The sequence below is a fragment of the Nansenia antarctica genome, assembly GCF_963989245.1.
Source record: "Nansenia antarctica genome assembly, chromosome: 19".
Lineage (NCBI taxonomy): Eukaryota > Metazoa > Chordata > Actinopteri > Argentiniformes > Microstomatidae > Nansenia > Nansenia antarctica.
This window is the reverse complement of record NC_137692.1, coordinates 13,801,046-13,873,134: the sequence shown is the minus strand read 5'-3', so window position 1 is coordinate 13,873,134 and position 72,089 is coordinate 13,801,046. Positions and strand designations below refer to the sequence as shown.

The 72,089-nt window shown below is 43.8% G+C and overlaps 2 protein-coding genes across 2 annotated transcripts; one reads left to right on the top strand and one right to left on the bottom strand.

The window, feature by feature from the left end:
* Positions 1-22,106: 22,106 nt before the first annotated feature.
* LOC308173892 (uncharacterized protein) lies at positions 22,107-28,519 on the bottom strand (the record flags this gene model as incomplete). The annotated part of the gene is made up of 6 exons (XM_080548945.1): positions 28,397-28,519; positions 27,806-27,953; positions 27,454-27,702; positions 26,940-27,210; positions 26,372-26,440; positions 22,107-22,118 (listed from the first exon to the last, which is right to left on the bottom strand). The coding sequence occupies exons 1-6, from the start codon at positions 28,461-28,463 to the stop codon at positions 22,107-22,109; spliced, it is 816 nt and encodes a 271-aa protein (XP_080405071.1). The 5' UTR covers positions 28,464-28,519.
* Positions 28,520-41,593: 13,074 nt separating this feature from the next.
* On the top strand, positions 41,594-63,728 carry ttc12 (tetratricopeptide repeat domain 12; the record flags this gene model as incomplete). Its single annotated transcript, XM_080548944.1, has 19 exons — positions 41,594-41,648; positions 42,368-42,525; positions 42,772-42,802; positions 43,532-43,609; positions 43,759-43,880; positions 44,702-44,761; positions 45,329-45,400; positions 46,244-46,304; positions 47,980-48,168; positions 49,664-49,733; positions 50,173-50,192; positions 50,905-51,073; positions 53,627-54,065; positions 58,123-58,215; positions 59,590-59,658; positions 61,480-61,581; positions 61,796-61,895; positions 62,352-62,580; positions 63,659-63,728. 19 exons carry the CDS (start codon positions 41,594-41,596, stop codon positions 63,726-63,728), a joined length of 2,187 nt encoding a protein of 728 aa, XP_080405070.1.
* Positions 63,729-72,089: the final 8,361 nt, after the last annotated feature.

Here is a 72,089-nt window from a genome sequence, read left to right as displayed (position 1 = left end):
TAATTATGGTTCTTGTTCAGTGTCAGATTTACCAGCTGATGATGTCAGTGTCACTCCAGATAGAAGCTAGTCTGACAACCAACAAGTACCTTCCGGAACGCCTTCTTCTATCAGGTGTTAAAGATGACCATTCACGTGAACCAAACTGTTATTGTAGTTTGATCTACAGCTCAGAATCTGGAAGTGCCATATCCCCATCTGAAGTGCATGAAGCTTTGTCACTGACTGACAGCTGTGCATGTGTCGTTTATTTCTGAATGATGTTGTGTTACTGACTGATTTTGTGTCCTTAGGAGTCAGAGGAGACAGTGTTTGTGCGTCATCAGAGACAACAGTCGGTAGGAGACTTCTCTCTGCTCCTGCTCCACTGTTTGTCACATGTGGCTGTAGATGACCTAAGCTCTGACACCAGTCCGGCCTTCCAACGCGTCTTCTTTAAGGTCCTTTCATTATCTGTCAACATGTAGAAAATAATGTCACTTTGTTTACCCTTAACCTACTGTAATGTAAAGAGTCGACATGTTTTACTGTTGGTTATACAGTATGTATAAACTTTTGTGCAAGTGTAATAGGAGAGTGTGATTGGGGGACCAACCTTAGCCAGACAATGCCACCTTGGGAACTACACCCAAGGAAATAATATACAGGGGGAATAATTCAAACACCTTGAGTTACAATATACAATATTCCTTATATGTTCTTTATATGTCAGGAAGAAAGAGACTTGATTCAAAATCAAATGGTTTAAATTAGGGCTGGTTCATTTACTTAATACTGTTCAGCACTTGAGGTTACATTCAATGCATGACTTGTGCTATATAGGCTAAATAAAAGTATGAAAGCGGCAAGTAGCAAGTGTGCGCATCCCCCCCCCAAAAAACTGGTATTTCATAACGTGGTTCCAGTGTTGCAGCATTCAGCAGAAACCTTCGTTTTCCACAACACTACAGGCGAAGGTCCTTGCAAATAAACCCAGATAGACTTGGTAATAGTCGTAGCCCTCGGGGAGTTAAAGGGAAGCCTTGTTTTGAAATATAATCGTTCTAGACTTTAGATGTCGTATCTGTTTTTCCCCGCTTTGCGCCATTTCAGCCATTCATCTTCTTAATTTTGATAATATCACAACATTCTGATAGAACATCGACATGCTAGAAACACATAACTACACATATTTAGATGATCACACAGCCCCAAACGCACGTATTTACAAAAGTCTCCCTTAGTAGCCTATGGCAAAGGAGAATAGTAAATCCAATCCACAAATTATGAGTATTTTGTGATCGTTAAACTGCTGTTTATTATATCGAGTGGGTACTTTAAAACGTCAAGTTTCGTGTTATGAAAAAAACCGAGTCTGCGAGTGGTTTCGGCTGCGTTCGTAAATTCGCTGGAAATCTGATCAGCAGTCATGCCTCTTGTCCAATCAAATTACTTGTTGTTGCTCCACGTGCGTTGTGTTGTGGGTCTGACAAAACATCCGGCGGGATCCAGCATCCGGCGGGATCCAGCTTCTTCTTCTGTGATGTTAAATGGCAGCTTGCACCCGAAACGCAAACATGCATGGAGATGTTTTATTCCATCCGGATCGGTCATTAAAATCACTGGGGTCCTAGGGTAAAACAAATATTACCGAGGTCCTCAGGTAATTTATATGCCATCCGGACAGTGTTGAGGGAGAGAGTGTTGAGGGAGAGAGTGTTGAGGGAGAGAGTGTTGAGGGAGAGAGGAGACGGCAGCCCTCGCTCGCCATAGACTGTATCCCTACTCGTCTCTCCTGACCTCGGTTGTAACGTGAACCGTGGAATACGGGATATGTTAGATGCTTTACAGTAATTCCCCAAATGACCAGAAAAGGAAGCTAGATTTGTCGCTGGTCGCTTTTGACTAATTCAGTCTCCATCTTAGAGGCAAATCTTTCCGGAGATAAAATGGCAGCAAAAGTAATCAAAAAGTGAACCATAGAACTAGATTCTTGTACAGGATATCCTCACTTGTCAGTAAAAACACACTGAGGACCCTATCAGGAGCTCTCATTCAATGTCACTTCGACTATGCCGTAACATCATGGTACTATAGAACCACAAAGGCCCATAAAACAAGACTCCAGACAGCCCAAAATAAACTGGTTAGGCTTCTGCTAGGCCTCAACCCTAGGACACATCTAACCGCTGCTCATTTTTTGAGCCTTGATTGGCTACGAGTAGTTGACAGAGTGCAGCAGCTTGCACTGGGCCTGGTCTTCAAGATACGCTACACCACAAAGACACCCAAGTACCTGTCAACATACTTCCAAAAAGTGAACAACGTCCACACATACAACACCAGAGGAAGCTCCACGAACCACGTTCAACCGCGTTGCACCACAAACAAGGGGTTAAACTCGTTTGCAAACTATGCAGTAAAAATGTGGAACGCCCTTCCTATAATCTTAAAGGAGTGCAAAACACTGCCCACCTTCAAAACCACTCTCAAAAAACATTTACAGGAGGCTGCAATCCGTAACTGGACCCTCTAAATCAAAAATCTGATTAAAAGACCCGAACTACCCACTGTACATACTTTGTGTTTTGTCCCCCGCCCCCACCTGTGGTGTATGTCCCCACCTGTCCTACCCGCTGTACATACCTTATGTTTTGTTGTATTGTTCTTCCCATGATGGATGTATGTTTATAGATAGTAGTAGACTAGTAATAGTAATAGTAGATAGTAATAGTTATTTGTATTAGTTATGTAATAGTTATTTGTCTGTATTATCTTGTAGATAGTACTAGTTTTTTTTTTGTCTGTCTTACATGTAACGATGAATTGAGAATCAAGGACCCCAATTGAAATAAGCCAGTGGCTTTCTTGTTTTTTTTATCCTTTTAGTTGACCTTGTATGTAATATGTACTTTCATGTACCTACTTCTGCAAATCTTCTAATAAAGTTTTCAATCAATCAATCAAAGTCGCCAAGGGGCTCTGGAAAGTCGCCAGATATAGGGACAAAGTCGCCAAGTTAGCAACACTGGGAGTGCGTTCTTTAAACTTCCCTGGGTACGTTAATGAAAGGTGCTGATTGGCCGAAAAGGAGTTAGGTCAATCAGCGCTCGATTGCTCTTCCTTAAGGACCCGGATTATGGCCAGAGATATGTGCCACTAGAATCTGAATCTTAATTACTGACTTTGAATTTGAATTACTGACTTTGAATTTGAATTGCTCAATTTGAATTTAAAAAATTACTTTGAATCACATAATTTGAATTTGTATTGTTTAACTTGAATAACTGAATTGAAAAACTGAATAAAGTTAAACAATACAAATTCCAATTATGTGATTCAAATTAATTTTTTAAATTAAAGTATTCAAATTGGGCAATTCAAATTCAAAAGTCAGTAATTCAAATTCAGTTTCTAGTGGCACAGATCTCTGCCCATCTGTGGTTTGTGTGTTTTTTTGGATTTGTATGTCACTGTTGCAGGCTGTTTTGATTTGCCTACTCATGATCCATCTAATTCTTCCTTCTTCTTCTAGCACTTTGACTGCCAATGGCCTCTGGCCCGAGCATAGATTACTTTCTTGCGATGACTGATGGATAGATGATTGTGGGGAGCATGCAGGAATGGCCTACAGAGGGAGCTACAGGACTGTGGTGGAGAATGGATGATGGGATGATTGACACTGCGTGACATTAGAATTATAAGGTTCTCCATTTTTGTCAAAATTTAGTTTTTTACATAATCTGATCCATTAGGTGTTTATTAAAGCCTGTGTGGTGTTATTTTTAAAATGTTGACATTTTTGAATTAGTAATTCATAAAATACAAAGGTTCCATCTCACAAAACATAATGGAATGTAAAAACTTTGACGCTCAATATCTCTGAACTGCCCTAAACGGAGATAGAACCTTATCATTCTAAGCTCACGACTGGCTGGTGTCAATCATGTCATCATCATTTGGCATTTAACCTGTGGCTGTGTTCGAAATGGCATACTAGCATACTACATACTACATATTGTTCATGAGAGTCTATGGAAAGCATACAAGCCTACACTATAGAAGTGTCCACACCTCTGACCTGGAATTTGTGTTACAGAATGACAAGGTGAGAGGTTCTGAGAGATGAGACCTTGATGTGAGTCACCAGCACTTTAGGTATTCGTCATTGTCATTGTATTAGCAAATCTATTTTATCAACCTAGTAGTATTTCCTAAAAATGGTGTGTTGGTAACAGTGGGCAATCATTTTAAATGTACTGTCTTCTTTTTTTATTACAGCTTTGATGCCCAGATGGGAACTACACCGAAGTCCCACTAGATGCTTTATGGATTATAATGATACATGCATACACACGGACACAACATCATTATTTTTTACCATTCTATTATGCTCAATTGTATGCACACATGGCGATAAAAAAATCATGAATCTTGAAATATTATTATTATTATTATTATTATTATTATTATTATTTAGCAATGTAAACATGTCAGCCCTGCAAGTTTGTTTCCTGAGCTGACAACCCCACTGACAGATGACAGGTGGTGTAATGGGGGAGTGGTTGTCTTGAGGGAGTGGTTGTCTTGAGGGAGTGGTTGGGGTGGAGTTAACCAGCTATTGTTCCCACCCATTACCTACCTGTGAAAAAAGTCTGTGAATACTTTGAGGGTGGATTTTTTTGGCTTGGTAATTTGGGGGGGTATCAATATTCAAATATGCATGACTTCTTCAACATGTTTCAGATTTCAATGTATGACACATCATTTGAAAGTGTACAATCTACCCTTTCATAATCTGTAAAAAAAAAAAAAAAATGCAGACATGCAGACTTTTTCATCAAACCCTGTCACAAATGTGGCCAGTTTATCAAAATAACCCGTTTATACATCTGATCTGACGTTTATTTTTCCACTTCTGTAGGCTAACGTTCGCTAGCTAGTTACGTTGCTTAGATACCTTTACTGCGGGGTTCCACAGGAACGTCAGAACATAATAGGTAAACAAGTTGTAAAATGATTTGGGGGCCAATATCTTTAGCTAGCTAAAGTAACTAGCTTACTATATTATTGTCTTAGCAGTTGGTAAAATAACAGGATTAAAATAAATATATATGAGTGATAGCAAGACCTTTCTTGCTACAGAAAGCACAATAACAACAAATTGTTACATCTGAAGCTACAATACTGGGAACATTCGTGACTGGGCGACAGACAGTCAAATTCTAGGGGAACGTGTGTGTGTGTGTGTGTGTGTGTGTGTGTGTGTAAGACAGTGTTTTGATCTGTTCCACCACCAGCACACCTGATTCAACTAAACAAGTACAAACCATAATTGCTTTGTACTTGATTAGTTGAATTAGGTGAGCTGGTGGTGGAACAGATCAAATATGTGGTGCGACTGGGGCGCCCCGAGGAGAGGGTTGAGAAACACTGGTGTAAGACATGAATAAACTTGGATTTTATGCATTTCAAGTGGCATCTTTGTAATCATAACAACGTAGACATGTCTAAGAATGCATTTAACCATGTAAATGAAATGGTATAGTATAGTATAAAAAATTGCGAAAATACCACTGCTCATCCGTGATCAGACTTAGCTGAGGTCCTGCAGCTGAAGAGTATCAAATAGAGTGCAAAAAAGCAGCATCCGCACACTCAAATCTGTACAACAAAACGTTGTTTATTGCGAGCTTTCGGTCTTCAGGCAGTTGCACCATGTAAACAACAGCTGTATGACGAGTTTGTATGACGCAGTTTGACGAGACTGAAGAGACTCGCAATGCATTTTGGGGAAGTTAAGTATGAAAAGTATCCTCACAATGCATACTCAGACATTCTGGCGAGTAAATAGAGCTAGAACATTGTGAAAAATCTCATATTCACTCTCCGCCTAAAAAAACAAAACAGCTTTTAGAGTGAATATCAGCTTGGAAACCTGAGCTTATAGCCCAAATCATCTAGGAATCAGTACTCCAGGGTCTGATGAGTACTTGTGCCAAATTAGATGCTAGTAATGTGAGCCAATGCAACTTTGTACCTGTTTTAGTACAGGTATGTTTAGGCGGACAACCACATTGTGCCATTTGGAGACATTTTGGCACCATCAGTGTATCAGACTTTCTCATGTATCAAGACTGTAAAATTGATTATATTTCATTGACATATCACTATAGGTATAAACTGCATCCAAGTCCAACTGTTTAGACTCTGTTTCCTCCAGCAGGGGTCTCCTGCGTGGTTTTCTGCGCGCCCCTCTTACGCACCCGCCACGTTTTCACACCAGCTCTGCTTACGCAGTCAATTTTCTCCCGAACCCATGGGTCAAATTTCATGATTGACCACTCATTTGAAGTGTCAAAGCCAATAGAATCGAGCAGAGCATGCTTGGTTTTCCTATGTGACGTGGCTGTAAATCCCAATGCACACGGCGTGCGATTTTGTCGCACGGCAACATTCGATTCTCCATTCACACCACCGAAGTGAGTGGGTGTGAATGGAGAATCGAATGTTGTCCTGCGACAATATCGCATCGCACGTCAATGCACACGGCGTGCGATATTGTCGCAGGACAACATTCGATTCTCCATTCACACCCACTCACTTCGGTGGTGTGAATGGAGAATCGAATGTTTGTGCGACAAAATCGCACGCTGTGTGCATTGGGCTTAAACAAGGGCTTGTAACTCGCACTCTATTTACCAGACGACAAAAAAACAGATATGGACGTTTAGAATGGAATCTAATGAATCGTTTGCGACATCGATGAATATTATTGATTGTCCTGCGACAATATCGCATCGCACGTCAATGCACACGGCGTGCGATATTGTCGCAGGACAACATTCGATTCTCCATTCACACCCACTCACTTCGGTGGTGTGAATGGAGAATCGAATGTTGCCGTGCGACAAAATCGCACGCTGTGTGCATTGAGCTTAAACAAGGGCTTGTAACTCGCACTCTATTTACCGGCCGACAAAAAACCAGATATGGACGTTTAGAATGGAATCTAATGAATCGTTTGCGACATCGATGAATATTATTGATAAAGGTAAGCTCTTTATATCTGTTATATTAAACATAGATCCGACGTCTCCCCCAAATATGGGGGAGTGGATAAGAATTGCTTCACAATCAAATATTTTATGTATTTAAATGATTAAAATGATTGAAAATAAAGACCACAGACAGATTACAATATATATATTTTTATAAAGCTTGTTACATGTGAGTTTCTTAACTGTAAAGTAACAACACATTTTCACAGGTTGAGTTGGACATAATTGTGTGGTTCCAGAGCAAAAGGAGCCTTCATGGGATTTGTTTACAATATGGCGGCAGAATCGTGAGTTGAGTGTATCGTTAGAACCCTAGTGTACCGCCTACTGTACTGACTGTAAGACAAATGATAATGATGATCCCCAGGACCATTCCCACGACGTTGAGGATCTTGGCTCTTCGGGACGCAGCCTCAGCCACTGAGGTCTCTCCCATTTCATTGGCATTTTTTGCCTTAAAAACAAAAAATGGTCATCAGTCTCTTATTTCATAATGGAGGCTCTTCTACAAGCTACTTGTTACGTCTCTTCCCCTGCACATTTTTTCACTTATTATCCCTAGTCACATCTTAAGTTTATTTTGGATGCAAATAAATGAATAAATACATACATGTAATAAGTAATGTAATTACACACAAAATAATCAATGATCAATCATCCTTTTTGAAACCACATTTTTGCTTAAAGATTTGTAACCATGGATAACTCACCCTGCACGAGCAAACAATAGCTGCAACCCCCAAAGGCAGACAGCAACAAAGAGCATTAAAGATAGACCATAATAAGTAGGACTGGACATTGGAGCGGGATGCTGGACCTCCTTCCATGGTGTCTTTATTGTAGCCTGGTTCTAGAGTTCTGCTTCTAGAGTTCTGCTTCTAGAGTTCTGCTTCTAGAGTTCTGCTTCTAGAGTTCTGGTTCTAGAATTCTGCTTCTAGAGTTCTGGTTCTAGGGTGTAGTTGTTGCTACTCAAGCTCTATTCCAGTTACAGTAGCTGCCTGCACAATGGTTCCCTAAAGTTTGCAGGCCCCAGTGAGGGATAGAGTTTGTGAAGTAGAGCTTTATCTAGCAGGGAGGGGTGGAGTCTATGAGCAAAGGGAGAGGCATGGAGGATAGGCTAGGAAATTCTGTCATGTATATTAACTGTTAGTTTGGATTATAGAAAATATATAGCTGTAAGTCTTATTATGAATTTGTAATTAAAAGTCACTACTGAAGTCAGGTGAATTCCTGATTCCTGGTTATGCACGGCACAGCTGGCAGGTGTTCATCACTAAGAGAGGATCTGTATCTGGACGTTATATTTCATCAATGAGAAAGTCTGTTAACATAATGCATTTTATCCAAAAAGAACCAGCATTCTCTGAGCTTGATTCCTTATCTGTGGCAAGGTTGAGCGACGAGTAGAATGCTGGTAAAGACACTGATTTGAAGTGCTTTGCCAGCAGGACATCAGAGTGCATGTCAATGAGTTCCAGTTAGACATGACTGGGAGCTTTGTCCACATCAAGTGAACGGAGAGGAGATCAGGAGCATGTCATTTTCCACTGCTTTGAAATCTTCAAAACGCCTTGCAAACTCACCATGTAAGGCCTGCAAACTCACCATGCAAGGCCTGCAAACTCACCATGCAAGGCCGGCAAACTCACCATGCAAGGCCTGCAAACTCACCATGCAAGGCCTGCAACATGGATTTATATCTCTTGCAGTGATCAGCTGAGAGAATCCTCTCTTTCAGTGTGGGAAGGTGGATGAGTGTGTTGCTCCACATTTTGGCGAGATAGAAGCAGTGCCCACAGTGAATATAGAATATCTCCACAATCACAAGGGCCTTCATAATGATCTTGGTATCAAATGAAAGCTAACACCTGTGGGGTGACTGTAGAAGTGTCAGAATATCAAAATATATGTTACTGTATCAGAGTAAATAGAGCTAGAACATTGTGAAAACTCTCAAATTCACTCTCCGCCTAAAAAAACTACAGCTTTTAGAGTGAATATCGGCTTGGAAACCTGAGCTTATAGCCCAAATCTTCTAGGAATCAGTACTCCAGGGTCTGATGAGTACTTGTGCCAAATTAGATGCTAGTAATGTGAGCCAATGCAACTTTGTACCTGTTTTAGTACAGGTATGTTTAGGCGGACAACCAAATTGTGCCATTTGGAGACATTTTGGCACCATCAGTGTATCAGACTTTCTCATGTATCAAGACTGTAAAATGTATTATATTTCATTGACATATCACTATAGGTATAAATTGCATCCAAATCCAACTGTTTAGACTCTGTTTCCTCCAGCAGGGGTCTCCTGCGTGGTTTTCTGCGCGCCCCTCTTACGCACCCGCCTCGTTTTCACACCAGCTCTGCTTACGCAGTCAATTTTCTCCCGAACCCATGGGTCAGATTTCATGATTGACCACTCATTTGAAGTGTCAGAGCCAATAGAATCGAGCAGAGCATGCTTGGTTTTCCTATGTGACGTGGCTGTAAATCCCAATGCACACGGCGTGCGATTTTGTCGCACGGCAACATTCGATTCTCCATTCACACCCACTCACTTCGGTGGTGTGAATGGAGAATCGAATGTTGCCGTGCGACAAAATCGCACGCTGTGTGCATTGGGCTTAAACAAGGGCTTGTAACTCGCACTCTATTTACCGGCCGACAAAAAAACAGATATGGACGTTTAGAATGGAATCTAATGAATCGTTTGCGACATCGATGAATATTATTGATAAAGGTAAGCTCTTTATATCTGTTATATTAAACATAGATCCGACTTCTCCCCCAAATATGGGGGAGTGGATAGGAATTGCTTCACAATCAAATATGTTATGTATTTAAATGATTAAAATGATTGAAAATAAAGACCACGGACAGATTACAATATATATATTGTTTATAAAGCTTGTTACATGTGAGTTTCTTAACTGTAAAGTAACAACACATTTTCACAGGTTGAGTTGGACATAATTGTGTGGTTCCAGAGCACAAGGAGCCTTCATGGGACTTGTTTACAATATGGCGGCAGAATCGTGAGTTGAGTGTATCGTTAGTAAAATAGTGTACCGCCGACTGTAAGACAAATGATAAAGATGATCCCCAGGACCATTCCCACGACGTTGAGGATCTTGGCTCTTCGGGACGCAGCCTCAGCCACTGAGGTCTCTCCCATTTCATTGGCATTTTTCGCCTTAATAAACAAAAATGGTCATCAGTCTCTTATTTCATAATAATAAGAGATGTAATGCATTTTAAACAAAATTATCAATCAGAACATAATTATGCTTTTTTAAACCACATTTTGCTTAAAGATTTGTAACCATGGATAACTCACCCTGCACGAGCAAACAATAGCTGCAACCCCCAAAGGCAGACAGCAACAAAGAGCATTAAAGATAGACCATAATAAGTAGGACTGGACATTGGAGCGGGATGCTGGACCTCCTTCCATGGTTTCTTTATTGTAGCCTTGGTTCTAGAGTTCTGCTTCTAGAGTTCTGGTTCTAGAGTTCTGCTTCTAGAGTTCTGCTTCTAGAGTTCTGCTTCTAGAGTTCTGGTTCTGGTTCAGTAGCTGCACAATGGTTCCCTAAAGTTTGCAGGCCCCAGTGAGTGACAGAGGTTGTGAAGTAGAGCTTTATCTAGCAGGGAGGGGTGGAGTCTATGAGCAAAGGGAGAGGCAGGGAGGATACGCTCGGAAATTCTGTCATGTATTAACTGTTAGTTTGAATTATAGAAAATATATGAATGATGAATGAATGAATGAATGAATGAATGAATGAATGAATGAATGAATGAATGAATGAATGGTCTTTATTGTCATTGATATAGTACAGGTACCAAACAACGAAATTTGGGAGGGGGGGCTCCCCTGGTGCTAGGAAAAAAAAGAAAAAGAAGGGAAAGGAGCTGGTTTACATAAATAAAGGCTATGTACACTATCCACTATACTATACTATACAAATAAAACACTGTGCTGTACTCTATGCTATGCTATACCTATTCTAACATTTCCTATTCTCTGAACCTTATGTACCCTAGGGTTGTCATATTGCACATAGTGTTATTGCACATTCATTTAAAGTGTTGCAGTTTTTAGGCTTGAAATGTACACATTTGTGCCTCAGCACTACACCTGATTTCAATCCAGCAGCTGCCATCAATCCGTCCAGACTGTCCAGGGCCCAGAACCTAGGTCTTTGCTGTGTTCAGGGCCTGAATGGCCCTGGGGTAGAAGCTGAGCTTCATATAGCTGTAACCCTTATTATGAATTTGTAATTAAAAGTCACTACAGTCACTACTGAAGTCAGGGGAATTCCTGGTTATGCACGGCACAGCTGACAGGTGTTCATCACTAAGAGAGGATCTGTATCTGGACTTATATTTCATCAATGAGAAAGTCTGTTAACATAATGCATTTTTATCCAAAAAGAACCAGCATTCTCTGAGCTTGATTCCTTATCTGTGGAAAGGTTGAGCGACGAGTAGAATGCTGGTAAACACACTGATGAATGAATGAATTAATGAATAGTTTAATGACCACACGACCTAGGTCGGTGGAATTTGTTGTCGGTACAGCTCAATTTGATTTGAAGTGGTTTGCCAGCAGGACATCAGAGTGCATGTCAATGAGTTCCAGTTAGACATGACTGGGAGCTTTGTCCACATCACAAGTGAAAGGAGAGGAGATCAGGAGCATGTCATTTTCCACTGCTTTGAAATCTTCAAAACGCCTTGCAAACTCACCATGTAAGGCCTGCAAACTCACCATGCAAGGCCTGCAAACTCACCATGCAAGGCCTGCAAACTCACCATGCAAGTCCTGCAAACTCACCACGCAAGGCCTGCAACATGGATTTATATCTCTTGCAGTGATCAGCTGAGAGAATCCTCTCTTTCATTGTGGGAAGGTGGATGAGTGTGTTGCTCCACATTTGGCGAGATAGAAGCAGCAGCTGCTGCTGCACAAAGGCTTTAACTAGGCTGTCCATCTCTTGTGCAAAGAGGCCTACTTTTGTATCCAATTCATTCATGAGAGCAGTCACATCGACAGCAAAGGCCAAATCAGCCAGCCAGTCTGCATTGGTTAGTTCAGGGATGTCCTTTCAATCACTCTATAACCTTTGCACTACTGATGTTTACATTACTACCTTTGCTCATACTGTATATTACACATTGCACATGTTTCCTGATATAGCTACTTGTATACTTCTGCACATTAGTTACTGTACATAAACTACCTCACTGACTGTACTAGCTACCTAACTGTACATAGCTCATAACTGTACATAGCCCATAGCTGTATATACCTCTAAACTAAACTGATGTTTACTACCTCTGCACATAACTGTATATTGCATAGTCACCTATCACTACCATTCTTGTTCTATTTATGTTGTGCCCTTATATCACTATTTGCACTTTTGGTTGGATACTAAACTGCATTGCGTTGTGTAGTATGTCTGCGATGACAATAAAGTGACACATCTAATCTAATCTAATAAATGGTCAGAGGCTTTCTACATATGTACCCAGGATAGAAATCACATGACCTAAATGCCAATGCTGTCTACTCATTGATGAACTCAAACCAGCTCAGAGCAATAATCACCACACATTGGTGAACACAGAGAAGTGGTAAGTAGTTGATCTTATTAATTTATTTATCAATAAATACAATTTGGGAACCTGCATGGTGTACATGTTTAAATGAGGCACATGTTGACAAGGACATTTCATAGAATGAAAGTAAAGATGTGTTGAATCGGTTTGGTGCCGAATCATCTCCACAAGTAAACAAAGTTTAAGTTTAAGTAAAAAAAAAGTTTAATCAAGTTTATTGATTTTTACAGTGCAGAATCACACCGAGGTGTCTTTAAAAAAAAAAAAAAAAAACATCACAGCAAAAGCAGCACAACACATAAACAAATAAAAAGAACATGCAATAGACAAGGACATCAATACATAAAATAAAAAGACGAAGATATCATAAAACGATAAAAAAAGGAGCATACAAGATCAATAATAATGAAAAGTGCAAAAGTTGCACCAAGGTGTTCCTCAATTGTGCAACCACTATGCAACAATTACAATTAATGTTGCAAGATTTCATATCAGGGTTATTTTAGGAAGCATTTAAAAGTATATTTATAAAGCATTAATAACGTTCTTCTGATTGCAAGCTCACTCTTTGGCATGCACCAAGTGAATCTAAACTAATGAGTTATAACTGTTTGTAAATGGCTTATAATTGTATATAAATTATTATAAATTATTTATTAACAAATGATAAACCCTTTACAAAATTGTACCTTAAATGTTACCATTCCATGTTAGGAAATCCCAGCTATCAGTTATATTCCAGTTAGCATGAAGACGCCACTGTCTGTGTCAAACACAGCGAGCATAAACAAGAAGCAGAACAAAGGAGTAGTGTACAACGAAAGCTTTTAGGAGCGATCAATAGAGCATTATGCTGTCAGTCTTTCCATGCTCTGGCATTCAGTGTCTGTGGTTGATGTGTCAGATTGCCTTATACTCAAAATGGAATTCCTTTCTCCATTGGAATTTAATGTATTCTATTTAGACAGATCGGGAAGAGATCAGAAGCAGACAGATGAGACGGATGTACTCTATTGGAGAGGAAGTGGCAGACCTGGGGAATGAATCTCTGCCACTTGAGGAAATGTGTAGGCCAGAGTCGTAACCAAAATGTCCAGCACTAATCGTACTCTCTCCAATTAGAGCCCATATTAAATCCTTACGTACAGACACCCATTCACAACATGCTAATTGATCTACATTAGACACGGCAGTCTGTCTCTTTACTCAGAGTGGGCAGAGCTTCATCTTGTAGTGGAGATCCCTGTCTTCTAAAGGCCAATGCACACGGTGTGCGATTTTGTCGCACCGCCGAATTTGATTCCATTGTTTTGAATGAGACAATGCACATGTCGCACGACAACATTCGATTCTCAATTCACACCAATTGAAAGAATTGAGAATCGAATGTTGTCGTGCGACAAAATCGCACGCCGTGTGCATTGGCCTTAAGGCTCCCAGACCAACAGCTAAGCTTCCCACCGCTCTCTATTGAGGACTAGCTGTTTTTCTAGGTTGACCTGAGGCCAATGTGAAGCCCGTAGGTATACTTGAGTTGCATTTGAAAGAGGTGCTCCTCACCATTGTTGTGGAGCCTCTGAGCCTCACCTTCTGTATAGTCAGTCAACTACTTTCATGCAGTGAACGCTAAAAAACCTTCATGTTTTGTGCAACAGTTATGATTAAACACTAACACTTCCATCCATGTCTTTTTTATTCATTTCTATATAATATTCTTATCATTTTACTTTTATTTTTGAATCTGTTTACTATTCCCCTCTTGATGTATCTTTTTTAATGCTGTATGTATGTAAAGCACTTTGAATTTCCCCTGTTGTATGAAATGTGCTATCCAAATAAACTTGCCTTGCCTTGCGGGCTCTGTACGAGGCGTCGAGGCTGCTAGTGTAGTATATGAGAAGGAGGGCATCTGGTGGGCATCCGCAGATATCAGTTTCATTCTATAAGTGAATTACACACAATCATAGAGAGGCCATGGTTGCGAGGGAGCAGATGTGCATTAGCCATAGTAGGCATTGTAATTGGAACCGCAAGTCAGTCTCCTCACGGGAGGATAAAGAAGATGGGGACCAACAGATGGAGGAAGCAACCGAGGGAGACGTATGTGCATGGTGGTTGAGGGCTATCACAGGCTGAACACTTCATCCTGGTCTCCCAGCAAGCACAAAGATGTTCTAAAGACGTTGTGATGGCGCCTTTCAGAGACTAGGCCAGATCGCATGTTGATTTGGTGATTTTTATGACGTCTTTTCCAGGACATCATCTCAATTATTTTTTTAATGACCCGAATACAACCGGCTGTTTTAGGTCACCAAAAAGTCATTGAGAGGGTCAATGTCTTTAGAATGGGAAGCTGATACTGGGTGTTAGAACGCACATATCTAGGAAGAATCATGAAAGGAGAGTCTGATAGGCACACAAAAACACCTACTAACAACCAGTCATTGCTGAAGAGCACTGAGAAAACTAACACACACACACACACACACACACACACACACACACACACACACACAAACACATGGATTCTAACTTTTTGGTACAAATTGTGTGAAAATAAACAGTATGTACCCAATAAATAGTTAATCATTATGTCACTACAGTACAGCTGTTGAATAGTTGCAGCACTATTTATTTTTACTAGGGCGCGCCCACGCAGTGGACAAGCCCACGGAATGGACATAGCCATGTTGTAACATGTTACAACATGGCTATGTCCATTCCGTGGGCTTGTCCACTGCGTGGGCGCGCCCTAGTAAAAATAAATAGTGCTGCAACTATTCAACAGCTGTACTGTAGTGACATAATGTTGTAACAGTTAGTAATTCAGCCCTGTTCCGTTTTCATGAGAAATGGCCATGACCCTTTTTTTTTGCATTTTGGCACATAGACCATTGACCCCAGTCTCCATCCTCACAACAATTTAAGACACCAGAATTCCAGAAGGGGGAGCTATAGCAATGCATTTTTCAACTTTGAAAGGCTGTAAGTTGTGAACAGTTTCCTCTTGAGACCAAATCAACACTGGCAGATGTGCCTCCTCAAGATGAACAAGACTGCCAGTACTGAAAATACACTTCACAAAATATTTTCTCCTATCAACATAACACTTTGTACATGAGAAGTATGAACCGGACAAGTTTGAGAATGATAGTTCCCACTCACCACACTACGGTACATGCAAATTAATCAGCACCATCATTATTGAAATATTCAAATGAGGCTTTAATATATATATATATATATATATATATATATAATATAAATATGCCACTCAATATTCTGCATTTCCTGCCTTAAATAACACTTTTTTTTACACAAAAATTGTTCCGTAGTATGCTTGTACCGGTCCCTGCAAAGTTTGTTTGTACCATAAATTATGACATATGCATGGGGCTGCAACAATGTCAGTCATTGTTAGTCTAATCAATCTAAAAAATACAGTAGCCTACAGAGTCTAAAAGGAAATTGGGCCCCATCAACAGGACTCAGCCCCTTGGTCAGCAGCAGAAAGACCCTTGGTCATCATCGTATATACAGTGCATTGCTCATAGATGGCTATCATGTTATACAGGACATACCAGGGTTTTTCCTGGGTCAGAATGAGGCCATGGTGGTTGATCTTGTGATTTTTTTGGGAGGGACCCCCAATTGTTGTATTTGTATTGTAATAATAATTATTATTATTAATTACAATTTACAATACAAATACAACAATTGGGGGTCCCTCCCCCCAAAATATGATTAATGTACCTGGTTATGTTACAGTAGAGAAACAAAAAACAGTTACCAAAACTGTAAAGTTGCAAAGTAGGCCAAAGCGTGAGACTTGGCAGCTCTGACCTAATGTGCTTTGAGACAGTGCCATAGCAGAGATGTATAGGGAATTTGAGGTTAACCCTTGCGTTCATAATTGCCGCCTGCGGCTATATTTAGAAATTAGTAGTTTATTTTGAAAACAAACAAATATTTAAAAATATATACATATTCATACTCTCCACCAGCCTCCCCAGGCCTCAGGGTCGCATTTCTGAGCAGTTTTGCTCCTCTCCATTTGCTCAATTTATAATGACAACCGGATCCACACAGTGTGTAATTGACTTCTATGCAAATCAGAGACCCTATAAAAACAAAGATATTGATTCCAAAATTACATTAACTGTTATCCTTGCATTAACAAGGACTCAATTCAACGTATTGAGTGATTTGTTGATGCTTTTTAGCAAGTACCAGTTAAGTACGTACCAGTCAAAAGTTTGGACACATTCCCATTAAATTGAATGGGGGAGTGTGTCCAACCTTACTGTATACAGATCATATACCATATATACAGAACTTTTTATTGCCAAGTATATTCACACATACAGGACATTGACTTGGTGTGGTTGGTGCATAAGACATAAAGACACATACAGCAATATAATAAAAAACAACAATCAGCCAGTGAGGTGTTGAATATATAGCTGTCACATGTTATGTGTACACTGGAGATAGCTGATCGATGACAGCTGATAGCTGATAGATGATACATACATTGATGTGAGCCTAAGACTATTGAAATGTTCCAAAACAAACAGATTGGTTTAAATCCTGTTTCTGTGATGGAGAGGTAATAATTGCGCAGCTATATACCTACACACATATATACATATACAGTATTCTGGGGAAGAACAGAATCTGGGGAATCTGTTCTTCCCCAGATTCCAACAACTGCAATACATCCTTGTCCCTCAGATATTCTATGAATGGGCCCCATATATTTTGAAATCATTCCTGCCTGTCTTTGAGTGTGTATGACATTTTTTCTAATGGTAGAAACAGAGACATCTCCCTAAACCACTGTACAATACTTGGTTTACCGGTGTTTTTCCACGTTAGTGAATTTAGAATTTAGAAATGGTATTGATCTCTTGGCCTGTAAAAGGCACATAAAGATCTGTTGACTGCGTTTTATACTGTGTCCCTCTGGGTAGATGCCAAGAATAAAAAGCATAGGCTCAACAGTAAATTGAATTGACAAAATGTCCTGCACTATTACTACATGTTCTTCCCAGAATTCCTATATTCTTGGACATTCCCATATACAATGGGAAAAAGTAAAAAAAACTAAAAGGTAAGAAATTGTACCTGGAATGTTGGGGTTAAATGTATTTAATATTATTATTTAATTTATATCAAATGTTTCAATGTGATCATCCTCTGAATGGAAGATGTCATTCATATGTATTATTCCTTTGTCAGCCCATCATTTAAAGCCCTGTCAGCCCTACCTGGCGCACAGTAATTTTTTACCCCAAATTGGACTAAATCGAGAAAGAACAGGTGTTTCCTGTACAAAGTATTTTTGTATCTCATACCATACAGAAATCATGTTTCTCACTATAGGGTTCGATGTTTTTATTTTTAAGGTTTTTCGGACTATTAGTGTATGTATGTCAGAAGCTGGAGCCCTATAGACTTACATTCAATGTCTTTCCATGCTGGTGAATTCTCTGTCGAATAGTAAAACCTCATAGTTCTGACTTGAGTTGCCCAATAATACCACAGCATGTTTGGGCATCGTAGGCCACCCCTGTCATAAGGTAAATACAGAAGGGACAGACAAAGTCTGGGGCGTCTATTTTTCCATATAACATGTGTGAATAGTGTCCTTAGTCGATGACCATCTATCAATTGACTCGCAAATAGAAGTTACAACAGGGGTATTTTGTAGTTTGTACCTCTTCTTCAACCCTGTGAGTCATTTGTATTCCTAAATATGTAAAGCTGTCAACTGACTTGAAGTGACCAACATGATTGGGTGGGTTATCTTCCTCGGGGGGAAGTGTGTCCAAACTTTTGACTGGTACTGTATGCCTGCAACTGTTTTTTTTTTTTTTTTTTTTTTTTAAATCTGAGTGGGGCAGTCCCACTCATGTTTTTATTTTATTTGACAGATACAGTGAAGATTTAGACAGGAAGGATGGGTGAGAGAGAGAGGAGGGATGACATGCAGGATATGTCCCCGGCCGGAATCGAACCGGGGACCCTGCGGTTACATGGTCAGCGCTTAACCCTACGCCACGCCACCTAAGGGCCCCGTAGTGTGGTTTCTTAGTGCAATTGCTAAGGGCTCAATTGCCATCGTAAATAGCAGAGGGCTTAATGGGTTCCCTGTCTGCATCTTCTGTTGATTTTAATTGGCATGGATAGATTGTTGTTAGTAGTTATTTCTGCATATGGTTCTTCATCTAATAATTTCATCCAGTTACAAACATTTTCTCCAAAACCAAATCGGTCAAGAAGCTGGATCGGAGACACTAATCATTTTCTGAAACTTAATGGAACTGTTTCATCCTTACAGGCTTTTTGCAAAACTTTAGGAAGATCTGGGACCCATTCTTAAATTACTATTAGAGCTGACAAGTACCACTCAATGCGGATGACTAGAATACTAGTATTAGAGTGAGGCAGTGGACCCCCCCCCCCCCCCCTCCCCAAATATCTCTACTATCACACTTTATCTTCTCACTCACTTTTCTTTTTCTCTTTTCTTTTCTTTATACTGTTTGTACTTCTTTTGTACTCCTTTGTTAGAGAAATGCCTCAATGGACAATCATTCTGGTGGAAATCTGGACTAGGATTGACGGGGGGAGGGTTGGGAGGATCAGGGAGGGAGGGGGGGGGGTTAGGTTGGGGGGGTGCTTCCTCCATAGATGTAATTGTTTTGACAGTGCAGCTGACCTATCCGTTTATACAGTGTAGTTTCAGCTATGTGCTGCAGATGGATGTGTGTTGACTCATTTGAAAGACCAATAAAAACTGTTAAACAAAACAAAAGCCTGACACTAGGCTAGATTTGGAATCCTAGATGGTGAGACTCACTTCAAGCTTTTCTCGTCCACCTGTGGACCATTAACAAAGATTGCCAGACATTTTGTAACCAAGGCAACCACACAAAGGAAAATTAGATTCTGCTATAGCTAAAGTACATGAAAAAATGGAGTCAAATTAGGTTTGTAGTGTGTGTCTGTCTGTGCTTGTGTATGCGTGTACTGTGTGTGTGTGTGTGTGTGTGTGTGTGTGTGTGTGTGCACGCATGCGCATGCAGGCATGTGCGTGAGCAAGGGAAAAAGGTAGAGAGAGAGAGAGAATAAAGAGTGTGTCTGTGTGTATGTGTGTGCATGTTACATTTTACATTTTTGACATCAGCGGACGCCTTTATCCAAAGTGAACAAATACATTTGTCAAAGTAAATGAATCATCTATCCATTAGACATCATTAGAAAAACAAATCTATGCTAGGATCAGGGTCATTGGCAGACACAATGCTAGAAGACGGAATAATAATAATTATTATTATTAGGGTTAGGGTTAGGGGGGTAGATGGTGCTATAGCTACAGTATGTTTTTGTAAGTAAACAATCATGTAAGTGCTGCAGAGCTTGCAGGAAGTTGAGGCCTGGGAGACCAACCCTCCCTCGCATGCTGCTCTTAGTCTGGTCTGTTTCTCGTTAACATTCCAACAGTTACAGGAAAACATTATCTCCAGTTACACTGCTTCTCCCCATGAGACATGCGCGAACAACCTCTGGACTAGCGGAAACTGCGGATGCACTATACAATACGGTCCATGGCAGATAAATGCAACCATTGTTCAAATGTAGCACAGCTCCAAGCTGTTGTATTTATCAGGGAGGTGGACTGAAGGCCTATTCCAAAAAGATGTCTCATCCTCATATATATATATATATATATATATATATATATATATATATATATATATATATATATATATATATAATGTAAATATATATACATACATATATTTTTTATGAATTAATTAATTAATTATAATGTGTCCAAACTACTAGCCTCACAGTAGTATGTTTTATCTGTGTATCTGTTGTGGTGTGGTGTTAATGTCAGTAGAAATAGTGGAAGATGTATATCATATTATGAGTCTGTGTCATCAGAAGTGAGGACGGCTATTTGGGGCGGATGGTAATCCCACTATTAAACAGGAGCACTCTGTCTCTGACAGTTCTTCTAATTCAATAACACCCAAACATTGGCTTATGTAACTGGGTAATGGAGCGCCTCTGTTGCAGCACTCATTCCATGATTGTGATCATGGAGTAAATGGCGCCATCTAGTGTTAGCAAAACACATGCTCTCTAGAACAATGGGCAAAAAGAATGAATGAGTTTCATACAAGCTCATGTTATGAAAAGTGCTGCAAGTGGGTCTCACCTAAGGAAAACTTAATATTCTGCTACTACTATAATTTATGGAGCCCTGGAGGTGACATAGAGGATTATTTATTTTTTTTACTAATTTGTGGCCTCGAAATACTTAATTTGTGGCCTCAATATATTAATTGGGGGACACAAAATAGTTTTATGTAATTAATTTTAGTAAGGGCTCAGAACGATCATGTCAGAACGATCAACATATCAGTGAGCCACACACACATTATACATTATACAACAGTTAGTTCCGACCAAGTAATTTGATTGGACAAGAGGCATTCCATGAGTTACGATATACAGTATAACAGCACTGGGACTTTTAACTATATGTATCACTCCGCCGCACAGATGTTCTACTAAATGACCGTTAGACTACATGTTTGTGTTCAGGTTACTAGGCAACAGTCCATGCGGCCTCGTACCTACGACTGAATCACAGCCGTGCTGATATTTAGTATAACACACTCCCTCTCGTGTGATATTGCTTAAATATTATGTTGTTAATTTGTTACTTTTTTTTTCTTTTTTTTTCTCTTTTTATTAAAGAAGGATACAAAAATACATAAAAATAGTATTATAGGCATAATATAAATATACATACACACATACAGTATGTACACATACGCACATGCACATACATTCATATACAGTGGGGAAAATAAGTATTTCATCCCCTGCTGATTTTATGAGTTTACCCCCTTAAAAAGAAATGAACAGTCTATAATTTTAATGGTAGGTTCATTTTAACAGTGAGAGACAGAATATAAAAAGAAATCCCAGAAAATCACATGATATGAATTTTGAAAAAAAATATTTGTGTTTTACTCAGTAAAATAAGTATTTCACCCCCTAGCAAAACATGACTCAGTACTTGGTGGAGAAACCCTTGTTGGCAAGCACAGCGGTCAGACGTTTCTTGTAGTTGGTCACCAAGTTTACGCAGATCCCAGGAGGGATTTTGTCCCACTCCTCTTTGCAGATCCTCTCCAAATCCAAAAAGGTTTGGACGGAGGCTGTCGCTTGGCAACTCGAAGCTTCAGCTCCCTCCACAGATTTTCTATGGGATTAAGGTCCGGAGACTGACTAGGCCACTCCATGACCTTAATGTGCTTCTAAGCTCGTGTGACAGGGAGGTGTGTGTTGCGGACCCAGGTGCGGTGCAGAACAAAGTGCTGACAGCAGGCAGCGGTTGGCACAACTAAGGACATTTTACTAGAACACAAACTAGAACAGAAAGCCACAAGAAAAACACATCTTCCTGTGCTAACACAAAACAGAACCGCGAATGTGGGGATGTGAATACTGTAGACCAGACCAACAGGCGAGGGAACGTCTCAACGTCCTGTAGGCCTAATAATATGGAGGGTGTATCATGCCGTATTTAAATACAATACAAACATCGGAATGCAATACACACATCGGAATGGAATACACGTGTAACACCAAATACAATGCAAAAATACGGAATGTTTGTGCCAAAATAAAAGCAATGTGTATTACATTTGAGCGCAGCGTATTCCATTCTAGCATGTGTATTGTATTTGGTCACGAGTGTATTCCATTCTGCATGTGTATTACATTTGAGCGCAGCGTATTCCATTGCATTGTATTCCATTCCGATGTAGGTATTATGGCACTCGCAAATACAATGCAAATTAGTATCCGCCCATATGCAAATTAGTATCCGCCCATAGGTTCTGCCCTTTCCGGCCATAGGATTCGCGATGCCAACGATGACGACAGTTTCTGTAATAGCTTATTAATAAAGATTCGAAAAATTATGCTGACCATCGTATTATCTTAGTTTAATGTCATTTCAATGAATCATATAACTTTTATTTACAACAAGCACAACACAAAAATCGCTATTATGCACCGTCTTTGTCCGCGAATAACACCGGCTGTGGAGGTGGTACACACTTTGCTAACTTCACCATCTGTCTACGGTCATTTTGAGCCCTTAACCACCGCGCTGACACCCCGAAAAGTTATGCTTTTAACCGTAAACTCGATGAACCGGGAGTTCACCCGGCCGCTGCTGCTCGCAGCACCGCTTGTCCAGTTGACAGTAGGGGCAGAGAATATTTCTACCCCGGAATTCCATTCAAATGCCCGCGTCAGTCAGCCTTTTCCGTAGAAATACATCGCTCCGTTATATATCTAACGTTACATGTTTTAAGGCTGATCTGTGCATGATAGTGCTGCATTATGTTGATCTATTTATATCGATCTATAAACGCGGAGATTGGAGCCCCAGACAGCGCTGCACTCGTATCTATCAGCCTGTCTGTATAATGATGTCGTTGAATGCCGATGCTGTGGTACTGTGCTGAATGAACCATTCGCTGACTGTCTTAATAAATCAAGTACAGAGATTCCAACCCGTGTTGAACATTCTATTTCCTTGTCAAATCGTGTATGCTGTCATTGCTGTGCACCATGAGATGACAACGCATTTAAGATCACAATCCTCAATAGATTGATTCCATCGTTTTACCGACAAGAAGATTCTACAATCTATCAGCCTTTCCGTAGAAATACATCGCTCCCTGTATAACGATATATATCTAACGTTACATGTTTTAATAGTAAGGGCATTTTACCAGATATTTGACCAATCTGCGAAGTAAATCGTTACCAAGAAATGTCTTCACCAATGTGTTTCTAAAGGTGTGTAATAACATGTCCTAAAAGGTTGAAATTCAACTCCTGTGGGAAACCTCATAAAAAACTGCTCAAAGTTGGGGTACTGATAACCGATTTTCGAAAATTCGAAAATGCTTAAATTGGACTTGAGTAACTTTTGAGGGGTCAAACTAGGCATTTTTCATGATTCTGAGTTGATTGCAAGCATTTATTTGTCACCAAGAGCACTTCCTGGTGCAACCCCCAAACCCCCCCCACCCCCATTGGTGGTTGGCATTCAAAGTGAGGAAGTTTGGAGGTAACAGGTAACATTAGACAACATTAGACAGCACCAGCAGAGAGGCACTATGATGGGCATGGACTCTTAGTCATAGGCCTCACTACATGTGGAACAATAGAACCAGGCTGCATGAGCTACTCACACAGCCCAGCAGAGAGGCACTATCATGGGCATGGACACTTAGTCATAGGCCTCACTACATGTGGAACAATAGAACCAGGCTGCTTGAGCTACTCACACAGCCCAGCAGAGAGGTACTATCATGGGCATGGAAACAGAGTCATAGGCCTCACTACATGTGATGGCTAAAACTCCACCTGCCTGACCCCCAGCCTGTCACATTGCCACTGTGTAGATGTTAATAGGTAGGGTAGTGGTGGTCTAGTGGATAGTGAGTTGGACTTGGGATCGGAAGGTTGTGAGTTCAAATCCCGCCTGAAGCCACACCACTACTAGTGTGCCCTTGGGTAAGGCACTTAGCCCTCAGTTACTCCAGGGGGAATGTCCCTGTAATTCGTAATTGTAAGTCGCTTTGGATAAAAGCGTCTGCTAAATGGCAAAAAAAAATAAAAAATAGAACTGTCTGTAACATTGCCACTGTTTAGATTCAAATGGCAGCTTGCCCTGATGTACCCTCATGTATGCTGTCCAAATGCGCTCACATGCACCATGATGTTTACTGCTTGAAGGATTAACGAGGGGGCACAGAAACCACAGTACTTTTCTGACCAAGTAGTGTGTATAAAGTAACTATCTGACCAGACAGGCCATTTCAGGACATCTCTTACCTCCTAGACCTAGGACAAATCTACTGTAATTCACAGAGCCATAACAGGATGGAACTCTTAACCATGTTCGCAAGGACAAACAGACTGAAGCTCAGCTTCTACCCCAGGGCCATTCAGGCCCTGAACACAGCAAATACCTAGGTTCTAGGCCCTGGACAATCTAGACATTTGATGGCAGCTACTAGATTGAAATCAAGTGCAATACTGAAACACAACTGTGAACATTTCAAACCTGCAAACTGCGACACTTTAAATGAATGTGCAATAACACTATGTGCAATATGACAACCCTCGGGTACATAAGGTTCAGAGATAGGAAATGTTAGAATAGGTATAGCATAGAGTACAGCACAGTGTTTATTTGTATAGTATAGTATAGTGGACAGTGTACATAGCCTTTATTTATGTAAACCAGCTCTTTTCCCTTCTTGTTTTTAGTTTTCTTTCCTAGCACCAGGGGAGCCCCCCCTCCCAAATGTCGTTATTTGGTACTATATCAATGACAATAAAGACCATTCATTCATTCATTAACCCAAGCATGTTAGTAAAACTAATTCTAGATGCACTTTCAAGAAAACAATAAAAGAGCACTTGATACAATTAACTCTGAATGAACAGTAGATTATTTATCTCGTTTGCTGATCTGTTGTATTTCATTATTTTATTTTTATTAAAATGTATAAATGTATTTATTCTTATTAATTTATTGTTATTATGATGTATGTTTACAATTTTTTACAAAAAATTAAATAAAATTCTCTGTTGCAGTCCTTTGTCTTCAAGTGCTCCTTTGTTCCACACGACTATCTATACCTTAGATCAGGCCTATTCAAATAGCCGCCCGTGGACAGGTGTAGGTGTGATAGAGTTGATATGGAGGGTTAGGGTCTGATAGTGTTGATATGGAGGTCAGATCCTGGTGGACGTAACAGTTAGTCACTGGGTCAGATAGCTATAGCTAACATTATTACCTAGCAAGGTATTACCTAAGCTAATTAGCCAGCTTATCATTATGGAGGCTTTATGGTTGTTGTAACTATTATTCTTTTAATGATACAAAAAAGTCTTGAATCAGAAACAGAATTTATTTTAATAACATGCTGTGCAAACACAAGTAAACAAGTAATGATAAGTAATAACGTTTTGCCAGTCGTAGCATTGAACAAGCACGGTGCCATTCTCCAGGCCTACAAGCTGGGGGATGTTGCCGTGTTTCACTGGAGAGCTGTCCCTCACGACTCTAGCAATGTCATCCAAAGTCTAGCTCAACAGGGTAGTCAAGACTTCCAGTGTTTGCAAATACAAGTGCACCCCATAATCTTTCACTGTGTTATCAGTAGTGTTGTTCCGATACCATTTTTTGATCCCGATCCCGATACCGATACCTGACCGTGCAGTACTTGCCGATACCGAGTACCGATCCGATACCACGGCGTTTGAAAAAACAAAACAAAAAAACATGTTTTTTGAGCCACATACTCACCTCGATGTAAAATTATTGCTAACACTTAGTCTGGCACTGCTCAAAACCTTTGTAAAACTCGTAAAGTTTTTGTAAAACTTAAGTAAAAAAAAAAAAAAATAAAAAAAAAAAATACGTTTTTGTAAAGTACTCGCCGATACCGATACCAGCATTTTTGTGCGTATCGGTGGCCATGCCGATACTAGTATCGGTATCGGAACAACACTAGTTATCAGGATGAGGGAGCTGGTCTAGCTCTGCCTGAGAAAGTTGCCGTGACAGTTGAATGAATCTCAGGCACTTGAATTCCAGCAGCGTCTTCTCCAGGGTCACTGGGTCCAATCCAGTCAATGCCGTAGTTAATGTCCACCTAAACATCAGGTTAAACAGAATGGATAGGGTTATTGGTTTTGAGAGGTATCTGTATGACAGATGACGTCACAATCTCATGCTACAACCGGACACACACAGACGGACACATGTCATGTATAGAAGTGGCTGCACCACTTAAAAAGACGGTTACATTTTTAACAGCAATGTAATATGAGAATGTCAGCCTATTTCAGCATGAGTTGAAGGATCTTCCATTAGTGATCTACTGTTTCCAATAAACTCCAATGACAACAACTGTCTATTTTGGTATGATTTTAAAGGTATATAAAAACAGTGTATCCGCTCACTGTTTCTGTTGCTTGTTGGTTGTTATTTTATGTTGTATGTTGTATGTTTTTATAGTATAAATAAATAATAACAACATCTTTTTTTAATTAAGTGCTGCTTTTCTTGGCCAGGGCTCATTTGAAAAAGAGGCTACTGTCTCGATATGACTACCCTGGTTAAATAAAGGATTAATAAAAAAGTATAGAAACCTGCTGTAGATCTGGAGCGCCTGGGCTGTTTCGGAACCTGTGCCATAGCTGCATGGGTGACTGATTTCGGGCAGTGCGGATTCCATGGTGGTTCCACCCCTGGACAAAGAAGTCCAGGTGCATCTGAATCCTGGGCAGGAACACCCATTGAAGAGCAAAGAGGTGTGTCTCATCGTCTGGACACAAGAGTCCTTCACACTCCAAGTGCCAAAAGAGTGAGTGGAAGAGCTCTGTCACACCGATGAAGACATCCCTCCAGAGTCTCTCTATTCTGTTGGGGGATAAAATATACACCATATGGTGTAAACCACAAAGAGGGATGCATATATCAAAATATACTGCATGGGTAGGCTGCTCATTAACCCTACCCATGAAATATATACAAACGCCTCAGAGTGCTTCATACCATGGTCACCATTACAATAATATGGGTAATAGGTGTTGAACAATTGTAATTGGTGTAAGGTGTTACAGAGTATTGTTACAGAAATATGACTACTTGTGAAAGAAATACCTCTGGTTATGCACACTTCTCCCAGCAATGTGGGAGTGTCTGTCGATACCTCTGTTGGCCACCATGTAGCTTGCTACATCCCAGTTCTCGCCCCCTTTATCGCTGCGAACCCTGGATGGCAAGCCGTGTGCATGGACAGCCTCAAGAAAATGGGAACAGACTGTCTCGGCACGGTTGTTGTTGGATGCTTTCAGAAACACAACCATTCTGCTGAAACCATCTATCCCTCCATGGATAATGATGCGCCACCTTCAGAAAACATAAGAAATGAGACACATTTATGATGAATATGATTTTGTTTTTCTCAATTACTTGTTATTCATCACTTCTGACCAATATTATCTATGGATACCTGATAAGCTTATGATTCCCATCAATGTGCCACAAGCAGTTTGGTGCGGGGACACTGTACACCCTTCTTCTTATTGTGTTCAGACGTAATGTACGCTCCAATACTCCCTCTGGGTCAATGCGTCTCATTGCTTGTTGGACTCGGAGACCTATGATCATAATATCCAATAACAGTGATCATTAATACAATTTAAAAGGACAATATGGTTACAAAATACATCACATAACCTTGTTTTGTGGGATTTGGAGCTTTGTATACTGTTCTGCACTAACAACACAAGCTACTTTCCAAATCCCCCTCCCTCAATACACTGTATACAGTCATGCTTGAAAGTCGTCATCAGACTATGGGACTCATATGAAGATCAAATAAAAGCATAAAATGTGTGGAAATTCCAACAGGGTTCACAAGCGTTCAAGCATGATATACGGATCCTGCTGTGGACTCATTTTCACCATCGACCTTTTTCAATGATTGTCCATTGGATGTAAACATGATTTAAACTTTCTTGATGGCAAATGTATTCATGTGATAAAACCTTTGGTGCCAAGATAGCTGTAGGTTTGCCAAACTCTGAATCAGACTACATACTCTGAACCCTGATGCCTCTCCCTTGAAGATGTCCTCGCACCATCTTGTACCCACAGTTGGGAAACATATGCTGGATATCAGAAATAATGGTGTCCAGGTGCTCATCTTCCACATCAGAATAGAAATCTGATACCCTATTGTGAAAAAAAGATATATTGTAATATTTATGACATACTTATATGACGTTACATACAGTTTACAGTGATGTCTGTGTGTGTCCGTTCGTAGGATTGATTGGACAAGAGGCATTCCATGACTGCTGATCAGATTTCCAGAGCGAATTTACGAACGCAGCCGAGTACCCAAGTACCCACTCGATATAATAAACAGCAGTTTAACGATCACAAAATACTCATACTTTGTGGATACGTTCGTTTGGGGCTGTGTGATCATCTAATTATGTGTAGTTATGTGTTTCTAGCATGTCGATGTTCTATCAGAATGTTGTGATGTTATCAAAATTAAGAAGATGAATGGCTGAAATGGCGCAAAGCGGGGGAAAACAGATACGACATCTAGAGTCTGGATGGAACGATTATATTTCAAAACAAACTTTAACTCCCCGAGGGCTCCGACTACTGCCAAGTCTATCTGGGTTTATTTGCAAGGACCTTCGCCTGTAGGCCTACAGTGTTATGGAAAACGAAGGTTTCTGCCGAATGCTGCAACACTGGAACCACGATATTACATACCAGTTAACACAGATATCTGCAAAATCATGCAATGCCTACCAAATACTGACATGTCAATCCGGACGGTAATATAATTATCAGAGTTTGGTTTTAGTTTTAGTATTCAGTTCAATGTGTGACTGACCTCATGTCGTTTTGCTCCATTCTTCTTCTGATCGTCCTCAGCGAAACATTGAGTATACCGGCAACATCTGTCGCTGATATGCCCAAGCTGACGTAGAACTCAATTAAACTGAACGGGACGTCCAATTTTGGACGGCCCGGTCGGCCAGTGGTGATGATCCCAGTCTCGGGTGCTGTTGCGTTTGGCATCGTTAATGTCAACAAATGTTCCTGTTGAATGGTCATCAAGGCGGTTACCGTTACTTGAGGAAATTCTACACCCATAGCAGCAGAGATTTGCCCCATTCTATCCAACAGCCACTCTACGCGGTAGAACACAAAATCGTTAGACACTGTGTTTTGCTCCGTCTGAAGTTGGAGGCCACGGATTTCTCGTCGTACAATCTCAAATGCGTCCATGTTGTTAACCTTATGATATGATAAATGCTAGGCTAATACTATAAGGCTATTATAAGGAAAAGGCTCGTGGAAAGGCTGGAGACACACAACAGGCAACACGTGCAGCAATTGATGAAAGGGCAATTTGAAGCTCCCATAGCGAATCACAGCGCCACTTATGGCCGGAAAGGGCAGAACCTATGGCTGGAACCGGAAGGTTGTATTCCATTCCGATGTAGGTGCCATAATACCTACATCGGAATGGAATACAATGCAAATTAGATCGGATTTACATAGGATATCGAAAAGCAATGCAAATGAGTAACCGGATATCGAAAAGCAATGCAAATGAGTACCCAGAACCTATGGGCGGATACTAATTTGCATATGGGCGGATACTAATTTGCATTGTATTTGCAAGTGCCTATTTGCAAGTGCCATAATACCTACAGCGCTCAAATGTAATACACATGCAGAATGGAATACACTCGTGACCAAATACAATACACATGCTAGAATGGAATACGCTGCGCTCAAATGTAATACACATTGCTTTTATTTTGGCACAAACATTCCGTATTTTTGCATTGTATTTGGTGTTACACGTGTATTCCATTCCGATGTGTGTATTGCATTCCGATGTTTGTATTGTATTTAAATCAGGCATGATACACCCTCCATATACAAAGGTCTACAGAGGGAACCACAGGCTTGGGGCAGCCCACAGCTCCCTGTGCGAGGCAGATACATACAAACAAACCAGGAACACACACTTACGAGGACGGACAAAGAGATCAACCAGCAGGGAATGCTGGGAAGTCATAAGGACATAAATAGACAGGTGCCAAATGTAAACAGGGGACATGCGTTAGTCCATAACAAGGAACGTGAACCAGGGGCCGCCGCCAGAGGGAGGTGTGACAGAGTTAAATATGTTATTGTGAATGTTCACCAAAATGTTAGTTTTGAGTTCGTTTCATTGTATGCACAGCGTGGAGGTCTCTTTTATTTTTCGTTTTTCCTTGTATTAGATACATGGACTTTTATTTGGAAATGTTTGATTTCGCTAACATATACATAGCGTCCGAGCGACATCTCTCGTTCTCTTTTGATTCACTTGCTGAACAGAGATAGAGGAGGAAACCTGTTGATGCAATAATTGTTACGGCTGGGCCGTCACACACGCCCTCCCCCGCCCCCACAGCTCGAGCACCCGCCCCCACAACTCGAGCACAGCGTGCTCTCCGCCGCAGGTGAAGCTCGTTCCCGGTGATTGGAGGGTTATCCAGCCACAGTCAAACCAACACACCTGTCTCCACTCCCAATTAACCCTCTGGCTACATCTACCCTGGACTCCCTCCATTCATCGTCAGTTCTTCCCTAAGAATGACCTGGCAAGTATCCTCTGTGATTAGTTATGAACTTTGCTCTTGTGCCTATTCTTGTGATTCGTTGATATCTTATGTACTGGCCTACCGTGGAGACTTACCCTGCTTTCCTGTTCCTCCACAGCCCATGCCAACCACTACCGCCATCCCGCCAGGTTGAAACCCCCAGCCCGCCAGGCTGAAACCTCCGGACTCATCATCTGTGTTTCCACCCACCTGCACTGTAAATAAATACCCTACGGGGCTAACACTGTATTCTGCCTCCGGTGTCGTGTCCTTGAGCTCCCTCGCCCCCGTGTCATAACAGAAGAACTGACCATGCAATTGGGCTCAGACGACACGAAGGACCGGGCACCATCTCCCACCCCTGGATCCGGTCCGACGGCTATCCAGATCCTCGCTGAACACACTCACCTCCTCCAGGCGGCCGCTACAGCGTGCCAGGCCCTGAACACTCGCATGACAACCCAGGAGGCTAACCAGGAGCACCGCGCCACCCAGATGCAGCACCTCATCTCTACGACCCAAGCGCTTACAGCACAGGTGGCCGCGCTCGCAGCCTTTGCCCCCCCCCCTGCTCTCCCTGACCCTGCCCAGCTACCGGCACCACCTACTGGACAGCCACGGGAGCCCCACCTAGCCAGCCCCCGCCCCTTCGACGGAGCCTTCGCCCAGTTCCGAGGCTTCATCCTCCAGTGCGAGTTGGTGTTCTCGCATCAGCCCAGCCAGTTCTGGTCGCCGGCAGCCCGGGTGGCGTTCATCACCAACCTCACCACCGGCGACGCCCTGAATTGGGTCCAGGCCACCCTCTGCGCCCGCCCTGACCTGTTCGGTGACTACGCTACCTTCCTCACGGAGTTCAAGAGGGTTTTCGACCACCCCACTGCAGGACAGGAGGTCGGGGCGCGACTGATGTCACTCCACCAGGGGAACCGGACCGCGGCGGCCTACTCTACCGAGTTTCGCACCCTGGCAGCCGGAAGCGGATGGAATGACAGGGCACTGCGATCTGCTTTCCGCCAGGGGCTGAGCGAGGCCATCAAGGACGAGCTCGTCCGGGACAGACCCGCCGCCCTGGACGAACTAGTGGCCCTAGCCATCGACGTTGACGAGCGCTCCCGGGAGCGTCGGAGAGAGAGAGGGCGCTACCAGACCAGCTCGCCACGCCCCCAGGACCCTATCGTCACAGCCAACCCCTCCTCCGCACGGGAGTCGACCTACACCCCATGCACTGGCGAGGAGCCGATGCAGCTTGGTCGAGCCCGCCTCACCACGGCGGAGAAGGAGAGGAGAAGGGCCCAGGGCCTGTGCCTCTACTGTGGAGAGAAGGGACACCTCCGTGACACCTGCCCGTCCCTATCAAAAGGGCAGGCTCACCCGAAGGGGGAATCCGGGTGAGCCGTGTCTCTCAATCCCCACCTACCACCAGCCCAGCCAGGTTCTCTGTCACCCTCTCCTGGCAGGGGCAGAACCTCACGGTCGAGGCCATTATTGACTCGGGAGCAGACGAGAACTTTATGGACGCCCAGCTGGCCCGCTCAGCTGCCGTTCCCCTCGTTGCCCTCGAGACCCCCCTCTCCGTCTCAGCCCTAGACGGACACAGCCTGGGGCCTCTCACCCACCGCTCTACACCCCTCTCCTTGACCGTCTCTGGGAACCATGTGGAGGAGATCCGGTTTTACATCCTCAAGACCCCCCAGTCCCCGCTCATCCTGGGACGACCGTGGCTCGAGCTCCACATTCCCCATGTCAGCTATGGTGAGGGACGTATCCTGAGCTGGAGTACCGCATGCTACGCCCGGTGCCTCCGTGCCGCCCATACCCCCACATCGCCTCTGCGACCGCCTCCGGCTCCCCCTGACCTCTCCTCCATCCCAGAGGTCTACCACGACCTCGGAGAGGCCTTCAGCAAGGAGCGTGCTCGCACCCTGCCGCCTCACCGGCCCTACGACTGTGCCGTCGAGCTCCGCCCTGGCAACAAACTTCCGGTCAGTCGCCTCTACAACCTTGCCCCCCCGGAGAAGGCAGCCATGGACACCTACATCTCCGACTGTCTGGCTGAGGGGCTCATCCGTCCATCACACTCCCCGGTGGCAGCGGGGTTTTTCTTCGTTAAGAAGAAGGATGGAACCCTCAGGCCATGCATTGACTACCGTGAGCTCAATGCCATCACCGTCCGGAACACCTATCCTCTCCCCCTCATGAGCTCCAACTTTGAGCCCCTCCTTGGGGCCACCATCTTCACTAAGCTGGACCTCCGGAACGCCTACCATCTGGTCCGGATTCGTGAGGGTGACGAGTGGAAGACGGCGTTCAAGACCCCCCGTGGCCACTATGAGTACCTTGTCATGCCCTTTGGTCTCACTAACGCCCCCTCCGTCTTTCAGGCCCTCATGAACGACGTCCTCAGGGACATGCTGGACATCTTTGTCGTCCTCTACCTGGATGACATCCTAGTATTCTCCAGGAACCCTGAGGAGCATGTCCAACATGTCCGCCTAGTCCTCCAGCGCCTACTGGAGAATCGCCTTTTTATTAAGGCTGAGAAGTGCTCGTTCCACACTCACTCTGTGGAATTCCTGGGGCTCATCGTGGAGGGTGGGTTGACTCGCCCTGACCCCAAGAAGACTCGGGCCGTCGTCGAGTGGGGCCAACCTACCACCCGGAAACAGCTGCAGTCATTCCTCGGCTTTGCCAACTTCTACCGGCGATTCATCCGGGACTTCAGCCGGGTAGCCGCCCCCCTCACTGCCCTCACCTCCCCCCTGCGCCAGTTCACGTGGACACCAGCAGCCAGCGCTGCCTTCAGTGACCTGAAGAGGCTCTTCACCTCGGCGCCGGTCCTAATCAACCCAGACCCCTCTAGGCCCTTCATTGTGGAAGTGGACGCCTCAGACACGGGCGTCGGTGGCGTGCTCTCTCAACGATCGGAGGACCAGACCGTGCACCCCTGCGCCTTCTACTCCCGCCGTTATACCTCCGCCGAGGCCAACTACGACATCGGGAACCGCGAGCTGCTGGCGGTGGTGGAGGCGTTCCACGAGTGGCGGCACTGGCTGGAGGGCGCAGAGCACCCCTTCACCGTCTGGTCGGACCACAAGAACCTAACCTACATCAAGTCGGCCAGGCGGTTGAACTCCCGTCAGGCACGCTGGGCCCTGTTCCTCGGGCGGTTTAACTTCCACCTCACGTTCCGTCCGGGCTCCCTGAACGCCAAGGCTGACTCCCTTTCTCGGCTCCATGCCGCAGAGGAGGAACCCACCACTCCTGACACCATCGTTCCATCCTCCCGGGTCGTTGGAGTGGTCACCCTGGAGATCGAGGCGGTGGTCAGAGCTGCACAGCGCACCCAGCCAGATCCCCGACCGGGGTCCCCCGGCCGTCTCTTCGTCCCGGACGCCGTCAGGACCAAGGTGATGCAGTGGGGCCACGCCAGCCGCTTCGCCTGCCATCCTGGGGCCCTACGCACACTGTCCTTCCTGCGCCGGCGGTTCTGGTGGTCCACCATGGCCGCGAACGTCAGGGAGTTCGTCTCGGCCTGCCCCACCTGCGCTCCCAGCAAGGCATCCCACCGGCCGCCTTCAGGACTGCTGCGGCCTCTACCCGTGCCCGGTCGACCGTGGTCCCACCTCGCCATGGACTTCGTGACCGGCCTTCCCCCGTCCCTAGGCAACACGGTCATCCTCACCATCGTGGACCGCTTCTCCAAGTCCGTGCGGTTGGTAGCTCTGGCAAAGCTACCGACCTCGGCGGAGACGGCGGAGCTACTCACCACCCACGTCTTCCGGCTTTACGGGCTTCCCCAGGATGTGGTCTCCGACCGTGGCCCCCAGTTCACATCCAAGGTGTGGCAGGCCTTCTGTTCTGGGATTGGGGCCACGACCAGCCTCTCCTCCGGCTACCATCCCCAGACCAATGGGCAGGCGGAGAGAGCCAACCAGAGCCTGGAGTCGGCACTCCGCTGCATGTCCTCCCTCCATCCATCCTCCTGGAGCAAGGACCTACCCTGGGTGGAGTACTCCCTGAACGCCATGGTGAATGAAGCCACCGGCCGGTCCCCCTTCGAGTGCTCCTTGGGGTACCAGCCACCCCTGCTTTCTACCCAGGAGGGCGAAGCGTCGGTACCATCGGTCCAGGCACACCTCCTTCGCTGTCGTCGGGTCTGGACCTCCGTACGCTCGGCCTTGCTTCGGGCCACCGCCCGAACTACCCGAAGCGCCAACCGTCGTCGCACTCCAGCTCCGGTGTACCAGGTGGGCCAGAGGGTCTGGCTCTCCACGGCGGATCTCCCCCTCAATGTCCCCTCCCGGAAGTTGGCGTCGAGGTACATCGGCCCCTACGCCATCGACCGGGTCATCAACCCCGCTGCCATCCGGCTGGTCCTCCCTCACTCCCTCCGTCGGATCCACCCGGTGTTCCACGTCTCCCGGGTTAAGCCCCATGTCGCCAGCGACCTGATGCCACCAGCCCCTGCACCGCCCCCTCCTCAGTTGGTGGATGGCCACCCCCAGTGGGCGGTAAGGAGGCTCCTCAGGGCTCGTCGCTGTGGCCGGGGTTTCCAGTACCTGGTGGACTGGGAAGGATATGGCCCAGAGGAACGGAGCTGGATTCCCCGGTCCCAGATCATGTCCCCAGTCCTCCTCAGGGACTTCTATCGGGCCCACCCGGAGGCTCCGGGCCGGTCGCCAGGAGGCTCCCCCTCGGGGGGGGGTCCTGTTACGGCTGGGCCGTCACACACGCCCTCCCCCGCCCCCACAGCTCGAGCACCCGCCCCCACAACTCGAGCACAGCGTGCTCTCCGCCGCAGGTGAAGCTCGTTCCCGGTGATTGGAGGGTTATCCAGCCACAGTCAAACCAACACACCTGTCTCCACTCCCAATTAACCCTCTGGCTACATCTACCCTGGACTCCCTCCATTCATCGTCAGTTCTTCCCTAAGAATGACCTGGCAAGTATCCTCTGTGATTAGTTATGAACTTTGCTCTTGTGCCTATTCTTGTGATTCGTTGATATCTTATGTACTGGCCTACCGTGGAGACTTACCCTGCTTTCCTGTTCCTCCACAGCCCATGCCAACCACTACCGCCATCCCGCCAGGTTGAAACCCCCAGCCCGCCAGGCTGAAACCTCCGGACTCATCATCTGTGTTTCCACCCACCTGCACTGTAAATAAATACCCTACGGGGCTAACACTGTATTCTGCCTCCGGTGTCGTGTCCTTGAGCTCCCTCGCCCCCGTGTCATAACAATAATATTTGTTTTAACCTCTGAACAGAGAGGAGATGAGACCCTTCCAATAAAAGAACAGACCCACAGCACAACCTTCTTGTCGTCCATACTGATACACAACGCAGAGGTTAGCGGGACTGGACAAGGTATTCCACTCCCGTTACAGAGACACCAAGGGGTCGAACAAAGAAATGGCGACCCCAACCGTAACAAGCTAAGACAAAAAATGGGCTTCTTTTATACTATAACATGTATAGGAATAGATTGTGCCTTTCTCTGAACAGCAAAAAGCAGATTGCGCAATCAACATTCATGCCAGTATCTCTTCATTACTCCATTTGTACTCGAGAACAATGAGCAAAGATAATTAATTCGTTTTACACAAGCTCATGTTATGAAAATCAGTGCTCAAATCATGGTGGGAAGTCTTAAAACGCAATATTCTGCTACTACCGTAAATGTGGCAACACGTGTCTCTGCATGTCTCGCTGACATCTCTACATTGATGTCAGCCCACCATCTCAAGCTCAACCTTAACAAGACTGAACTACTCTTCATTCCTGGGAAAGCCTGCCCTCTCCAAGACTTCTCCATCACAGTGGAGAACTCTACTGTAACCCCCTCCCAGACAGCCAAGATCCTTGGAGTGATCCTGGACAACCGCCTATCCTGTGTGGAGAACATTGCAGCGACAGCACACTCCTGCAAATTCCTCCTTTACAACATCAGAAGGATACGACCATTGCCATCAGACCTCTGCAGCTCATCCAGAATGCTGCTGCCCGTCTGGTGTTCAATCTCCCCAAATGTTCTCTTGTTACCCCCCTCCTTCGCACCCTGCACTGGCTCCCGATAGCAGCTTGCATCAGGCAGCAAAACGGACAGCCCCTGCTTACCTGCAGGCAATGGTCACCCCCCAAACACCAGCCTGTTCACTCCGCTCCTCGGGCTCTGCTGGCTGACTGGCCCCACAACCTCTTCGCAGTCACACTGCCCTGTCACGTCTCTTCACTACACTGGCTCCCCGCTGGTGGAATGAGCTTCCCACGGCTGTCAGAACTGCAGAGTCACCATCCATCTTCCGTCGGAGACTGAAGACCCATCTCTTCAGGTTACACCTTAACTGGTCCTCGTGAGACACTTTACCACCCCCCAGCACTGCGTCTCCTGAGACACCTGCTTCCCCCTATACAGTGTCTCCTAAGATGTCTACTTCCCCTCCTTGTACTGTTTCTCCTGTGTAAAAAAAACAAAAAACGTTCTTTCTTTTTCTATCACAGAGACTGCCAGTGGCCCCGGGCCTGAGCTAGATCACTCTTCCTGCTACGACTGGTGAACTGATGATTCACTTGCTTAGTCAAATGTATTGATTGTAAGTCGCTTTGAAATAAGGCATCTGCTAAATGCCAAAAATGTAAACATTTAAATGTAAATGGAGCCTCTCTGGTCTTGTGGACCAATTCTGCCCCCATCTCTCATTGACCTGTTGGCTGCTGGTGGCGTCAGTGATGATGATGAGGGGGAAGAGGATGAGGTGGAGATTGATGAGGAGTTGGATGACGATGATCAGTTAAACAGTAAAAAACTGTAAAAGTGATATTGTGGTGAGCCTAAAATGTGTTGTGTGTCTGTTTTTCACCAATATAGAATGGTTGTACCAAGACAGTGACCTTTCCATTGGATTCCCGGTGTCAAAAGGTTCAGGAGTTATGGAAATCTGAGATTTTCACCATTCGCGTGGATATCAAACAAACCCCATGGGACATTAGTTGGCAACATGAAGAAATCTTAACGAGACACCATTAGGGTCTTAAAAAAGCAGGTTACAAAATGTTTTTGTTCAGGTACATGGGAACCTATTTCTCCTACTAGACTAAATTGTGTATTATTATCCACCACCTTTCAGAAAACATGACGATGTGGCTAAACCAGGTTATAATACAGGACAAATCAATAACAGCAGGCCTATAATACACTTTTATGATTGTATTATGACAAACATGAAATAGCTGGATATCTTTAACCTACAGCCGTCTCTGAGACGGCACTTTATTTTACAGTACAGAAATGCATCCCAAAAAAATCACAACACTTTTTCCAGTCTTTTTTCCGTTTTGTTTTTTAAAAATGTATTTTGAATATTTCTCTCTGTACCGCTGACAAACTCAGGGTGGCAGTCTTGGGCTATAACCAGATTATTTGCACGCAGACTGCAATTTTCCTCTCTTATAGAAATACAGTTATTTTCTGAAGCCAAACCATGTTTATAATAATGAGGATGATGATGATAATAATAATAATAATGCATTTATTTTGTATAGCGCTTTTCACTCTACTCAAATACACTACATTTCATAGAGAGAACAATAATAGATAGGCCAACATACAAAGTAAAACCAAAGCACAGTCAGTAAAAACAACAATACAAATAGTTTAAAAAGCTAGATTTTGAGGGATTATTTGAAGGAGTAGAGCGTTCTGGATTATTTGATGTGGTTTGGGAGAGTGATCCAAATTAAAATGATATAATGATGATAGTGATAATGATTCATGATTAATAAATTACCAAATGAACTGCTATAAAATACAAATTAGATGCTCTGCTCAAATATAATCCACATGGAGAGCACACGACCAACCTTTAGTAAAGGGCAGAGTGAGAGCAGAGATTTGAGAATACAAAGATACAAAATTGGTTTACTGTCCAGGCTTTCAGGCTCCATCATGCCATGGTCGCCGTTATTAAAACGTTACCAAGGTTACAGTGGGACATGAACTTTTCAACCTCAAACCATCAGCCGTCATGAGTATTGAAGAAAAACTACAAATCTATTAATACTTAGTTTCTAAGTTACATCCCAACGTGATTGCATGATTGCACAAGATTGTATGACCTGCGAATTAGTTTAGGGTGCAGTGTTAACTTTATTAAATGTGGTAACGAGGATGAAAACTAGCATAGTCTCACAGAGCATGAAGTGAGACGCGTGCTGAAGGCGGTGGACCCCAGAAAGCCTCGGGGCCGGATGGCGTCCTGGGACGGGTGCTGAGGGACTGCGCCGACCACCTGGCCGGGGTTTTCACCAACATCTTCAACCAGTCCCTGTCCCAGGCCACCATCCCACCCTGCCTGAAAACCTCAACTATCATCCCAGTCCCGAAGAAAAGCACGGTGAGCTGCCTAAACGATTACCGCCCGGTGGCACTCACACCAATCATCATGAAGTGCTTCGAGAAACTAGTCCGGGCCCACATAGTCACACGCCTCCCGTCCAACCTGGATCCATACCAGTTTGCCTACAGAGCCCACAGGTCCACAGAGGACGCCATCGCGACGACTCTCCACTCCACTCTATCCCACCTGGAGAGGGGGAACAGCTACGCGAGACTGCTCTTTGTGGACTTCAGCTCTGCCTTCAACACCATCCTTCCAGACAGGCTAGTGACCAAACTACTAGACCTCACACTCTATCTGTGCATGGATCAAGGACTTCCTGTCTGACCGCCCCCAGAGGGTGCGGGTGGGCTCTCACACCTCCACAGCCCTCAGACTCAGCACTGGGTCCCCCCAGGACTGCATGCTAAGCCCCATCCTCTACAACCTCTACACCTACGACTTCACCCCCGTCCACCCCAGCAACTCCATCGTAAAGTTTGCAGACGACACCACCGTGGTGGGCTGCATCTCGGGGGGGGACGAGGCGGCGTACAGGGATGAGGTGGAGCAGCTGAGCAAGCTGTGCAAGGTTAACAACCTGCTGCTGAACCAGTCAAAGACCCAGGAAATCATCGTGGACTTCAGGAGGAAAAAATCTGAGGTCCAGCCCCTGCTCGTCGATGGAGGGAGCGTGGAGAGAGTCTCAACCCTCCGATTCCTGGGGGTGCACATACAGGATGACCTGTCCTGGAAGATTAACACAGCAGCCATCATCAAGAAGGCACAACAGCGGCTCTACTTCCTGAGAGTCCTCAGGAAATACCACATCAGACAGGAGCTGCTTGTGACCTTCTACCGCTGCGCAGTGGAGAGCATCCTCACCTACTGCATCTGCGTGTGGTTCTCCAGCTGCACAGCCGCAGAGAGGAAAGCGCTACAGAGAGTCGTGAGATCGGCCCAGAAGATCACCGGCGCCCCCCTCCCCTCTCTGGAAGAGCTGTACAACACACGCTGCCTCAGGAAGGCCTCCAAGATCTCCAGAGACCCATCCCACCCTGGGAACGAACACTTTGTTCGGCTGCCCTCGGACAGGCGGTTCAGGACAATGTTCGCAAGGACAAATAGACTGAAGCTCAGCTTCTACCCCAGGGCCATTCAGGCCCTGAACACAGCAAAGACCTAGGTTCTAGGCCCTGGACAATCTAGACAATTTGATGGCAGCTACTAGATTGTAATCAAGTGCAATACTGAAACACAACTGTGAACATTTCAAACCTGCAAACTGCGACACTTTAAATGAATGTGCAATAACACTATGTGCAATATGACAACCCTCGGGTACATAAGGTTCAGAGATAGGAAATGTTAGAATAGGTATAGCATAGCATAGAGTACAGCACAGTGTTTTATTTGTAATATAGTATAGTATAGTGGATAGTGTACATAGCCTTTATTTATGTAAACCAGCTCTTTTCCCTTCTTGTTTTTAGTTTTTTTTCCTAGCACCAGGGGAGCCACCACTCCCAAATTTAGTTGTATGGTACTTGTACTATATCAATGACAATAAAGACCATTCATTCATTCATAGTTTATGCAGGTTTATTATGAGTATGAGTGTATGTGTATGTATGTCTATGAGCATGCATGTACTCCACAATATAATAAAGCAATTTTTTGACAAAGAAACAGTTTGTCAGATAATCCTTTTCGTGGACATAATTCATATTCTATGTCCGACTGCTTGTAATACGGTAAAAACGAGGTTTGGATCTCAGATCCAAGTAGTAAAAAAAACGAACATGTACGGACAAATTGGTGACTAATGTATGTATATTACATATACATACATTAATGTATTGTATATAATACAAACTTTTTTTAACTGTTTTTAAATGTGTTGTTGTACGGCGACCTTGAGTGCCATGAAAGGCGCCTTATAAAATAAATGTATTATTATTATTATTATTATTATTATTATTATTATTATTATTATTATTATTATTATATTAGGCAGCAGTTTCCCATGTTTTCTGACGACAAAACCAGTTTTCGCGTTACAGGAAGTCATTGTATGTCCTATGGTGAGGGTACGGTTACCATAGTAACGGATCACGCACAGGGAGACCTCCTGCACAAGCCTGTGGTCACTTGCCTCGCTAAACTATCTACCTAGTTGATTACTTTGATAGTGTTTAATGTCAACTTTGGACTATTGTAAAACAAAGCAAAAATGACGAAAGCGTCCGAGGACATTGAGAGTTTCCTGAAGAATGTTGATGAAATAAGTAAGTAATCAACTAACTAGTCATTCATCCAGTCATGTACGGTAGAATTAAGCTAGAAGCAATGGGGCTAGTACTACTAGTAATACTCAGTCTAGATATCGCTAGCTAATAATCAAGTCGATAATAATAATCTAATAAATACAGCATGTATTGTGCACACATGGTCATATTAAGTGTATTAGTGATTAAAGAGGTTTGTGATCACTGATATGTAGAATCCACCAACCAAATTGTTCGCACCAGTTCAGTTGCACCATGCATGAAGCACGTTTAGGCTTCTAATCGCAACCATTTCCTAAGTGAACCGTTTCTCGGTCAACCTCAGTGACATGATCTTTAACCTGTAATCTATCTGCTGTATCTCCGCTTGGACTCTCTCTAATCGTGAGTTTAGAATGATAAGGTTCTATCTCCGTTTAGAATGTTAAGGTTCTATCTCCGTTTAGAATGAGAAGGTTCTATCTCCGTTTAGAATGAGAAGGTTCTATCTCCGTTTAGGGCAGTTCAGAGATATTGAGCGTCAACGTTTTGACATTCCATTATGTTTTGTGAGTTGGAACCTTTGTATTTGATGAATTACTAACTCAAAAATGTCAACATTTTTAAAAATAACACCACACAGGCATTAATAAACACCTAATGGATCAGATTATGTAAAAAACAAGATGTTGACAAAAATGGAGATAGAACCTTGTAATTCTAATGTCTCGTTGATGAAGGCAACCTGGTCAAGGAGCTGAACTCATCTGACGTGTCAGCGCAGCAGAGAGCTGTGGAGAAGGCTGATCACTACTTGGAGGATGAGGAGGGTTGCAAAACGCGACTCAACAGAACCGCAATCAACACCAACCCTCCACAACAGCCACCTGTTTCTATGGTAACACAAATGCATGCACACTTGCATGCACACACGGGAAACACACACACACACACACACACACACACACACACACACACACACACACACACACACACACACACACACACAACAAAGTTCATTTCACTTGAGTTTGGCTTGTGTAAATTCATCTATCACACAGCCGACAAGTGGTAAAGGTATGGCATGGCATTGACCTATTCTCAACCAAGTCATTCAATATTCTTCCTCTATTCTTTTTTTTAGAGTTCCAAAAATGATCCTAATACAAGTCCAGGTGAGTGACGTTAAAATGCTATTCTATATATTAAGATGATTGTAAGTAGAATAAGCAATCAATTTAGAGTGTAAAAGTAAAGTGTGTGATTTGAGGACACACGTGTGTGATTTGAGGACAGTGTTTTGTGTGAGTCAAGCTTTGATAATTAGGAGTTGTGGATGCGTATTACCTCAATTTGATTGCATTTGGCTTACTGCTTAATTATGCCGCACCACTGCTCTGAGCTCTGCTTAAATGCAGTGGCCCAAAAATTCCTCCGCAATTGAACTCTGAATAGAAACAATGTCACCGTACATGCAATAGATGCACAGTCAATTTCACTAATTCAATACCAGTTGAATAGCCTTTGAATGTCAATACCCTAAACTGGATTGCCAAGCTCATCCAACCAGGCTCCAATCCCCAGGTGTTGTCTGTGTGCTTGTTTTCAAACAGTTTTGTCTCCAGAATGAAATGAGAAGTTTCCTCTAAATGCTCCCTTTGAAAACACGTAGGGGCCTATTTCGATTGGAATTCGATTAACTTCAATTGATTCTGACACAGTCAGCTACTGTACATATGTCCTGTACTGTACTCTGTGGGTTGACCCTATAGTAATCAATAGCCAGAACAAAGGCATACTCAATGGATGAACTATAGACCTGATGGGCAGATGGGCCAATAATGTTCTACAGGGTAAAGCACATATTTGCATAGTCATTTTGTGTTCACTTTACTCTACTGTAGAGAACTTCATGAAAATAATGGAGAAAGATGCAGAGGACAGGAGATTAAGGAGAAGAGTGAAAGAGGAAAACGCAAATGGTGTGTATGAAATTCTTTCCAACACGTGTGTCTTTGCAGATAATTCTCATTGAGGCAGGCGTCACAGATTCCTACAGTTAACGTCGACTCGTTCCAATGTGATACTGCATTTTCTCTTCCGTGTCATATTGATATGTTTCCCCTCTTAGCACTGAAAGACAAGGGTAATGAAGCGTATGCCCAGGGCGACTATGAGGTGGCTGTGAAGTATTATACCTCTGGTTTAGAGGAGCTACGAGACATGCAGCCACTGTACACCAATAGAGCACAGGTATGGCAAATGATACATGTACTGTTGTCTTGTAAAACCCTTAAGACTCAATCTGTTTCTGTGGCTGTATTATACAGTACGTTATTGTGTTGTGTTGTGCTGCATTGTGTTTTATGCTGTTTGATGGTTAGTTTATGGTGCTTAGTTTACACTGCTGCCTCTCGAGTTTACTTTCTTTCTTAGGTCTTATTTGATGTGTTTCTTAATTAATGTATATACAGTGAGTGAGTTTGCTCACTGACAAAGAAATGAACGGTCTATAATTTTAATGGTAGGTTTATTTTTACAGCGAGTGACAGAATATCAACAAAAAAATCCAGAAAAACACATTATCTAAAAGTTAGAAATTGATTCGCATTTGATCGAAGGAAATACGTATTTGATCCCTTGGCAAAACATGATTTAGTACTTGGTGGAGAAACACTTGTTGGCAAGCACAGAGGTCAGACATTTCTTGTAGTTGGTCACCAGGTATGCACGCATCTCAGGAGAGATTTCGGTCCTCTCCAAATCCTGAAGGTTTCGAGGCTGTCGCTTGGCAACTCGAAGCTTCAGCTCCCTCCACAGATTTTCTATAGGATTAAGGTCCGGAGATTGGAGACTACTTGACAGTGGGGATGGTGTTCTTGGGGTCATAGTCGGCATTTATCTCCCTCCAAACACGGGGAGTCGAGTTGACGCCTCTCTCTGTTAAAATAAACCTACCATTAAAATGATAGACCGTAAACATGTTTTGTCAGTGGGAAAACTTCAAAACCTTCAAAATCGGCAGCCCCACTGTATGTTTGTGAGCATCTGCCCTCCCTATTGTTCTCTCTCAGGCTTACATAAAATTGGCCAAGTACAAGCACGCCATCAGTGATTGTGAGTGGGCTCTCAAGGTAAGATTGGGCTGGGAACGTGTGTGTGAGTGTGTGTGTGTGTGTGTGTGAGAGAGAGAAAGAGAGAGAGAGAGAGAGAGAGAGAGAGAGAGAGAGAGAGAGAGAGAGAGAGAGAGAGAGAGAGAGAGAGAGAGAGAGAGAGAGGGATGTGAAGATAAAGGAGATTAGGGGTCAATTACTTGCCCCCTCATTTTTCATGATGTCATCTAAGGCAGCGCTCCTGTGATCCCACACTATCCAGGGAGCCCAGAGGAGTTTGTAGGGGTGTAGAGAGGGAGGAGAGTGGGTTGGGGTTGAAGCCCTGCGTAGCCCTCAAAACCAGTAATAAGTACAGAACAAGAACAGTACTCACCTCAAATAGCAATCTATTTGAACATTGGACACGGTGGTTTGTTGTTTGTCCTAAGTCAAGGTAATATTAGATGTCGATGACCGTGGTACTTAAAAAAAAAACTGTAAAGTTGCTGAAAATATTGAGTTTTTTTGATTAATGATGCAGTCATGCAGATTCCCCAGGTTATTATGTGCTGTTGAAGTTTGCTGTGATTCTCCTGTTGTGTCTGCCAGTGTGACGAGAAGTGTGTTAAGGCCTACCTCCACATGGGCCGTGCACATTTGGCACTTCACGACTACAAACAGGTGAGAATGTCACACTTTATTGTAAATCACACTTCTTCACACACACACACACACACACACACACACACACACACACACACACACACACACACACACACACACACACACACACACACACACACACAATATTCATGCTTCACAATGTCTTTAGTATTTATTATGGTGATTTGTCTGTTCAAATGATCAATGTTCAGGTGTTCATAACTGTTTGACTATAGCGAATCTTCAATGTGAGAGAATCTTCAATGTGAGAGAATCTTCAATGTGTCTAGTTATTTAGAGGAAATCAGGATGCTTGTTTGCTGTTACATTTTATTGACCATTTGCAACGAAGATCTGGCAACATTGAAGCATATCTAATGATTACTGTATTAATGTCTTGCTATAATCTGTGCAGTCTTACTGTAATCAGTGCAGTAGAATCAACTGTAACACTAGGACAGCCGTGCCTATTTCACCTACTCTAACGCTGCCTAGTCTTTAGAATGGGAAACTGCTACTTACACACAAAGACCACTAGTTGGTGTGGGGTAAATTAGCTTGCCTCCTACACAGAAAAACTGCAAAATAGCTTTATACTAGCTTATCCTGATGTGATTTAAAAAATGTAAGGATACTCGGTGGTAGAACACAAATTTTTTAGGAAAAGTCATGAAAGGAGGGTCCTGAAATTTGATAGAGTGCAAAGGTATAAACATTTTACTCACTTGGCTAGTTGCATTTTGTGATTCAGAAATGTTGCTCACCGTGGGGCGGGGTGTACTCAGGTGAGGCCCGAGTCACATATTGATGGGGAGATCAGTGGAGCATTACCACAGTGACTCCAAAACTCTCTTTTTACAGTCCAGACATTGCTTTCAAAAGATCCTGGATATTGATCTGGGAAAGGAGAAGATGGTCAAAGGTAAGTGAACATTACCCTACATGTAACATGTGGTTTGGAACTCTCTCCATTCCCCCTTTAAAAAAGAAATTAAAATAGGATAATACAGAGTTGACCAATGATGATCTCCATTACCATCATATTATCAGACTGACTCATGTTGCCTTGCCCCTACCATGTCACTATTCAAGTCAGCTTCGCTGGGAGAGGTCTGGAGCCATAGAATTATAATTGATTAAATAATCTGTCATTTGCAGTTATTAATAATGATCATCAACCAAATGGTCATGGTCCGAATTAAAGCAGGACTTTCTTCAAAAAAACATTTTGGGGGATATTTCTCGCCAGCCCACCATTGATACACAAAACACATCACTAGGAGACGATTCCAGGAAGTCAATCTGAGCCCTGCTACTGTGATATCTATGAGTTCTGTATGCACAAACATATACAGTACCAGTACTGGTATAAATATAAATCATATAATAATATAATAATCAAATATAAATGTTGAGTACAATTCCGCTTCAATAGTCCTTCAGATTCAGATTCATTTATTTATTCAAGGGACAGTGCATATTAATAAAACAAAAATAAATTGTAAATACGCCAGAGTTAGCCCGAAAGCTAGTTTTCATCCGCAGTCCCTATGCCATGATGTTGTATACGGCTCCCTGGAGGAAAAAAGTACATTTAAAAGATAAAATATAGGTAGACCTAGGCACAAAAAAGTAGACAGGACAAGCATTTAGCTTAAGGGCATAACATAGGGGGTTAAAAGAGCATACATTAATCATAGGCGGTTAAAAGGAGGGTACATATAAGCAGAGGGTTAAAAGAGCATACATTAATCATAGGCGGTTAAAGGCGGTTAAAAGGTTAAAAGGAGGGTACATATAAGCAGAGGGTTAAAAGAGCATACATTAATCATAGGCGGTTAAAGGGAGGGTACATATTCGGTAAGCAGACTAAAAGCAAGCAACATATACGCACGGTAAGCAGACTAAAAACAAGCACACAGACTGTACAGGTAAGACATGTTAGGCGGTACACAGACAGGCGGTACACATGACATACAGGTATAGGACAGGACATTTCAATGTTGGCAGGTGTGTGTGTTGATCATCCACTGTTTTAGGTGCTTTCTAAATGATTTAAAGGTGCCTAATTCAGGTGCCCTGGAATCAGTTAGTCCTTTGTCTAATATATTTTTCTTTGTCTGGATCCCCACCTCTAAAATGTCTTGCAAAGTTTGCAGGAAAAGCCCTATACAAATAAAGATATTATTATTATTATTATTATTATTATTAAAAACACATAGTTAATGCAGTATCTCAATTCCATCCTAATATCACTGTTCTGCCAATTTTTATTGATTCCCCAAGCATAACTAAACTTTATTCTTCTACACAATGTTTGAGGCATAACAAGGCCCTCAGCTGGTGCAGCTGTTGATGTGTGTGAACCATGTGCGATTTTTAAAAATGTTTATATACAGTGCCAGACAGTCAAAGGTTTGGACACACTTCCCCCATTCAATTGAATGGGAAAGTGTGTCCAAACATTTGACTGGTACTGTATATAGGAATGCCACACTCACTGGGATGGTTGACTACATTGTGGGATACTACAATAACATCACTCCTCTGCAACGATTACGTCTCTGAGATCAGCCTGATGTTTTTTTCTCCGCCAGATTATCTGACTCAGGTGGACCAAGAAGAAGAGAGGGGGCGGCAGGAGAGAGAAGCGATGGAGGAGTTAGATAAAGGAGTGGAGAGAGCCGCCACAGTGCCCCAACTGCTACAGAAGCTGTCCAGGCAGAAGCAGAGTCCTGTGTACTACTGTGGAGGGCTGGAGCTGCTGGCACACGCCATCACTGACTGTCAGTAGTCTTGTCTGAGACTTCCCCCTCATCACCTTCCTCTGCATGTTAGCTCTCTCTCTCTCTCTCTCTCTCTCTCTCTCTCTCTCTCTCTCTCTCTCTCTCTCTCTCTCTCTCTCACACACCTCTCTCTCACTCTCTCTCTCATTCTCTCTCTCACACACCTCTCTCTCACTCCCTCTCTCTCTTTCATTCTCTCTCTCACACACCTCTCTCTCTCACTCTCACTCTCTCTCTCTCTCATTCTCTCTCTCACACACCTCTCTCTCTCACTCTCTCTCTCTCTCTCTCTCTCTCTCTCTCTCTCTCTCTCTCTCTCTGTCTCATTTTCGCTCACACACCTCTCTCTCCCTCTCTCTCTCAGTCACTCTCTCTCTCTTACACCTCTCTGTCCGTCCTATGGGCCAAATGGGGATGGGGGGGGTAAATGACATGGTGCATTTGTATTATAACTGGGATGTAACCCATGGAGTCACTGTCTAAAGAAAACCAAATGGTTGTTATAGTGATAGTGGTCAATTTGTAGTGGTGAGTCATGTGTAGAGTCATGTGTAGAGGTGAGACATGTGCCCGTGGCTGTATTGATTTTTCTTCACAGTTAATTTTCTCATCACACATGAACTCCCAATAATGACCACACATGCATGTACTTTAGCTAGTGTAACCAGCAGGGGTCAAACTCAGGTCTCCATCATGCTAAACACATACATCATCCATCCACATTAGACCAAGAGGACAGCCTCTTCTTTCGAGGGTGATATTTGGGGTTACCGGTACGCTAGTGTATTCATAGCTAGAGTATACTAACTCTTCTAGCTAGTGTATAGGAGCTCTACTGTAGCTGTGTACACTATCTAGTGTTGGACTTCTAAATGTAAGCTTTTAGGGCATATATATAGGGCAACATATTCCTATGACAATCTTACAATTGTATAACAATCACCAGGAATAGAGCAGAAAATCAGGCGGGTTTGGACGTCCTCTTACAGTGTGTCAGATAATCTACTGCTTATCTCACAATGTCATTCTGTGAAAGGGCACACCTTACATAACAACCAGTTGAGCATCTCAGAGGAGAGTGGAGAGAGAGAGAAGGCAGGGCTGACATTACACTGTGGCTCTTCTTTCTTTCTCTCTCTCTCTCTCTCTCTCTCTCTCTCTCTCTCTCTCTCTCTCTCTCTCTCCCTCCCTCTCTTCCTCCCTCCCTCTCCCCCTCTCCCCCCCTCTCCCGCTCTCCTCCACAGTATCTCTATGCTAAGTTCCGTCTCCCAGTCATTAATGCGGGGAACAGCCCTGGCCCCCTTTGCTCTAGAACGGGTTGTACTGTATTTATTACGCTACCTCTCTCCCCCTCCCTGCCCTTGGCCACACAAGACAGACGTGGTGGCGTAGTGTTTCTAAGGCTGGTGGCAACGAGCTAGGTGGTGATGCATCGGTCTCAGTGAGGGAGGGGGGGGAAGTCCTCAACACTGACACTATCTGCTCTTCCCAACAGGTACTGGACAGACCCTGTTCAGACTAAACAATGGCTTCGCTATCATAAACACCAATGACACTGTGAGAAGGTAAGGAGACCACAGCGAGAGAGAGAGAGGGAGAGAGAGGCTCTGACCTCTAGCTGACTCAGCCTGACAGCGAGGGGCAGAACAGCTGTAGAACCACAGAGGATCTGCCCCAACTCTCAAAGTCACTCCTCTCTCTGTTAACGAAGTTAATGATCTCCCGAAACTGACATGTTGCATTGGGAGATTCGGACGAGTCTTTAATGATCTGAGCCCTGTGCGATTGTCCTATATACTATAGTGGGAGTTATGGAAGACAAGACACAAATCATGCCTCCCTAATGTGGAATTAGCTCTGGTATTATTACCCTTTAAGCCTTCCTCTATTGTGTTTCAGTGGCATGAAGGGTCGTTTTTCAAACCACTGCGGATAGTCAGGAAAGTGGTTCAGGTTTATAGCACAAGAAAAATGTGATAATAATCTTTTTCTTTTTCTTCATAGTTGTCTGATGCAGTGTTCGAGTGGGCCACACACACAAGAGCTGTGTGTATCTGTACTGAGACTCTGGAGGGTGATTTGCAATGGGAACGGTGTGTACATACTGTAGACTGTCTATCTGTCTGTCTCCCTGGTTCCTGAACATTATTATTACTTTAGTTTTTAGAACAGAAGTGGGATGAGATGACAAACGTCCTGAATGATCCCCTTGTCTAGTTATTATACAGCCTGTCATGGCTGAAGCCGCTGCTTAAGTATCTACTTGTCCTGGAGTCACACATCAACGTTCAGGAACGTTGTTACTAAGGAGCATAATTGCACCCTCTTTGTTCAGGCTGTGACAAATCAGTCATGCAGCAATGCACAGGGTTTTATTCTGCTGTGTCAAATTATGATTCCATTTGCATTTGAAGAGTTCAGTTCAGCAAAACAACTGATAATCCAAAATATATTTCAATAAAATTATTAATTCAACACAAAATAACCCTCTGTGGTTACTTGCTTCTGAATAGTCATATTTTTCAAGTTGTAATCAATTTTGAAGAATATTTTTTTAGGATATACTGTATGTAACATGCCCAACATTTATTGCAAATGGAGTTTTGGAATTCAACTATAGGCAATGTTCAAAATAGGCAGCCAAATAGTTCCCACTGCATGCAATACCTAATTATATTTGTATTTCTGTTTCACAACAGTGTCTCTGCAGCTCAATGTATATTCTTGTGCTTTCAGATGAGAACCAAAATATGTTGATGAGCTTCCCCGCCGTCCGACAGTCAATGATTGACTTATTAGCATCAGAAACGGTGTCCGTCAGGACAGAATGCCTGGAGCTACTGTGTTTGTACTCTCAGACGCTGCATGGAAAAGCTCTGGCCATTGACAACCTGAATTTGCACATGTAAGAGATCTCCATCTGTTATGTGTATATGAAGACCACCATCACACACACCCCCCTTAGTATTTCCCTACACTCTTTTAATATGTGAGCTATGAAATATGAAATATGCACACATTTCATTCCATACTCCTTCCCCTGGTGTGATACTGACTATTTAAATGTTGTCGATTAACATGTTAAATAGTTTTACTCTTACATCAAGACCTCACTGGGCCTGTTTTGGAGAGATATACTGTACCTTTTTCTAGTCATTAATCAAATTAAGCCTGTGAAAACATGTGAAAATTACCAATCTCTCTCTCTCTCTCTCTCTCTCTCTCTGCCATACAGGTTGGTGGTGAACCTGATGACGTGCATAACCAAACACAAGCATCCGGAGACCACAGCGTTGTCTGTCTTAGAGAACCTGGCCATGGAAAACAAGTATATATCGTAGATATAGGCAGCATAGAGCTTCTCCCAGCTAAATGATGGATGTTATCACTTAACAGAAAAATACATGATCTGTGTTCTGTATTCTGAACGTCACCCACTGAGCCTGAGAGCATTTAACTGGCCATACATCATATCCATATCAGGGGAGGCTGCTTGGAGGTAGGCTCAGAGGAGGGCTCATTGTAATGCATGGAGTGAGGGATAATACCCATGCATTACAATGAGCCCATCTAAAGATTCCTGCCTCATATTAAAAACCATTCAGTTCAAGAGCTAAAGGCTGCAGGAGATTGCGTGAACGAAAAAAATAAAATCCAAAAACGTTCTTCATCATGACGACTTCCAGTTGTCACCGGCCTGAGCTAGATTACTCTTCCTGCTTCAACTGGTGGATTGATGATTCATTTTCCTAGTCCAAATGTATCGATTGTAAGTCGCTTTGGAATAAGGAGTCTGCTAAATGCCAAAAATGTCAATGTAAACAAATGGGTGACACCAAGGGCCGTAGTCTTAAGTGTTTCTAAAGACGTTTTTCGAACATTACAGTAGCATTGACTAAGACGGAGACTACAGTATGATTGACTTTTATCAAGTTATTTAGTGCTGTTTGGCATGGCATATTAATGCAACAACTGAGCCTATCTAGATATCTAGATTTGAGAATATCTATATCATGTTGAATTGTTTGGTTTTTCATGTGTTCATGCCAGCCTGCTCTGTTACAGGTTCTGCATGCATTTAAGGGACACGTTTACAGTATCTATTGGTTCCCCCTTCACAAGTCTGCTGGTAAGATATGTGTGTAGGTTAGTCACATGTTGTCAAATGCCATGTCTGCCTCTGCTTGGTCTAGTATTGTTAAGAGCATTTCCATTCATCTCTGTGTGCGTGATTTTCCTTTTGCAGAGAAATCTCGCCTCAGCCGACCAACAGGTACTTCCGTCATTGATATCAGCTGTCGGTTGTATGGCCAAGGATGACATCATATGTAGAGAGATGGCCAACCGGAAGGAATGTTGGGATGCTTTTCACATTGCCATGGTGACTATGATTAAGACTATATGATGAGTACTTACTGTATATCACACAATTTTTTGCTTTTTGATAAGACATTTCAACATCAGGAATGAATAGAATCAGAATCAGAATCTGCATCAGAATTGCTTTTATTACATCAATGTACGGAATCTACGGATACAAAGAGTACAATTCTTGGGTCAATAATAGAATAGATATTTATTTTTTATTTTTATATATTTGTTTATTGATCATTTTCCATAACATAAAATAGTGGGTCATACAAATGCATGAGCAGCCAGAGAGGTAATCAAATGATACAGCGTCCATATATACCCACAGACGCATACAACAACAACAACAAAAAAGGACATAAAAAATAAATGAAGTAAAATAAAGTAAAAGAGAAAAAAGAGAAACCACACATCACATAGCTTGGATGTCCAGATATTCAAATAAATTGTCTGTATACCCTAATACAAATAAGCAGTAGCCTAATGTATAGTGGTCAAGAGTCAGAAATATATGGGGCCCGTATATATAGAATAGCAATTCTAGCGTCAATATTAGAATACGTGCTAGCAGCAGAATGCAAATCAACATTCTTAATGTAAATAACATAACGGAAAGTTCAGGATCAAGTCATATCAGGTTGTGCAAAAATGCTGTGCAGGTGTAGAATGATGTCAAAATAGATCATATATCTTCTTATTAGCTTCTCAGGACTGAGGATCAGCTTTCTAGAAAGTCAAACTACAATTTGCCTTTTTTTGATTACAAACATTTGGAGAAGAAGAAGAAGAGAAGCCTTCAGAAACAGTCAAACGACAATTTGACTTGATAACAAACATTTGGAGAAGAAGAAGAAGAAAAAAAGGAATAGGCCTACTGTGACCTCAAACAGAGATGGCGTCCTTCTTGGATCACCCAGAGTGCTCTATTTGCCTCAGTGTGTTCAGGGATCCTGTGACCACCCCATGCGGCCACAGCTTCTGCCTGGCCTGCATCGAGACATGCTGGCGGAGCGGTGCAACCTTCTGTCCCATGTGCAGGACCACATACAGGCTCCGCCCCCCCCCTGTGCGTCACCTACGCGTTAAGGGACGTGGTTGAGAGCTGCTGGCGATTCCAGCAGGGCGGTGGTGCTGCCGTCAACCCTGCTGTGGAGGAGCAGTTGGTGGTTGTCCAGGGCAACGCTCCGGATATACGTCCAAGAGTACCCAGCAGAGCTCTAGGATTTGAAGAAGTCAGAGTGACCCTCGACCTCAGGACCGCCCACCCCTCGCTCATCGCCTTCGGGCAGGGCAGGCTCTCCCTGCGGGTGAACCAGAGCAAGCGCGGCCAGTGGTTCGCCCCCAGCCCGTACTGCTTCACCAGGGTCCCGTGTGTCCTGGCCAGTGCCCCCCTCACCTCCTGCTCCTTCTGGACGGTGCGGGTGGAGGTGGGGGCCGGCCGGTCCTGGTTCCTAGGTGTGGCCTTGCAGTCGGCCATGGACCAGCCAGACACCACCACCCTCCTCCCCGACTCGGGCTTCTGCTGGGTCACCGCCTCCAAAACAACCACCTGCTCCCTCGACCCCCTCCCTACCACCCTGACCAAGGCCTGCCTCCCTGCCCTCATCCCCCACCTCACTGCCCTCTTCAATCAGTCACTATCCCAAGGCCACGTTCCCTCAAGCTACAAACTTGCCGCTGTCACCCCCATTCTCAAAAAGCCCACTCTTGACCCAGCCAATCTCTCCAACTACCGCCCCATCTCCAACCTACCATTCCTTTCCAAAACCCTAGAGCGCGCTGTCGCTGCCCAACTTCACTCCCACCTCCAATCCAACAAACTGTATGAACCCCTTCAATCTGGCTTCCGCCCACATCACAGCACTGAAACAGCCCTGGTCAAAGTAATCAACGATCTCCTCACCTCTGCAGACTCAGGTGCCCTCAACATCCTAGTTCTACTAGACCTGAGCGCAGCCTCCGACACAGTGTCCCACTCCATCCTCCTTCAAAGGCTGCGCCAACTGGGTGTTGAGGGCACCGCCCTGGACTGGCTCACCTCCTACCTCACCAACAGACAACAGTTCATCTCCCTCTCCGGTCACACCTCCTCCTCCTCCTCTGTCACACAGGGGGTCCCACAAGGCTCAGTCCTCGGCCCCCTGCTCTTCCTCTGCTACACACTCCCCCTCGGTCACATCATCCGCCAATTCAACCTGGACTTCCACTGCTACGCCGACGACACCCAGATTTACATCACCACAAACTCCACCCAGACCCCACCCCTCACTCACATCGAAAACTGCATTTCAGCAATAAAAACCTGGCTCACACACAACTTCCTCAAACTCAACAATGAAAAGACCGAAGTCATCCTCATCGGCACCAAAACCATCCTCAATAAAACCGGACCCATCACACTCACCATTGACGACACTACCATCACCCCCTCCCCCCTGGCTCGCAACCTCGGCTTCATTCTGGACCCCACCCTCTCATTCGATCCCCATGTCAGTTCTATTGTCAAGACATCCTACTTCCACCTCCGAAACATTGCAAAAATCAGACACTGCCTCTCCCCCCCCGCTGCTGAATCCCTCATCCACGCCTTCCATCTCCTCCCACCTTGACTACTGCAACTCCCTACTCACCGGCATCACCTCCCGCTCCCTCCATAGACTCCAGATGGTCCAAAACTCTGCTGCACGCCTCCTCTCAAACACCCGCTCCCGTGACCACATCACTCCTGTCCTCCACTCTCTCCACTGGCTCCCCATCAAAGAACGTATACAATTCAAAGTCCTCATCCTCACATACAAAGCCCTCCATAGCCTGGCCCCCCCTTACCTGACTGACCTCCTTCTCCCCCACCGCCCTACCCGTACCCTCCGATCCTCATCCATTGTTCCCCTCACTGTCCCACCCTCAAAACTCAAAGGCTTCGGTCACCGTGCCTTTTCACGAGCTGCACCCCGCCTCTGGAACTCTCTCCCTCAACCACTCAGAGACTCACCCTCACTCCTCACTTTTAAATCCCACCTCAAAACCTACCTGTTCTCCCATGCCTACCCCTAGCCATCACCCCCATCCCGGCTCCCCCCCGCCCCGCGACACGCATACAACCTCCCCTACCCCTACCCATTTCCCCTAACCCTCCCACCCCCCTGATATGCATACAGCCTCCCCTACCCCTAACCACCTCCCCCCCCCCCCTACCACCCCCCCCCCCGTTCGCTGATTCTGTGTTCCATGTGTCCATGTTGCTTGTTGTTTTTGTGTTTTCCGTATCTCCTATATTGTCAGCGTCTTTGAGCCTCGGAAAAGCGCTATATAAATGTAAGGAATTATTATTATTATTATTAGCTCTGCGCTCGCAGTGGACGTCCTTGTGGCCTTGTGCTTAACAATAATCCGCACTGGATCGTCGTGTCCTTTGACACTCAGAAGAGGAGTGTTTGTTTCTTCAGAGGCTCGACTCTCCTCTACGAGTACACGAATGTTCGTCCGAGGGGACGGCTGTTCCCGGTGTTTTGCCCAGACCTCGGAGACGGCGATGGCAAAGCAGTCATGGTGGTCATGGAGCCCTGACAGGGTTGCCACGCTACCTGGAAAACAGGGAAAACATGGAAATGATTGAGCCCTGTTCCATACCTGGAAAAGGCATGGAAACTGAGCAAAATTGAAAATTAACATGGAATCTTGTGTTGTCCTGGAAAATGTTATAGGCTTTCTAAAACATTTAATAATTTAAGTAGTTGGCGTGGAACTGTCTGGCTGTTCTAAATGTGGCTTTATCAATGTTGGTTGGCAAGCACATGGTTCATTGTTGCCAATAGCGCTGTAGCTCTAATACTTCCTGATATCCGCGAGTGGGGGGCGCAAGTTAAAACGGTCATATCTCAGCGTAGGAACGTTGGATTTACTCAGGAAGTGGTAGAAGTTTGACTGGCGGTCAATGCAAATGTGTGATCTTTGCTACTTTAATAGATGATTCATTTGCCAAGTGATCAGTATTTAGCCTGTATGGTATATATAGTATATGTATGTGTGTGTATATATTTATGTGAAGATGTTATAGCTAGCTAGCTACGATTTATTATCAAAATAATGAACAGCAAGCTAGATCCAAAACTAGGGCCGGTGGCGTAGGGCAAGTGTCACATTGGACAGACTACCAAAACAGAAAAATAAAGTATCTTAACTACAGCAAGTGATAGATGTCAGAAATACATTATCTGGAGATTCAATAAGGTAGTTGTATATGTCAGGATATGGGTTAGGGTTACACATCTCAGGCCGTCGGGTCGTTCAGCCACATAGAGGCAGACTGAAAGGACACACATTGTCTTGGCAAACTCAACAAGAAACCAAATACAGTGCCATTCCTTCACAAACAAGGAAAAAGAGCCCAATTTCTCCTCCCTAGAGAAACTCAGCCATCCCAACATGGGTTTGACCAGACAGCAATTATCTTTCTCCTTTTATTTTGGACTTAATTTAGTCTCTTTTTCATCAGAATTACAAGTAGTAGCAGTAGTAGTAGGTGAAAAACCTTTGAAAAGGTATAAACACAAAAATAAGCGGCTAAGAAACAATATGAAGGAATTTACAATGCAATAAAACATTTTTACAAGTAATTAAATAGTTTTCCCAAAATTATGTACCGCCCCTTTAACTTCACCATGAACTGAACTTGATATCAAACACCCAACAGCACACATCCAAGTCATCTCACCGTCAGCCACTCTGGTCTCTGCAAACAGTTGGTTGAGCACAGCACTGCAATAGGCAAATGTTCCTACCACAGTGTGTTTGTTGAACTGAGTCCTCAACTGTGGGACTGCAGACTAAAGGGAGTGGTGATTGTTCAGGTGAGCTGCTGGGTGATTTGTGAATTGATTTCAGCTGTGCAGGCCATGACTGTCATCTCATGTTTCTCCTCTGGGGGGGAATGGGAGCCAAACCCATGTTGGGATGGCTGAGTTTCTCTAGGGAGGAGAAATTGGGCTCTTTTTCCTTGTTTGTGAAGGAATGGCACTGTATTTGGTTTCTTGTTGAGTTTGCCAAGACACCTCCCACTCGATCTTTCCATGGATTACCGGGAAGATCGCCGACTGTAGGCAAACTGTAAGGGCACTGGGTCTTTGGAGTTGTGGTTCTGCCAAGGTTTATTTCTGCTCTCTATACTCTATACTTTTTAAATAAAGATTTCATTTGTTTTATTTGATCCTGATTGTTCTATGTCTGTATATAATGGGGCGGCTGTGGTGCAGGAGGTAGAGCTGCCGTCTAATGATCACAAGGTTGGCAGATCTGCGGTTCGAGCCCCGGCTGGCCACATGTCGAAGTGTCCTTGGGCAAGACACTGAACCCCAAATTGCTCCCAGTGAGCGGGCTGGCACCTTGTATGGTAGCTTGCCGCCATTGGTGTGTGAATGTGTGTGTGAATGAGAGGCCGTTGTAAAGCGCTTTGGATAAAGGCGCTATATAAGTGCAGTCCATTTATCATTTTTATCTATGATATAAAGATATTTTTCCCAAAGGGTATATTACTGTGTGTGTTCAGTGTTGTTGCTCAGCGTAGGCTGCTGTGGTTCTGTGCAGGAGCGGTGCGGTCGCCGTGGATACAGAGAGATCCTCTATCCTCTGCTGGGCTTGATGATCCACCTCTCCTCTCCTCCCTCTCCAGCCATCCAGGTAAGACCATCTCTCCTGTATAGCCATCCAGGTAAGACCATCTCTCCTGTATAGCCATCCAGGTAAGACCATCACTCCTGTAGAGCCATCCAGGTCATGGAGTTGGGTGTTGTTCCTAGAGACTGGCCGTGGGTCAGTTTTGCATGGATGGGGATGGGGATGGGGATAGACATGCCAGCATGTACCAAATCGACGTAGCACCTAACCCTAACCCTAGTTTTCCCACATGTACCGTATTCCCACATGTACCGTAACATATATATATATATATATAAATATATATATATATATATATAATATAATCTAATCTGGGAACCCAGAAGCAGACTAGGGAGGGTGAGTTGTGCTGCCTGGGGACAGCTCCTGCTCCAGGTAAGGGTTCTGTTGGAGCTTCTGCTCCAGGTGAGGGTTGGGTTGGGGGTGATTGACGAGGCTTGGCCCATCCATTAGAGTAATAAATGAAGTTGAATTGAGAAGCCAGGACAAAAAGACCCACAGAGAGAGCTTGTGTTTCAGTCTGAGCTGGAGGTGTCATCACTCCTAGTGTTATGTTGTAACCCCAAGTGGCCAGGGGTCCGTTAGGTTACTCTGTGTGTTTTATGTAGTCTATAGTTTTTTTGTATGTGGGCAGTTCTGTGTTGGTAGTCAATGTAATGTAATGTATTTGTATGGAAATGTATGGAAATGTGTTTGTTGTAAGTCGCTTTGGATAAAGGTGTCTGCTAAATGCCCAAAAATGTAATGTAATGTCAGAGCCCTGCCCTAGCCTAACTTGTCAGTCTTTAGGCCAGAGGTGGCAGTGTAGAAAAAAAAACACCTTGGAAGAGGCCATGCTAGAACACACATGGTGGCCAAATTGTTTGTAGCTGGCAACTTTTCATTGTTTTAGACCCAGTGGAGTATCTATGTAGCAAGTCGATTCTTAAGCTACCTTGCTAAAAGTTAGCCTATGCAGTGAACAGGCATCATAGAAGGCAGCCACAGTTTTGTGGAAGACCCTTTTCTTTGGACATTTAACACAAATGACTCCATTTGAATTGACCCAAACCGCCTCTGATCCGGTAAGATCAATCCATTTTCTTGTTTTTTTGTTAGAACTAGTGCTTTTGGGAAATATTAGACTTATGGACTTTGTGTTGAACATTTAGACTTTTCATTTTTGATTTGAAACTTTTAATTCATCAGCAAAGGGAGCCTTTTGAATCCCTTTTCAGTTTTACATCAAAAGCTTGGTTAGTAATCCTTTCATGCAGTTTCATTCTATTTCCTCAGTTGTGATTTTGTGAATTGATATTAGACTCCCCCCCATGGTTTTAACCAACGGTTATAATGTACTGTAGTGAAAATGAAGATTTTAGTCACCTTTATTTCCAGGAGCATGCTGTTCCCATCATCTGTGTGTGTCTGGACCTGTTGAGAGACACTGACGGAGGCATCGTCACAGTGAGTAGACAATACCCAGCACAGTAGGACTACAATACCCAGCACAGTAGGACTACAATACCCAGCACAGTAGGACTACAATACCCAGCACAGTAGGACTACAATACCCAGCACAGTAGGACTACAATACCCAGCACAGTAGGGCTACAATACCCAGCACAGTAGGACTACAATACCCAGCACAGTAGGACTACAATACCCAGCACAGTAGCACTACAATACCCAGCACAGTAGGACTACAATACCCAGCACAGTAGGGCTACAATACCCAGCACAGTAGCACTACAATACCCAGCACAGTAGGGCTACAATACCCAGCACAGTAGGACTACAATACCCAGCACAGTAGGACTACAATACCCAGCACAGTAGGACTACAATACCCAGCACAGTAGGACTACAATACCCAGCACAGTAGCACTACAATACCCAGCACAGTAGGACTACAATACACAGCACAATAGGGCTACAATACCCAGCACAGTAGCACTACAATACCCAGCACAGTAGGACTACAATACCCAGCACAGTAGGACTACAATACCCAGCACAGTAGGGCTACAATACCCAGCACAGTAGGACTACAATACCCAGCACAGTAGGACTACAATACCCAGCACAGTAGCACTACAATACCCAGCACAGTAGGACTACAATACCCAGCACAGTAGGGCTACAATACCCAGCACAGTAGCACTACAATACCCAGCACAGTAGGGCTACAATACCCAGCACAGTAGGACTACAATACCCAGCACAGTAGGACTACAATACCCAGCACAGTAGGACTACAATACCCAGCACAGTAGGACTACAATACCCAGCACAGTAGCACTACAATACCCAGCACAGTAGGACTACAATACACAGCACAATAGGGCTACAATACCCAGCACAGTAGCACTACAATACCCAGCACAGTAGGACTACAATACCCAGCAGAGTAGGACTACAATACCCAGCACAATAGGACTACAATACCCAGCACAGTAGGACTACAATGCCCAGCACAGTAGGACTACAATACCCAGCACAGTAGGGCTACAATACCCAGCACAGTAGGACTACAATACCCAGCACAGTAGGACTACAATACCCAGCACAGTAGGACTACAATACCCAGCACAGTAGCACTACAATACCCAGCACATTCCGTAGAGAGTCCTTCCCTGTGTCGTTATGGTGACTGTTACGTTCTTGTTCACTAGGGATAAAGAAGTAACAAATTACCGTTGGTATGGGTAAAAATGTAAGATATTTTATTGCCCATGACAGTTTTTAAATCTTATAGTAATGAACATAAAAACAGAATTAGAAATAACAACAAATGCCTCCTATTAATCATAAACAAAATAAGTCACAACGAACCATCCACCAAGGATGGTTTTTCTTCAATCATATAAAAGAGTCATAAAGTATAAACGGTGACTATTAAAGCACAAAATAAACACTAAACAAGTATCAATTAATTCACTAAATAAGGTCTCTACAATATCACTAAACAAAGAAACAACTAACAAAAGAAACAACTAACAAATGAAACCACCAGCATGGCACAACACAAAACAGTGGGATTAGGACTCATCTCTCCTGTTTTGAATTTAAAGAGACACACACAAACACACACAGACACAGACAACCAGAACAGGCACTACTACAGACACAAACATATAGACAGACAACCACAGTGACAGAAGCAGTTGTTATCGTCCATGTTGATGGCTGCTTGGGTAGTTTCACTCTATATGATGATCAGCTCAGGGACCTCTTTCTTTCCTTCTCTACCCTCTAAGCCTCTGTCTCTCCCTCTCTGGTCCTCAGAGAGCTACAGGTGTGCTGAGTACAGTCCTCCCACAGTCTGGTGCTGCTACTCAGCATGCTGTGGAGGGAGGAGTGGTGAAGGGCATGCGCAAGCTGCTGAAGGTAATTCCGAGCATCAGCTATTCTCTCTCTCTCTCTCACACTCTACTGTACTGTATGTAACATATCCTATGCATGACGGTGGTGCGACGAATGTGAAACGTCGTTATTCATTCTGTCAATGTTTTATTTCCTTGTTTTGTATCTCTCATGAGAACACCTTGTCTGTCATGTACCGTAGTTATTATTCAAGAAACTTCCTGTTGTGTTCTATAAGGGATCGGGTCCGAGCACGACTAGATATGCCATCAAGACCCTGACGGTCTGCACGGCGGCCAGCCACACTGCACAAGAGGAACTGGTCAAATGTGATAAAAGTGAGATATGATGGGATTTGTTATTGCTTATAGACTTAAATTCTTTAGTTCAATCAGATAATGTATATGAGAGAGGTGTGTGTGTGTGTGTGTGTGTATGCGTGTGTGTGTGTGTGTGTGTGTGTGTGCGTGTGTGTGTATACGTGTGTGTGTGTGTGTGTATGCGTGTGTGTGTGTGTGTGTGTGTGCGTGTGTGTGTGTGTGCGTGTGTGTGTATGCGTGTGTGTGTGTGTGTGTGTATGCGTGTGTGTGTGTGTATGTATGTGTGTGTGTGTGCGTGTGTGTATGCGTGTGTGTGTGTGTGTGTGTGTATGCATGTGTGTGTCTGTGTGTGTGTGTGTGTGTGTGTGTGTGGATGCGTGTGTGTGTGTGTGTGTGTGTGTGTGTGTGTGTGGATGCGTGTGTGCGTGTGTGTGCGTGTGTGTGTGCGTGTGTGTGTATGAATGCGTTCCTCAGGACTGTCCACCCTGCGGCGCGTCCTGTCGTCCAGTGATGACGAGGTGGTGCTGGGTAACGCAGCCCTGTGTCTGGGCCACTGTCTGGGGGTGAAGGGAGCAGCCAGCAGCCTCCTGGGAACAGACACGGTCCTGCTGCTCCTCCGCCATGCTGCAGGGGGCGCCACCAGGGCCGCCGTCCAGAAGAACGCTGCCATCGCCCTGGGGAGGCTGTGTAGAGCAGAGCCCAGGTACCCTCATCCTCCCTCAGGCCACTACACTATATTACACAGTCCCTACCCCTACCCATGGCCTAGACCAGTGTTTCTCAACCCTCTCCTCGGGGCGCCCCAGCCGCACCACATATTTGATCTGTTCCACCACCAGCACACCTGATTCAACTAATTATGGTTTGTACTTGATTAGTTGAATCAGGTGAGCTGGTGGTGGAACAGATCAAATATGTTGAGTGGCTGGGGCGTCCCGAGGAGAGGGTTGAGAAACACTGGCCCACTTGTGTAGATCGGGGAGATTGTGTATGGGTAAAAGCAAGATGGTGAAACTTTCACCATGCCTATCAGAGGGGCAAGGTGGAATCATTACCGTACACCTATCCAATATTTTATTTGTTCTTCTTCACTGACCCCTGATGGAGTTCAAAGTTCTGGGTTGGTGTAAGTATGGGCGCAAAGGGAGTTCCAACCAGGTTTCTCCCGCCCACTTCTTCCTCTTAAGTCCATGAGGTTGCCCTCGTTCAAGGGTCTTAATAACATGGTTAAATAAATGAAGTGAGAGTGAAAGAGTGCACACTTTGTGGAAAAGGGTAGAGAATAGGAATCCGACATGTAGTTTCTGTCCTGTTACTGTCCCACCATGACACATAGCAGTGCCAGGGGAGGGAACTATACTGTGTCTCTGTGTCTTTGTCAGTAATACCCACCACCACATCACAGCCACAGGAGACCACTAGGTTCACCCAGATAGATGGTCAATAAATGTGCTTACTGATATAGTGCCTTATTCCAAAGTGCTTTACAATGGCCTCTCATTCACTCATTCACACACACATTCACACACCAATGGTGGCAAGCTACTATGCAAGGCGCCGGCCCGGCCCGCTCATTGGGAGCAATTTGGGGTTCAGTGTCTTGCCCGAGGACACCTCGACATGTGGACAGGAGGAGCCGGGGATTGAACCGCTGACCTTGCGATCATTCGATGCCCCGCTCTACCTCCTGAGCCCCAGCTGGGGGATGTTAACCACAGAGGAATAGGATGGTTACATTGTAATGTTTGCTTACATGACTGTCTCTGTTTGATCTCCATCAGGCATATGACCAAACTCAGAGAACTGCACGGAATGGAGGTCCTCCACTCCTGTATGAAACTCATCACATGACTACCTAACCCCGCCCCCCCAAGACGCTTCTAACTAGCTCTTTTGAAGTCTGAAGTCTGTTCTTTCTGCAGCAACATTTCATATTCACGTGTTTTTCCTGTGTATTACGACGACGTTGCCCAAGGAGGTTAAAACCTCTAGACAGTTGTAATGTAATTTTGCCGAAATTAAACATCTGGTGAATTAACATTTTTATCAGCCTCCCATCTGGGAACCTAATATGTAAAGTGGTAGTTCTTAAAGGTCTTTAAGAACGTGAGACTTGGAGCAGACTAATAAAAATCTATAATTAATTTAAATGAGATTCTGCCTCTATTTGGTTATCAACAAGGTCAAAAACATTAGCTATCAGTACAAACACTGTACAACACTGTTTGTATAATTAATGTCATTAATGAGTACTAATATATTAACAGGCTGTGCAGGGTGTTGCCTAAGGTTTAACCATATTTTTGTGGTGAATGAACAAACTTACAAATGCAGTGTATTTGTCTTTATCTAAGTATTTATCTATGAATGTATATCAGTGGAACAGATCTCTTCAGGTTACACCTTAACTACTCCTCCTGAGACATCTACAACCCCCCATCACTGCGTCTCCTGAGACACCCGCTTTTCCCCTTTACAGTGTCTCCTAAGATGTCTACTTCCCTTCCTTGTACTGTTTCTCCTGTGTAAAAAAAAACAAAAAACGTTCTTTCTTCTTCTATCACAACGACTGCCAATGGCCCCTGGCCTGAGCTAGATTACTCTTCCTGCTACGACTGGTGAACTGATGATTCACTTGTTTAGTCAAATGTATTGATTGTAAGTCGCTTTGGAATAAGGCGTCTGCTAAATGCCAAAAATGTAAATGTAAATGAACAGTGCACTGTTCCACTCATATACATTCCTAGACCATCATCAACCAGGCATCATGTTTGGGTGACTTCATTGGTTCTATACTGTTTATAACCTAAACATAATCAAACTGACTGTGGTTGTTGTCATCGTACCACACAGAGATATACTTGGTGTGGCCAACTGAACAGCAAAATACTATACCTAGAAAGAGGTAATCTTATCAATTCAATTCAAACAACGTTATTAGTCCTAGGGGCACATCGTTTAGAGCAGCATGTTCATAGAAAAACAAATGTCTCACCACATACCATCATCAACAACAACAACAACAACAACAACAACAACAACAACAACAACGCGTTGTGCTCCAGGAGCTAAGAAAGATCATTGGATCATTGGGTATATAGTCATGGATGAAGGGAATCGCTGGAAGCCTCAAGCTTGACATTGATTAGAGGATTAACATATTGCCTGTGTTCTGTGTTTGGTGGATATGGATTAGGATGATGTACTCATGTACTGGCACAGGGTTACACTGCCTGGGGAGGCCGCCTTCTCTAATGGATCATTACACTAAACGCTGCTTCATTAACCGTCTGGAACTTGACAGTCATGCTAAGCATGCATATGTATGAGATTAATCAGATGCGCAGTCAATATTCGCCTTATTCACCGCAGAAGTACTTAACATGCCCTTTGTTTCACCGTCGGAGCTGCAAGGAATTCTGTAAACATGACTGTCTCTAGTATAATACCGTCTTACGCACTGAGAAACAGAAGAAAGGGGATATAAGGGGAAGTCGATTTCAGTAATTTAGCAAGACATTAACCAGAGCAATGTAAAATAAGTACATTCACAAATCATAGACCCTCAAACATACAGTATACCAGTCAAAAGTTATACCAGTCAAAAGTTTGGAGACCTTCTCATTCAATGGTTTTCTTTATTTCTTTAAAAAATATTTTAGCTTTGATGACAGCTTTGCGCACTCTTGGCATTCTCTCAATCAGCTTGGTGTGTGTGTGTGTGTGTGTGTGTGTGTGTGTGTGTGTGTGTGTGTGTGTGTGTGTGTGTGTGTGTGTGTGTGTGTCAGTGGAAAAGGAAACTGTGAACACCGCCCAGCATTCTCTTCTCTAGAATACGTGGGAGAAAACCACAAAAAAAGCAAAAGGTGGCTACTTTGACGAATCTAAAAAACATATTCTGGTTTGCTTAACACTTTTTTGTTTACTACATAATTCCCTATGTGTTCTTTCATAGTTTTGATGTCTTCAGTATTATTCTACAATGTAGAAAAAAATATATAAAGAAAGAAAAACCATTGAATGAGAAGGTGTGTCCAAACTTTTGACTGGTACTGTAGATGCTGGCAGCTACTACAGTGCAAAAGACTTATGAATGTTGTAAGCTATGCGATGACTGAGGAGAGATGAGACTTGGAGCTTGCTCTTGTTTACCTGTGGCAGAAATCTAATCCGAGTATAAATGAACTGAACAGAGGATAGAGCTCTCAGTATGGGATCACACAGACCGTGGGGGTTTGTCTGTCTGCAAACTACTGATAACTTCTACTCAGCTGGATTAAAACACAAATATTTCAATCACTTTAAGAAAGCACAGTATATACCTGCTGTGTATACTAACTATCATTCTTCAAAATGATCAGCCATTTGTACTCCATACTATTTACTGTCATTCTTACAGGTATGTATGTATCTGCTTCTGCCTTCAGGCATAATTTATTTTGTCATTTGTAATGTGAGAATGTAAAGCAGTTACATTTTTTTATTCGTTTTTTTTTTTATCACACAGTGCGTGATAGTTATGGGCAGTTGTTATTCTGAGGTTATTTGAAAGCCAGCACATTGCCACTGCAGGCACACTTATTATATTATCTCTGTTATTGCTCAATACTGTCCATTGCTGATTATTATTGTAGCAATAGATTTGCTGACTTTTGAATTAGTGTATATCCCGATTTGGTTCTGAATTAAGTAGTTATAGTCATGGACAAAAAATCGGCACCCCTGCACTTCTGATAATGCACCAGTTCTCCCAGGAAATTGCTGCAATTACAAATGCTTTGGGATTCACATATTTATTTTGTTTGCATTGAAACAATACAAAAAAGCTGAGGAAAAAAAAGCCAAATCTGATATCATTCCACACAGAATTCAGGACCAAAAATGGACTGGACAAAATGATTGGAATTGGAATATTCCAAATTGTAATAAATAATTGTATTTCAAGCATGTATTGCTCCTTTAATTTGTATTTAAACTCACCTGTGGCAAATCAAGTTGCTGGCAATATAGAAATCACACTTGCAACCAACCAGTTAAAATGGAGAAAAGTTGACTCAACCTTTGTGTTGTGTGTCTGTGTGTACCACACTGAGCATGGAGAAAAGAAAGTAGAGCAAAGAATTGTCTGAGGATTTGAGAACCAACATTGTGGAAAAGTATGGACAATCTCAAGGCTACAAGTCCATTTCCAGAGATCTTAATGTTCCGGGGTCCACTGTGCGTAATGTCATCAAGAAGTTTACAGCCCATGACCCTCCCTGGACGTGAACGGAAGAGAGAAAAATAAATAGATCAACTTCCAAACAAATTCAAGTTGACTTGCAGACAACAAGGTACAACAGTGTCAGCTTGCATTATCTGTCGCCATCTGAATGTAATGGGTTGCTATGGTAGGAGACCCAGGAGGACCCCACTGCTGACACAGAGACATAAAAAAGCCAGACTGGAGTTTTACCAAAATGTACCTGGGGAAGCCAAAATCATTCTGGGAGAACGTCCTGTGGACAGATGAGACCATAGTAGAGCTTTTTGGTAAAGTACATCATTCTACTGTTTACAGAAAATGAAATGAGGCCTTCAAAGACAAGAACATGGTCCCTATAGTCAGACACGGTGGAGGTTCACAGATGTTTTGGGGTTGCTTTGCTGCTTCTGGCACCGGATGCCTTGACTGTATGCATGGCATCATGAAATCCGAAGACTACCAAAACATTTTGGGGCGCAATGTAGGGCCCAGTGTGGTGGGTCTCTGTCAGAGGTCATGGGTCTTCCAGCAGGATAATGACCCAAAGCACACTTCAAAAAGCACCCAGAAATGGTTTAAGACAAAGCGCTGGAGATTTTTGAAGTGGCCAGCAATGAGTCCAGATCTAAATCTCATAGAACACCTGTGGAGTGATCTCAAAAGATCTCAAAAGAGATTTCTGTTATTTTTTCCAACGGGTGTGCTACCAAATATCGCCAATAATTTCCTTGTGGATATCATATCAAATTTGGCATTTTTTCTCAGTTTTTTGTGTTGTTCCAATGCAAACAAAAGAAATAAACATTCAAAGCATTTGTAATTGCAAAATTTTTCTGGGAGAAGTGGTGCATTATCTGACAGAAGTGCAGGGGTGCCAATATTCTCGTCCATGACTGTACAAGGTGATGAATATTTCCTATTCTATAAATCTATGAATGAGTTTATTTATTAGTCAAGCATGCATTGTTTTGCAACACTTATATCACCAAGCTCATACGGTAGCTTATTATTTTCAGATCATAATGGATAAAACGCTATTGACTCAAATTATGTTTCTCAATAGTTCACGCTGAAAATGAAGACCACCAAGGTTATTTGCTGGTGCGAACAGCAGAAACACTAGCCACGTTAGAGACCAGGAGAGAGACAGTCGACTCTGCAGCGACAACAAGGCCACCACTTAAAGAGAACAACAGTATCATAGGTCGTGGCGGTGTCACAAGAACACCCACAGGGAAACAAGCTTTCCAGACTGGGGCTGTGAGGGCATCTCCAGGGACAGGTTTGTTCCACACGCCACAGCAGAGGAAAAAACACACTAACACAACAAACGTTCCGCCAACATTAGCCGTCGTTTCCAGCGACGGATCTGATTCGCTCCCGCCGACAGAGGACGCAGAGGATACATCAGTGATGACGAGGTCTCAGACTACCAATGATCCAAATCTCACGTTGATCTTTTACGAGGTGCCTGTTCTCTCCGCCACACTTGCTGAATCGGAGTCAACGATGGACGGCACCTTACCGCCTGAGGTTCATTTGTCCACAAGCCCAGAAGAGGAGGAGGAGGAGGCCTCTGTTTGGCTTCACGCTCTGCTTGATAACAGGAATCAACAAGTTACTGAGTCTATTAGTCTTGGGTCCACAACGCAAGAGCTGATGCTGAGAGCTCCCACGGCGGTATCTACCCCTCAACCTCGGGTAACTGATAACCTGGCGGGATCAACTGACACCGACAAGAAACGAGGTGGAAACAAGGATGGAAATGGGATTTTGGAATTGGAAAACAAAGATTATCTGTCTTTGATTGATGCAGAATCCATCTTGGGTGATGGAGAGGAGGTTTCCGTGACAACAGGGAGCATGCCAAACATGTGTTTGACCTGCCTGGGAGAGACAAGACCGATATCCATTGATACTTCTGCTGTTCTGGCTGTGTCATTAGATCCAGGCCACACAGGCGATCTTGAAAAAGAAGAGAGACAGGGAAATATGCCTGTCACTGTAAACTCAAGTCGTTACACGGCCTCACTAGAAAGCTCATTTGAAACAACAACAACAACAGAGGCAAAGGGGATGGAAGTATTATCAATTGATGATTTAAAAATGTCAAATACAAGCACGGTAGATTTCAGTGTAAATGTGGATCTGGATGGATTGGATCACGACTTGATGTCTCTCCTCTCTCCCTCAGACCCTGAAATGAACCGTAGTAAAACCAGATTGAATGACTCCCGAACTGACATATTCCTTTCAAACTCACAAACTATTGGAGTTAACACAGACACAACCAAAATGATACCAGTCACTACAGGGGTGGGCAATACGATATTTTCCAGACTCACTGATCACAGTAAATGCTCTGTTAAAAGACATTTATCAACAACCAGAATGCCTTATAATTTTAAGGAGTCATTTCACACTGTATCAACCACATTGACAGATAGAGAACAAGAGATATCTGAGAAGATTATAGAGATCAGAGACCAGTCAAAACTGACATCTTTCAGTACGAATAAGAGAAATGACTCTCATATCCAACATCATTTCACTGTAAAACTCCAACACACATCAGCAAACATCCCAAATACATTTCTTAATAAACTCTCATTGGATGATACTGAAATGGAGAATAAGAACACAGTATTTAATTTGGAAGAGAAAGAGCTTGGGATTGGTGCTGATAGCAGTTTGGCAAATGACTACAACAGTGGATCAATGAGCGGGATACAGGATTCCTTTAAAACTCTCCTCACCAATGGCACTCAAATACCTCCATCAAACAGCACAGACCACATTGACAAATCCCCTTTGACTACGAGAACGCTATCGATCGAAACCGAAAGTGCAACAACAACAACAACAACAACAACAGCCTTCGGCACCAAGACACTGACCACGCCTGCTGCTGACCGAGTACCTTTGTGTCCGCCTCAGAGTCAGGGTGCGGAACCTTTGACGTCTGTATCGAGCCCCGTTGGCCATCGGCCAGCGAGTCCCGGCGTCCTACCCACTGAGCCCCGCTCCACTCTGCTGCCAGAAGCCTCCAGCACCCAGCATGCATCTGTATCGACAATAAGACGTCTGTCGGAACGGCAACACTCTGAGACTCTCGACGCCGTGAACCGTGTTAGACAGACTGTTTCTCCTGCTCCTTCCTCAAGGCCAGAAAATCCAATCGCTACACCACATGGTCAGTTGTCGACAACGACAAGGAAAGCTGTCGACTCATCGACGTCATTGATTTCCAAAACCACAAGGGGGGCATTACGTATTCATGTGTCCACATTGATAAGAACACTACAGTCATCTGTTGAAATGTCAACACAAAAAAGGCTTTTAGTGAGTAACAAAGCCCAGGTGAAGACCACTAGTGCACCTTTTGACAATAGCACAAAGAGCCATGTTAAAGCGGCATCTCTATCCGTCATGAAGCAGAATGTGGGTGATTTCAGAGAGTCAGTAATGCTGAAGCTGAGAGATAAAGGACAGGAAACTGACCTCACTCAGTCTCATGACTCTGCAGAAGAGGAGACCAAGAGAGAGGAGGAGGAGGAGGAGGCAGAGATCAGGAAAGAGGAGGAGACCAGAAGAGAGGAGGACACAGAGACAATGAAAGAGGAGGATGAGACCAAGAGGGAAGAGAAGAGGGTACAATCTAGGAGAGATGAGGAGGATGAGGATGAGGAGGAGGAGGAGGAGGAGGAGGAGGCAGAGACCAGGAGAGAGGAGGAGATAGAAACCAGGAGAGATAAGGAGAGGGAGGAGGAAGCAGAGACCCGGATAGATGAGATAGAAACCAGGAGAGATAAGGAGAGGGAGGAGGAAGCAGAGACCCGGATAGATGAGATAGAAACCAGGAGAGAAGAGGAGGGTGAGGAGGAGGAAGCAGAGACCAGGAGAGAGGAGATAGAAACCAGGAGAGAAGAGGAGGGTGAGGAGGAGGAAGCAGAGACCAGGAGAGAGGAGATAGAAACCAGGAGAGAAGAGGAGGGTGAGGAGGAGGAAGCAGAGACCAGGAGAGAGGAGGAGACAAAGACCAAGAGAGAAAAGGTGGAGACCATGAGAGAAAATGAGGAGACCAGAAGAGAGGTTTCAGATTTGAACAAACCAGAGACCAGTTCTCTACACATTGGACTAATGAACACCTCTGAAAGAGATGTAAAGCACACTTTACCAAACAACATGTCTTCATTCCCTGTTTTAATTCAACTGTTGGGAGTAACTGAACACAAATACATAAATCAGCCTGAAAATCTCTCTGAATCTCTGGAAGGCAGAAATACGTTGTTCTCAAGTCAACAAATCAACAATAAAACGTTGGTACAAACTCCCATAACTCAGAGCCAGAGACTCTCAACATTGGCATCTCTGTCCAAGGAACCACATGTTGAGTTCAAACCCGAACTCTCTTTCCATACATTCATGTCTACACGCTCTGCTACTGAGCCTATAGAACTACAGGATAGTACTCAGACTACAGACAAAACTACATTTACTGTGACTGCCTTACCAAGCACAGTTACAACCACTCCAAGTCCATTCAGTACGGTATCTGTAGCATTGTATGATAAACAAAACACACAGGGCTCCCATGTGGATACTAAAATAGATATATCAACACGTTCTATACTTAAGATTGCCGGGGATCGCCATTCCCTCACCACCGCCGTCCCCTCACCACCAGAAGTCAGTGGGCAGTCGACTCTTCAGCCTCATCTTGCAGTAAATACATCTACTTCAAACATATCCATAATGAACCACATTTCAGATCAAAAGCATTCCATTAGCAGTGCAATGTCAACACATAATATTCAGACCATTTCGGATGATAAACATATGGATCAACGCATCCGACCAACAACAATAAATAAAGATGTGGACCCACCCCAACACGACAGACCAACAACACCTATGTCTAACACCCCCGCAGAGGGTCTGGTAATGTCTGACATGACTGAGTCATT